Source organism: Electrona antarctica (assembly GCF_951216825.1).
Source record: "Electrona antarctica genome assembly, chromosome: 15".
Classification (NCBI taxonomy): Eukaryota; Metazoa; Chordata; class Actinopteri; order Myctophiformes; family Myctophidae; genus Electrona; species Electrona antarctica.
Window position 1 is genome coordinate 43282905 of NC_136796.1, and position 71631 is coordinate 43354535.

Genomic DNA, 71631 nt, shown 5'->3' on the forward strand with positions numbered 1-71631 from the left:
CGTTCCTCACCCAGGAGTCAGCCCAGCTCCTAATCCAGACAACAGTCTTGTCAAAACTTGACTATTGCAACTCCCTCCTTACTGGCCTACCGGCATGTGCACTTAAGCCCCTCCAACTGATCCAAAATGCCGCAGCACGCTTGGTCTTCAACCAACCTAAATTCTCACACGTCTCCCCCCTTCTCCGCTCGCTCCATTGGCTCCCGGTCGCTGCCCGCACAGAATACAAAACTCTGATGCTGGCATTCAAAGCAACCAAAGGCATGGCCCCCCCATATCTCACAAGTATGATCGTACCCTACAAACCCTCCCGCTCACTCAGATCAGCCAACGCAGGGAAGCTGGAGGTACCTTCACTAAAAACGCCGGGACAACGCTCCACACGTCCCAAACTCTTCTCCCTTCTGGCTCCAAAACTATGGAATGCACTTCCCATTGCAGTCAGAACTGCAGCCTCACTCCCAATCTTCCGCCGTAGTCTGAAAACCCACCTCTTCAGACTCCACCATGGCCCGTAGCACTTGCCCTAGCCTAGCCCCTTAGATAGCACATTATGTAGACTTAGATAGTATTTTAAACAGACTTATAGCTTGTTATGTAGACAGCTCTAGAATTGCACTTTATGTAGTCATAGCACTTTATAGTACACATGTATAATATATTATATAGTATAGTATGTATAGTTTACATAGATACTCCACTGTTACGTTCTTAGTTTACGCATGATTCATGATAACTACTTTTTATACATGTGATGTATGCCATGCTTTTTGTTATTGCTTAATGTAAGTCGCTCTGGATTAAGAGCGTCTGCTAAATGCCTAAATTGTAAATTGTAAGAGAAGAGAAGAGAAGAGAAGAGAAGAGAAGAGAAGAGAAGAGAAGAGAAGAGAAGAGAAGAGAAGAGCAGAGAAGAGAAGAGAAGAGAAGAGAAGAGAAGAGAAGAGAAGAGAAGAGCAGAGAAGAGCAGAGCAGAGCAGAGCAGAGCAGAGCAGAGCAGAGAAGAGAAGAGAAGAGAAGAGAAGAGAAGAGAAGAGAAGAGAAGAGCAGAGAAGAGAAGAGAAGAGAAGAGAAGAGAAGAGCAGAGAAGAGAAGAGAAGAGAAGAGAAGAGAAGAGAAGAGAAGAGAAGAGAAGAGAAGAGAAGAGAAGAGAAGAGCAGAGCAGAGAAGAGAAGAGAAGAGAAGAGAAGAGAAGAGAAGAGCAGAGCAGAGCAGAGAAGAGCAGAGCAGAGAAGAGAAGAGAAGAGAAGAGCAGAGAAGAGAAGAGAAGAGAAGAGAAGAGAAGAGAAGAGAAGAGAAGAGAAGAGAAGAGAAGAGCAGAGAAGAGCAGAGCAGAGAAGAGAAGAGCAGAGAAGAGAAGAGAAGAGAAGAGAAGAGAAGAGAAGAGAAGAGAAGAGACTGAAGTTGATTTGAAACACCATTTATTACAGTCAGTCAGAATAGGAAAATAGATTGACATCAGTGCTTATCATCCCGTCATCACTTGTACTCTCTCATCTCCAGAAGGAAGCGTGTTCAAATGTAACGATGTCATTAAACAGGACTTTGTTCCTAGACAGAGGGACGTTAAGAGTCACACAGAGCAGACATGACAAACGGGTAAAAAGGTGCATTTCACAGAATATTTGTCTTTAACATCAACATGTTGACCTCTTCAGTGGTCACTATAGCATCCCAAAGATCACCAGCCAATATGTCTACAGGGTGGCCAACATGGTAGACCAACTCTAGATTGTAACAGAGCCTGTCTGGTAGAGCAAACTATCAGACTATTTCTGATAGTATATACAACGTTTCGACCTTGCGATCTTTGTCAAGTATATACTTGACAAAGACCAAGTATATACTTGATATACAAGTATATCAAGTATATACTTGACAAAGACCGCAAGGTCGAAACGTCATATTTTTTGCCTGCCTGTCGCTAAATAAAGTTTGGAGCATCATTAAGTGAGTTGCGAGACCCTGCTTTCTTTTCATGGTAGAGTAAACTACTCATATTTGTCTAGAGATCCCCATCTGAAGAGTTTGTGCTAAATTAAAAAATGTTGTTGTTAATTTGTTGAATTGACAAAATGTAAGAAGATTTAAATAAGGGCATATTCAACCAATGAGGGCCGTGACCCATAAAAATGGGACGCGACCCAGACTTGGGCCCGCCCGACCTATACTGTTTGAGAAACAGTGCTCTCTAGATAATGTCTGGTAGAGTAGACCAACTTGTCATGTCATAAAGGCTGGTGAGTGGTGATCATTTGAAATTCTGGTTTACACCATTTAAAAATTCTTTCTTCAATAAAATAAAATAAAATAAAAACGCAATTTTATTATTAATAACAATAAAGTGCAAAACAAAAGCCAGCAGATTATAGGCTTAATGACTAAGGGGGGGATAAAACTGCAAACAAAAAGCACATAATTTCCTGTCTGAACGAAAATGTGTTTTTCTTTTCAATGACTTTTGAATGAAGTTTAAAACATTGAAAACATGAACGCCATACATAAGATACCCCACAGAACCAAATATATCTTAGATAAAAGATAATAATAATACAAATAAAACTGCACTTCAGGTATACCTTTACAGTGGTAGGACACAGCAAAGACACACGTCAACAACAACAAGCACATTTATGATAAATGAATTACTTTTACAGATGATTTAAAACAAACAAACAAAACAATGAGGGGGAAAAAAAGACTCAGTTTTCGGAGTGAATTAAAAAATGAAATGGCAGCCGAGGCTGTGATGGCATTTAGAACCCTGTACTCCTGACTAACAGTCTCATTACACATTATAGAGAACCAAAAACCACCTTGAAGTATTATATTAATTTATCTGATTTAAAAGTAGTTTGAAATCAAAATGTATTTAACTTAAGTTTATAGTTACTTAACTTTCCCATATATATGCTGTGTGTCTACATGAGTCTTTGTTGCATAGTGTAACAGTTGTGGCAGGCTCACAGACCTAGCATCAGGCTCACAGACCTAGCATCAGGCTCACAGACCTAGCATCAGGCTCACAGACCTAGCATCAGGCTCACAGACCTAGCATCGACTCCTGGACTAAACACGTCCATGTCATTATGTCTGGTGATTAGGGGTGGGACGATATGGGTTCCTCACGATACGATATATATCGCGATATTAGGCCCTCGATAACGATAATATCACGATTCGATATATTGCGAATTTGCGATATTTGCGATATATCGATATATTGTATGAAATTTCATCGACGATATATCACGATATCTGCAACTACAAAATACTTGGAACTGAAAAAATGCAGCATTTTGTATTCCCACAAAGCTGTTTGGAGACTTTGGACAAATCACCATCCAGTAATTCAGTACTTCTGGTTGCTGTGGAATCTGAGTGGGATTTGCTTTATTTTAGCTGTCATTTCCTCCTTTTCTAAACATGTTGTTCATCACTTCATTATGAACAACATTTCAAATTTCCCGATATCGATAGTTTAATAATCAATATCGATTATTTATCGCGGGAGGACGTATCGATATATATCGCCATATCGATATTTCAGCACACCCCTACTGGTGATGTGGTGTTTCTGCCCTTTATAAGAAGCAAAAACAGGTTCAAAAGAGTAGTTCGCCCCCAAAATGACCTATTTTCTATCAATTACACACCCCATGAAGCCTTGAATTAATCTATTTTTTTATTAATAATTTGATGTCCGGCAGAGTCTGCGGTAGTGTGTCTCCTACAGGAGACTCTGCAGGTCATCAAGATATTGGCTTAGAATGCGACAAAAACTAAAGAATCTCCATGAATTCAAGGATTCATAGTCTACTGGAAATTCCATAAACCCAGAAATGGTGATTAAGCCGTTTAGGCCCGACGTCGAAATTAAAAAAACGTTCGCTCCGAAAAAATATATATTCAAAGATTTGTGCCGCATTTTTACGATTTTTCAAAAATAGCAGACCTACAAGCTCGTAGCGGCGCCACTCGGTGGCGCGCTATGAGCTTGTAGATCTGCTATTTTTCAATAGCTAAAGTATAACATAATGCTTAGTTAAAACACCAAAAGGGGTTCCCGTCCAGAATGGGTTAATGCAAACTTCTATGATAGAAATGATATAGGCCTAATGGATGAAGTTCAGCGTGGTTGCTTAAGGGAGTGTAATAACTAGAAAATAAGTCTTTTTTTTTTGTCCTTCTGGGTATCAATAAAGGACCATCTTATCTCATAGTTGGTATGATAGGTGTGTAGGGTTTACTTAAGGTAAGGTAGGTATGTGGATTTGAATTAATGAATTAAATCAATTAATTAAATTGAGGAGATTTGGTCATTAATCAGGATTGGAGTCTTCCTGCCATGTACAGTTATATGCCATGAAATGTTAAATCATCTTAACAGTCCACAGAACTCTGTATGATTCAATAGACCAGGGTCAACATGCATGCACGCACACGCACGCTCATGCACACACAAACAGTACAAACTGACACTATAGCATGTTGTTTCAACAGTAACACCTCTGTCTTTCATGTCACTACTCACTACGATGATTGAGGTACCGCGCTGGACTCATATCCAGGGCTGTTTAGAATAAGCAAACGTAAACTTGTTTTTCTTTTTCCTGTGACACCGAGAGCTTTTCTTCTATCAAAATACCTTTTTTCCATTTAGCTTTAAATGCAATACATCACAATTGGCATTAAAAAAACATTCGGATTCACACATAATTTCTGCCGAATCCTCGGATGGAACTCAGACAAACTAACACATCGCTGTCTCCATAGCAACTGATCACCTGTCAAAGCTAGAATCAAACTGATCCGTTAGTGTAAATTCACTTCCAATCCAACCCGTTCAGTGTCATCTACTTTTGTGCAGAAATCCATAAATTATAGCTAGATTTACTAAGCCGGTTCTTTTAACTCATTTTTTTTTTTTTTATAAATCTATGACACTTTGAAGACATATCAGTCCCTATGTACAGTATGTAATGATAACTGTAAACAGTTTTAATATCTTATGATAAAAAAATTACGAAATAATACTAAAAAGGATGTTATTTACAGTCTGAGTGAATGAGATTTAACTTTAGGAACTAGAACAAGAACTCTCCAGGACCAACGTTGAACCTCCCATCAGTCAACCTGTGCGTCCTGCAAACATGTCAATTTGTTAAATCACTAAGGTTTATTTGGGGATATCTGGTTTTAACATTAAAGCAAAAATGACGTTATAGATTCATGTCAATGTCACCGCCTCTCGCTGTAATTGTTTTTTTATTTTAATCCCCACCGACCCCACATATTGGGTTTGATGACAAAGTTTACAACACAGAAGTATGTCTGTTATGACGCAGTACAAAATGTTTTCTTTTTTTAGTTTTTAGTTTTACATTACCAAATGTTTCGAGACACCAGTATTCTTCAATCTACCATCCTTGTCTGGTTGAATTCATGGGTTGATTGAATTGAAAGTATATGAATCCAAATAATCAAGCCTCCACAAACAGATAAACAAACAAAGGTGACAAACCTCAAAATCAAATGGACACATATGGGTGAATTTATAGGCCCCCGGCCTAACCCATCCTAACCGCAACCTCATTAAACCATGTCTAAAGTTAACTCCAGCAAAACCGTGCCAAAACATACGTAAGCCATACTAACAGTCCATGAACTCGACTCCGACCAATCAAAGGACGCTTTATGAAAGACATTCTCTCATATGCACCTGTTTCTTATAAGGTCGGAGGTCAAAGCGCTGCTACCCGAATCCCGATTCATTTTCTTTGATTACTTGACCCGTTTGTTAGTTTGAGCAACATATGGCTCCACAGTGAACGATCTCTCTCTCTCTCTCTCCCTCCCTCTCTATCTCTCTGTCTCACTCTGGCACTCTAGCACACACATTCACATCACTCACAACACTAAGTCGTCAACAACACTGCATGAGGTCACCATTACACTGGTCATTGCCTGGTTTCCAGTGAACGCCGAACAGGCCTGGCTATCATAACTGCTAACTGCTGCTGTCCACAACCAAGCCCCAGCTTAACCGGGGGTCTCTGCAAGACCTGGGGCTCAATTACATAAACCATTTTGATGCTTGTTTTCTAGACTCTGCGTGAGGAAACTGGTGAGGAAAACTACCTGAATGAACCCTGCAGTGGGAACTCTGGCGTTCCACTTTATTCACCTACGTTTCCCATTTCAACAGCTGGCTCTTAGGCCTCACTCAGACCTTTACTGCATTGCTGTATGCTTGTTGGATGAATGTTGGATGAATGTTGTGTAGTGTCATGGCCGCCCCAATGCATTTCCAATGGAAGTCACATGGTTTGTAGTCCACATTTTGGACTACAAGCTGTTGTATGGCTTTCGGCTGTGTTTCGACTGCGCCCCTCCCCCTCATACAACACAAATGTTGTGTCAAACCATGTGACTCCCATTGGAAATGCATTGGGGCGGCCATGACACTACACAACATTCATCCAACAAGCATACAGCAATGCAGTAAAGGTCTGAGTGAGGCCTTACACTCCGAACATTCACATTAACTTCCAACAAGAACCCTCTTAAGCCATATTTCACTTTGACACATATTTACATTTAGGTTTAGAACACACGGTACTCTTTGCTATCCTGGGTATCTGTAGTGATGTCGCAGGTTGTCATTTCAAAGACCTATAGCTTCCAACGTCACTGTATTTCACCATTATTATTGTTTATAGTGTTTTCTGTGAAGATACACACTTTGTAACGACAGACTGTCTTGTCACAGCTCTGTGTCTGGAAGGTTTTTAACATAAGTTAGGCATAATACTGTAGCGTCAGATGCCTGCATACCCCATTTGTAATAACATCTGTTCATCTAATTCTATCACATAAAAATGTTTTATCGACGCCAACATCATCAGTCAGCTCTTAGAGAAAGTGCAATCATTAGAGCACCATACTATGTCACTCAGAAATACTAGGGTAGTATTTTTGATGCAAATGACATAAATATTGTATCACATACAAGTTATTTTAACTTTTAACAGTGCAAACATCATTTCCTTTCAGTATAATTCAAAAACAGCTCGATGGTTTGGGGAGTTGAATAGATAGTTTAAAACTGCTATTTTTGCTTTTCACAAAATGAAGGAAACATTAGGTAATTGGCATTTATATATGTCATAAAATAAAATAACAAAAGACATATAATGAAACAGGCTAGACATACGCTCCCCATCTTTCTTAAAAGAATATATAATAAAAACTCAAACTCAATCCACTGAGCATTGTTCTGAGACCAGGCTAGCATAACATATTAGTTTCATTCTTTCATTCCAATGATGCTAATAAGCCGTTTGTTGGTTAATTAGAATTTGAACAACCAAAAGAAAAACGCAACATCAGTTGAAGTCCCTTTAACGAAATGTCCCATAATTGTCTCACGCACACGCACACACACACGCACACACACACACACACACACACACACACACACACACACACACACACACACACACACACACACACACACACACACACACACACACACACACACACACAGCATTCGGTATAACTTCTCCTTGATATGTTGGTGGAAAACGAATCTCAAACTCCAGCAAAACCACAACAATAGGGATATTTATCCACCATTCTCCACCAGGAAGCAGTATATCGGCCATTCTGCACCGTACCGTTCTACACTATTATAGTCTCTAGTCCCATCATGGAATCACAATGACCACATGGCGGGGAGTCTCATTACGTGTTTCCTAACACATCGCTGTGTCACTTTACTGAAGCCGACGGTGTCCCATCAGGGAGCTGATGAAGTGTTAGTGCAAACAAACACCATGGCCACATACAGTACAAGAGCCTGGGCTAAGCTAGTGTAGCCAAGCAAGAAAGTACTGCCGAAGCAGACAACCCGCAACACTCCAGGTTAGAACAAAATCCTTACGGTGCAAGGCTCGAATATACAGGTTGAAATGAAGAAAATGCCAGCACTCATCATTATGTACCTCTGACGAGTTGATAACAAACGCGTTTCGGCCTGTGTGGCCTTCGTCGGCGTTATCAATCAATTATTAGATAACGCTGACGAAGGCCACACAGGCCGAAACGCGTTTGTTATCAACTCTCGTCAGAGGTAAATAAATTCATGTGAAAAGGACATACAATGAGTGCTGGCATTTTCTTCATTTCAAGCTAGTGTAGCCCCCGGCCAAGACCCAGCCCGCAACAGGCCTGCCAATCGGGCTCAGCCCTATAGAAGAGGGTATGCGCATGCATAAAGTGAATGGCAGATCGAGTGGCAAATCGAGTGGCAAAGTGAATTTAATGTTGTTTAAAGTCATTTAATGCAATCAAATAGGACTTTTCTGTGTGGATGTATGGGGCTGTGAAGGCCAGAAAGTAGTTTTTTGCCACTCAGTAGGCGTTCCCGTGTAACTTCCAGGTATGATGATGATGTCACGCGCATACCCTCGTATTGGCACGACAGGTGGTCTGGCGAGTGGGGTTCAATCCCCGCTTCCGCGCAATGCTACAATCGCAAACAGGAAACGGTCACGCCTGCGCTTCATGCGCGCCTGAAGCACCAACCGCTTCCATTCTATGCGAGCAACGTAGCTTCCCTTGGTGGTGCGTTGATGGTGTTGACCCCGTGTGAGGTCCAACCCGTGTGAAGCTTGGAGCTCAACATTAATGAACTTTTAGGGACATCAACCGAATGGAGAGTAGCGCTGTCGTTGACACCACGCGGCACGTCGCTTGTAGTTCTCTTTCAGTGAGCCGCCGACCGCACTCCAACGAACTACATACACCAGAAAACCAGCACACACACGCGGCACCGACCGCACCCAAATCATCTATCCATGCACACACCATAGTCCTAAGAAAGCAAATGTACCTGCAGTGGCCTTTAACCCATTCAGGCCTGACGTCGAAATTAAAAAAAAAAGTTTTCTAAATCACGACAATTTTCTGAAAGATTTGAACGATTTTTCAATAGCTAAATTATAACATCATGTATGTAACCACCAAAAGGGGTTCCCGCTCAAAATGGGTTAAATTACACTACGTAACATCCACAACATCCACTCTTTTGCTGGCAGAGATGATCAGGACAAAAGACTGTTTATGCGTTGATTTGTTTGCATGTTTAACGTGGGCCCGGTTTAATAATAATTAAATTAATGTAATTTAATCAAAATCCCATTAGTATCGTATTGTTGAATTGAAGGTTTGACCACTTTCAACTTGGCATGCCATACTTTCACTATAGCAGTGTCATTAACTATCAGTTTGTGCTTGGAATCTAATTTCTTTGTGCTGAGCTGAAAGTGTTTGTGTAACAATGTAGGACAATGGAACGCCTCAGTCCTGACGCTCACATTTGCCCGTGTTCCTTTTTTTATTTTAGTTTGCGTTTTCATAGCAGCAAGCTAGTCCCGTCTCATAACTCACAAAAAAGGGGTTCACCTTTTGAATGACATCACCCGCCAGTGGCACGCACAGATAGACACTAGGGGGTGCTAGAGCGCCTTTTTGGCAATGTGCCCTTTCGAAAAACAAACAAAAAAAAACACTTTTTTTTCCTTATTTTGTACAGTTACACTGTACAGTATGTGGACCATGGTAACATTGATCAATTCTTGATAAAAAAAGCTTCTAATATATTATTTAGGGTCTATAAATCTCACACTATTAAGGCAACCGGCCGGTTCCACGCGCTGCACAAAGTGCCCTTTTTTCCACTTGAGCACCTGCCCCTCTAAATGTCTGTGCACGCCACTGTCACCCGCCTACAGCCAAACTGCATCCTCTTAATGCCACTTTGTCACGCCTTCTGTTGCTACAGCTGTCAATCAGCCTAAGTCAAATATGGAAGGGTTGAATGTCAATGTTGGTTGGTTACTATTGTTCTGAACATTTTAGTTTAGTTACAACCGTGCATTAAGTTAAACTTAATCAAAACAGGAGCGGATACACATTTAATGACTGCTCCCAACTTAAGTGCTAAAAGTCACAAGATGCCACCTGTCAATCAATCAATCACTCTGAAAGAACTTGGGATGCAAGAAGTTTGAATGAATGGGTTATAAACAATTCAAAATTGGGGTCCAAAATACATAATACTCAGTCATAAAACGAAATACTGTGATTTGGGGCCTGTCTGTCTGTCTGTCTGTGCACAATTTATTTTTGTATATAAGTGAGCAATGACCAGCCGAAGGTTTGAGGACCAGTTGTGTGTCAGTGTGAGAGCTCACACTGCACTGATATTTAACTTCACCATCTGCTCACCATACTCGTTAAAAAAGGGGGAGGAAAAAGAATCATGTAAAACCAACCCCCACACTCTTATGTGGAACTGGAAAAATGTTCTATAGTTTGCTTTTGTCCTCACATTTGGCTCTTTTTTTTTTTTAAATGGACCAGGATGGTTCTTTGCGGAACCTTTTTTGGAACCATGTGTGCATAACAGTTTTGTGCTCCAAATTGAATCTTCTGCATTCTGGGGTGGGGGGGAGTAACACATATAACTATTATCTATCAATTGACCACCAACGACAACAGAAAGACACGACAAACCAAAGCTATAGAGAACACACGTTCTTTAAAGAGAGAGCAGGTCAGGACTCAGTGTCACCTGCAGGTCAAAGCTACGTAGGAGATGATTGCTTCGCATCGTGCGGTGACTTTGTAGAACGGCTATTTTCGAATAGCCAAAGTATGAAATAGCTGGTAAGTGTTGCTAAGTGGTTAATGTTTACTACCATCATTCTCTACCTAGCATTCTAGGGGCTCCAAACCCCTTATCCCTAAACTTCTTTGCCTTTTCTTTGTCTACAAGCAGCTCACAACGTGTCAATGTAGATTGGCTAGTTGAACTATTCAAAAATGTTTTTCAAAATAGTAAAAAAGGCAAAGAAGTTAAGGATAAGGGGTTTTATCGGTGACGAAAATGGAGCCCTAGATGTCTACGTACTTTATACTTTGTCGTAAAAAATAGTGAAAACATGCGATCAACAAGCTCACGACATATCGTGATGCAACGCGATGTGAGCTTGTAGATCGGTTACCTTTTCCTACCGTAGGCCTATTTGAAAAATAAATAATTACTTTATTAAGAAGATTGATCATTCATGTATAATCGATTAAATCGATTAGTTGGAGTAACTATTGCACCCCTATACCGTCCTAAGACTGTAGTTGTCTGGGTTTAATAGAGTACCATGTTGAACTTGCCTAGTTGTACAGGGCTCTGGATCTAGACGTCCACTACAATCCGTCTCTACCCGGGATTAATCTTAATCTCTAAATGTGGATTATAATCTTGGCAATTTTAAATAACTTCATAGAGTCTGTATTTAAAGATGTCATCTATATGCCTCCCATTCTAGAGCTGGAACATCTTCCCGTTTGGGTTGACCTGAAGGTGACTAAAAAAATGTCCGTCCCTGTTTTGAAGAACCTTCAGAAGGTTCAGACCCGTAGTACCTCTATCGGACCTCACACCGTACCACAAACATGTCTGCTTTCATTTCCTCATGTCCTCTTTTCATTTTCTTTCCTGCTTTCAAGGGATAGTTCACCCCCGAAATTCATTATTCCTAGTGATTATACTCACCCCATGGAGCCTTGAATTCATGGAGATTTTTTCCTAAGCCAATAATTAGATGACCGGCGAGGAGGAGACTCAAAGAGTCCACATTGAGTCGACTCTAATTATTTGGGTGAACTATCCCTTTTTAACGCCTATTTCTTCTCTTCTTTTGTTGTCTTAATTTCCAAGAACGTCCTCTTATCAGCCAGAATGGTAAGCCTGTTTCGAGACCTTGATGATGGAAGTAGATGAGGAGGCAAGGAAGGAAGAAAGGAAGGAAGGAAGGAAGGAGACGAGGAAGGAAGGATCCATATGTGAAGCATGTGTGCAGGCCCAGCAGTAGAAGGAGTCCATAGGTTCAAACACAGTCAAACATGCAGTTTTTTTTTTTTTTAGGGAATCACAGCAAACTGGTTACTGGCTGCCTGGCCGTCCCAACCAGGGCAGCGTCTGTACAAAGTGCAAGGAGAGCAAGAGGAGTTACTAGTGGTTACTAGTGCTTTTGGTTTCATGTATCCCTCTGCGATTGGTCGTTTCGTGTGGCCACCAATCAGGGATTTCCACCAATGGAAGAGAAGCAGAGGGGAGGGGATAGGGGAGAAGCCCCTTACCATAGGAAACGATAAACAGGCAGACAGACGTAGACAGACATGAGGAAGGAAGAAAGGAGGAGGGAGGGTGATTCTATTTATACTACGTTCGATTTATTCTCCGTCGCACAGCAATGTTGTGCACTGACAATAGCACGACCTATAAAGCTGACAGCTTATAGAGCGGCTATGGTCTGTCCCGCGACGCCAACGTACCACAGAGCGTGAACAGTTACTCCTTCACATTCCTCTCCTCTCTTCCTCCGGACTTCTCAGCCCTCCCTGCGGGAGCGACGGAAGTAGATGAAGACAGAGGAGGAGCATCAAGGTCCTCCTCCACTACAGGAGTCAGTGTGATCTCCACCTCGCCTTCCTCCTCGTGGAGCGTGGGAAGAGGAAGAGGAGGACGAGGAGGAGGGGGCGGAAGATGGGTAACGACGGCGCCCGCGACAGTCCCAGCCATGGGGACGACGGTCTTACTGCTGTTGGGAGCCCTCTGGATCACCTCCACCATGGTGGCGTTCTGGAAGAGCAGCACGGGCCTCGGAGGTGAAGGGTGAGGATGGTGGTGACGCTCCGAGTTCCCCAGGGGGTTCCGGGCGCCGGCGCTTTCCGCCTGGCACTGGACCACCACGCCGCGGTGGGCGACGACGGACTCCGATGCCGCCACCGACACGGAGGGCAGCTGTCCCGTCAGGACCAGGCCCTGAGGGTCCTGGAACACGATCTCCACTAGTGGATGGGAGGAGGAGGAGGCCTTCTGGATCACCCCGCCGCTTAGGGAGGTGATGATGGGGAGCTGAGGATGAAGAAGAGGCGGAGGAGGAGGAAGAGCAGCGGGGGGAGGCAGAGGCGGCGGGGGGTCATCGGGCCGGGCTTTCCTCGGCCGCCCTCGCTTCCGTTTCACCGGCGGAGGGGCGTTGCCTGCGGCCCCCGCCGACTGCTGCTGCTCAAGGGAGCGCTTGTTGGCGTTCAGTCTCGCTCTCTGGACCACCGAGGTGGGCGTCGCCGGGGCCACGGTGAGCGGCGAGGCCAGTGGGGGCCCCGGGGCGTGCAGGGGCGAGGCCAGCTTCTCCCGGTCGGTGTACGACAGGCAGCCCTGCGGCAGGATCATCAGAGGCACCGCCCCGCCCTGTTGCTGGGGCAACGTGGCCATGGCGATGACCTTCACGCCTCCACTGGCGGAGGACGGAGTCGAGGAAGAGCTGGTGGCGGTCCCCGGCCCCCCGCCCAGTCCAGAGGAGTCTTTAGGGGCCAGGGAGGGAGGGGACGAGCGCACATGGGACACATGGTGGGACTTGTCCGGGATGGTGCTCCGAGGGAGGATTCTGGGTAAATGCTTCATGAAGTCCTGATCCATAAAAACAATAGTGTTATTGATTTATAATACATTTAAATAACAATTCAAAAGTAACATTCAAATTAGAAAACAAAATCCAATAGCAGAGATTAAAATATGGTGCATTTTGCATCCCAAAACGCAGTTTATAGTGGGACGCAATAAAACAACGACCTCTGCATACACGGGATGCACTAATGTACTGTTTTTTATTCTAGTTTTTTTATTTTGCTAGCTTTAGTTATAATAATAATTTCTTCTACATGAATATAACCACATTGTAACCATATAAAATGAAATGGGAGTTAAATGCTGCAATTTGTAAAAATGGCAAAATATGACTCCTAACGTCGTTGAAGTGGAACTTAACTCATAAAATGTCCCTGGGACTCATCTAAAAGACCATCCCTGCATCCCGGGACTCATTACATTGAAAACCTTTACATTTACATCACTGCAATATAGAAGAATTGGTAGACCAAGATCTAAATGTGACAGAAAATAATTTAAAAGGAAATCTTGTTATGTTAATTTAACGCCAAAGAGTGTACGGATGGAACCAAAGGGAACCATTTGGTTACGTTTGTAAACACTAAGGTTAAAAACTACGGTGTTTTAATGTAAGCTGGGTGCACATGACCATCAAGCAAGTCTTGAGTTTTCAGATTCCATCTCACAAAGGAATAAACACTATAATGTATACCTGGAAATCTCTGCCTCCTGCAGAGCGCAGCGAGGAGGAAGGAGGAGCCGGCTCGAGAGAGGAAGGTTTGGTTGGTGCCGTCTTGTCGCCCGAATGAAGCTTCGACGAAGACGAGGAGTCTTGGTCTTCCTTGACCCTCTGACAACGGACACAGGTTAATCATCGGTGTGTGTGTGTGAGTGTGTGTGTGTGTGTGTGTGTGTGTGTGTGTGTGTGTGTGTCCTTCTCGGTCTTCGTCAGGTATGACCAGACAAAGACCCAGAATGGGCCGAAACGTTATTTCCTGGGAGCAGATTAGAGATGTAGAGATACTGTATCGGTATCGGAAAAGTATCGGTATCGGCCCTTTTTGGTCATATCGGTATCGGTGAATATGCTAGTCTAACCACCGATCCGACACAGGGGTAAGGGTTTGACACTATGGCAGGTACATCAAATGTTGAGGCATGTGGAGTTTGCGTTCAAGTTGCCCAAACTGCAAGTGCACATTTGAGTGAGGACACTGTCACATTTTCGGAAAAGGGGTTTATCCGAAATAAGGGGATAAGGGGTTTAGCGGTGACGAAAATAGGTCTCCATTTTCGTCACCGCCAAACACCTTATCCCTCCTCCAAGTCCTTTGTCTTTTTTTTTTTTTTACTATTTTGCAAAAAAAAAGAAAAAAGTTAAAATGGCCAGTCTACAAGCTCACAACGTGTCAATGTAGATTGGCTAGTTGAACTATACAAAAATGTTTTTCAAAATAGTAAAAAAAAAAAGGCAAAGAAGTTTAGGGATAAGGGGTTTAGCGGTGACGAAAATGGAGCCCTATGTCTTTGTGCTGCTGGCGTACTAGCGGCGTAGTGATACTGGCCTTTTTTTTCTTTTTTAAATAAAAAATGTTCTCTTTGTTTTTCACCGACATTTCTCCATGTATTCAATCTCAGGCCATCACAGGGTGATTTTTTTGTAGTGTGAAGAATTCCTTTAACCCATTTTGGGGCGGGAACCCATTTTGGTGTTTTAAGCATTATGTTGAAAAATAGCAGATCTACAAGCTCATAGCGCGCCATCGAGTGCCGCGCTACGAGCTCGTAGGTCTGCTATTTTTTGAAAAATCGTGAAAATGTGTTGCAAATCTTTGAATATATATTCTTTCAGAGCGAACGTTTTTAACTCCCTGGAACAACATAGTTTCAGATGGGAGTCGGCGGCCAATTACATATATTTTTGGGGGTCCTTGACATGAAAATGTTTGAGAACGACTGACACAGAAACATGGGTTTTTCAGAAAACTGAACTGGTATAAATTAAACTGCATAGTAGGTTCTGTAGACCATGTTGGTACCTTGTTTGAGTCCATCCCTCCATCTGCACCGGCCTCTCCTTTAACAGACACTGGATTCTTCTTTATTACTTTGTGTGGTTTTGCTGGACCACCTGTTCGCACACGCACACGCACACGCACACACACACACACACACACACACACACACACACACACACAATACATATTACAACAGGATATCTTAAATCTGTATTCTATGCACGCACGCACGCACGCACGCACGCACGCACGCACGCACGCACGCACATGCACGCACACGCACACGCACACGCACACGCACACGCACACACACACACACACACACACACACACACACACACACCAGCGAGTGCTGCAGAAGTGACCAGCTCAGCTTGGCTACAGCGAGGGTTAACGATGTGCTCCTGGACCAGGAAACGAGCGATCTCCACCACGGTGTCAAACGAACGCTTCAGGATCTTCTGCGCCCAATCACAGATCAGCTCACACGCTGCCTCCGTCACTTCCTGTTTGTACGTCTGAACCAACTCCGTCAGCTCGGACTGAAGAGGACGAACCAAGAAACATAGAGAACAGTGTTGATTTCGTCGACTAAAACTAAGACGAAAAATGTTCGTCGACTACCTTTTTTCACCGACAAAAACTAAATGGAAACTACATGAGAACTAAGCTATGATGACTAAAACTAAGACTAAATATATTGACAATTTTGTCAACAAATAAATAAAAAATAAAAACTAGGCTAAAACGTTAGGAACTAGTAGACATGAGATCCAGCATAAGTCATTTTACATGCTGAAAATAGCCGATCTACAAGCTCACAACGTGTCGCAGCGCAAGTGTGACGGCATCAAGGCCTGCCAAAATACATTTTAGTCGACTAAATCGACTGTAGATTTAGTCGACTAAAATCTCATGACATTTAGTCGACTAAAACTAAACTATTCTATGACTAAAACTAAAAAAACTAAAATTGAAATTTGTTGCCAAAAACAACACTGGAGGAGAACAGGAGAGGACAAGAGACAGAAAGAAAGATCCGTTTTGACCATATAAATAAACCCTAGCATGTAGCAAAACATATGGCAAAAATATTTTAATTTAGTGTTGGGCCTTGTATTGACCCCTGGGGGACTCCGATAAAGTAATATAGGGTTTAACTACAAGACCAGTCCACTATAAAGACCACTATTTAAAAATATAGAGTATAATATATATACCTCTATTGATCACAAAGGAAATTCTCCATATCTCCACCATATCTATATAGTATTACTGTACTGATGCATTGTACTGCAGTATTGTGTAGGGCTTTAAGCAACTAGTCGACTATTCAATTAGTCGACTAGTAAATCCACTTGGTACTAGTTGACTAGTTGATAAGAAGAAAAAAATGTGTTTATTTTATTTTTTTCGTTTTTGTAGGCCTCAAGATCAGCTAGAAAGATCAGCTAGAAGCTCATAGCGCGCCACCGAGTGGCGCGCTACGAGCTTGTAGGTCTGCTATTTTTGAAAAATCGAAGAACGACTGACATAGAAACATAGCTTTTTCAGAAAACTGTCAGGATGTAGAAGACATTTGTAGAATCGTTCCCAGGTCAAAATGGGTTAAACGACTAGTCGACTAGTAAACTAGGCAACTAGTCAACTAGTAAAAATCACTAGAAGTGAAAGCCCTAGTATTGTGAGTACGGGGTGTATGTACTGTGTAACTACGTGGTATTATTATTACCGGGTCGTTCTTCAGGTCCAGGTTTGGCAGCAGAGGCATGTTCAGGACCGTTTTCCTTCTGATACCACTGTAACAGTACGTAACCACCCTGGTTAAGGAGTATAAACAATAAGACATCTTCTATTCTATTATATATATATACTAGTCCTTACCCATTCTGAATATATGGTAACGGATGGGTTATTAATTATTATGTGTTGTTGTGCGCACACACACACACACACACACACACACACACACACACACACACACACACACACACACACACACACACACACACACACACACACACACTGTCGGAGCTGGCTTTCAGGTGCCTGTGCCACGCAAGTTACGCAACCCCCGCGTTGGCCACGATGCTTCCCCAAAGAAGAAGTTCTGTCGACTGACGCAAGAGTAGCTAGTAGTATCGTTTTCCCCGTGTGGGTCTGTTACGCGGAAAAGTGTGTCCCAGTATTAATCTGTGTCCGTCCCAACATGCATTTCACTGGTGACCCTTTCACTGGTGACCCGGAAGTGGTCAGACAGACAGACAGACAGACAGACAGACAGACAGACAGACAGACAGACAGACAGACAGACGGACGGACAGGCTGACAGACGGACAACGATCGGTCCATTTAATAATGATTAAGTGAACTCTTGTAATGAGATAATGAGATATGACTATTGACTATGACTACTCCCATCTCTAAAAATCTTGTTTATTCTTAAGCTGTGCACACTGTGCCATTTGACTACCAGAATACATTTCCAGGTCATGGATAAACCATGATTTGTCATGAGTAAATTGAGCGTATCCAGTCTTTCTGTACAGTGTACACCATTAACCACTATCACAGCCAGCTGGTGCAACACCTGCTGTCCATCATGCCATCTTATTGGCACACTGCACAAGCTGGTGTGCTATTAATACTTTCTCTGTCGGCCAGCTGTTAGCATTTATGAAGTTCCCACTGCCACCTTCCGCGTTCACTTTAAGAGTCCGTATATATATGGACCCGGCGCCAAAATAATTAACAATGGTAATGATAATAATTAATGTCATTAAAGGATATTTGGACTGGCCTCGTCCTCCCAGCCTCCTGGCTTTGATGTTGGGGAAAATATCTCGGATTATTTTACCAAAGTTGGCGGCACTCAGCGGTCGATGCTGTAGATTATCACAGTACCTCCTGAAAAACACACAGACACAGACAGACACGCACACATGCACGCGTACACACAAACACACACACACACACACACACACACACACACACACACACACACACACACACACACACACACACACACACACACACACACACACACACACACACACACACACACACTGTTAGACTGATTGATTGACTGATGTCTTTATTGACAAAAAGATGCATAGTGCTTAGTAGTAGTACTGTTGGACAAAGTGTGTGTGTGTGCGTGCATGTGTGCGAGCGTGTGTGTGTGCTTACTTATACGTTTCATAGACATCCTGTTTAGGCAGACACGTGTCTGAATGTTCCTCCAGGTGACTTCTGATCCAGGTACAGGTGTGGAGTTGATCAGCTGTGTTCATTGAACTGGAGTCACCCCCACTACTGTGGATGTACATTGAAAAAGTTCAATGTAAAAATGTCCCATACTGTTGGGTGAGCCATTCATAATACAATTCAGGTATGAAGCCGCGGGCCGCATAACATCCTTCCCCGGGCCGCACTTTGCCCGCGGGCCACACTTTGGACAACCCTGGCTTCGGTCAAAGCTGTGTTATATGTACCGTTAATCACTACCATGACTTTTTTATGTCTGTGTCTATATTTTTTTATTATCGGTTATTAGTATCTGTATCGGTCTTGAGAAGCAAGAAGTTATCGATATCGGTTGCAAAAAATCTATATCTATCTTGACTCGTGTTAGCTTGTGAGCTTATAGATCTGCTCTTTTAGCAAAGAAAATGTGGTGTGGAGGGGAAAAAGCCATCCAAGTAAAGTTGCAACCCAGGTCCGTTTTACTAAGAATATAGGGTTTAAGTGGTTACAGCCAAATTATACTTAATAATAATAATAATAATAATAATAATAATAATAATAATAATAACAATAATAATAATAATAATAATAATAATAATAATAATAATAATAATAATAATAATACAATAGCACATTTTTATAACGCACAAGAAAATACATTACAAATAATAAAAAACAATTAAATTAATATAATTCAGATCAACTATACACAGCTAAGAAAAAGTTTTAAAAAAGAAAGGTTTTTAGTCCCCTTAAAAAATAAATAAAAGTGTCAACCGACTGGTGCTCTCAGATGGTGAGGGAGGGCATTCCACAGCTGCTGCTGCTGCCACCCACATAGCTGCAAGGATTCACTAGTGTTATTCAATGTGAATTTTGTCACCAGCACATGTCTGTGCAGACAGACAGACAGACGACAGATTGTCATCTTGCGATAGACAGAGGGAGAAAGAGAGAGAGATGGAGAGATCACTCCAACCCTTTTTGTGTGAGGAAAAATGTATGAATGATGAGTCTGTCCTACGTAGTCAGACACAGGCACAATAACTTGGTCTGAGGAAGATTACAAAGGCTTTTACACACCTACACGTATGCACGACGAACACACGCACACACGCACGCCGCACCACGCACGCAGCACGCACGCACGCACACACGCACGCACGCACGCACGCACACACACACACACACACACACACACACACACACACACACTTACCCCTTGTCCCCAGAGCTGGGTCCTGAGGGCAGCTGGAGGTAAAGGTACAGCTTGTCATTGTCATTGAATCGTTGAACGTCTTGCTGTTAAAAAACACAATAGAGATCATTATGAAACGTCAGCATACAGTCTGTGGAAGAAGAATGGAAAAAAATATATTTTGAACAAGCCACAGCCTAAATCCACCATCTGGTGTCATACTATTAACATAGAGCATTTAAATACTCCACTAACCAATATGTAAGTGTGTGTGTGTGTGTGTGTGTGTGTGTGTGTGTGTGTGTGTGTGTGTGTGTGTGTGTGTGTGTGTGTGTGTGTGTGTGTGTGTGTGTGTGTGTGTGTGTGTGTGTGTGTGTGTGTGTGTGTGTGTGTGTGTGTGTGTGCGTGCGTGTGTGCGTGCGTGTGTGCATGTGTGTGCGTGTGTGTTAGTTAGTTACTCACCAGAATCCTGTCTACTTTCTCCTGTACATTCTTCCTGTAAGATAAAACATTCACAGTCTATAGGTGTCATACATATACAACTTCTTTCTGCATAATAAACATGCTAAAACATTATCCGTGACACTGACAAGTCCTAAATGTAGATAAAGAAAATCCAGTCCTACAACAAAAAAAAGCAAAATCTCTGGGTGTGTTTCTGTAGTTCACATATCTCGATAACCGTCCAACCAATCGACTTCAAACTCGGTAAGCGTCCAACCAATCGACTTCAAACTCGGTAACCGTCCAACCAAATCGACTTCAAACTCGGTAAGCGTCCAACCAATCGACTTCAAACTCGGTAACCGTCCAACCAAATCGACTTCAAACTCGGTAACCGTCCAACCAATCGACTTCAAACTCGGTAACCGTCCAACCAATCGACTTCAAACTCGGTAACCGTCCAACCAAATCGAATTCAAACTCGGTAACCGTCCAACCAATCGACTTCAAACTCGGTAACCGTCCAACCAATGGACTTCAAACTCGGTAACCGTCCAACCAAATCGACTTCAAACTCGGTAACCGTCCAACCAATGGACTTCAAACTCGGTAACCGTCCAACCAAATCGACTTCAAACTCGGTAACCGTCCAACCAATGGACTTCAAACTCGGTAACCGTCCAACCAATGGACTTCAAACTCGGTAACCGTCCAACCAAATCGACTTCAAACTCGGTAACCGTCCAACCAATCGACTTCAAACTCTGCGTCCACGGAGGTGCAGTGGTCGGCAGTGTTGTTTTTGGCAGCAAGTTTTGATTTTAGTTTTAGTCATGGTCTCTTGAATAGATTTAATTTAGTTTTAGTCACATTTTAGTCACCTGGAGTTTTAGTCGACTAAATATTGACCGGTTTTAAAGTATGCTGATTACTTTTTATGCAGTAATGGTCTTTTTCTTTTCTTTCTTTTTGAGGATGTTCACACCGGGCGCGAATCGGATGCGGCGTTTCTCCATCGGTTTTCCGAAAAACGCGGCCGGTGTGCAACCACCTTTAATCCTTAAATTGTCACTTCACTGTCATTAGGGGACCACCTCAAAATCCTGTGGGGACCCCCTGGGGGTCCTAAACCACAGATTGAGAACCACTCGTCTAGAACTACCAATCTGTCCAATATGACCATATATATGCTGGGCATATACTGATTACGGGGATGAACAGTAAATGGTTGTAGGTAGTATTGCAGCAGCTCAGCTCAGCTCAGCTCAGCTCAGCTCAGCTCAGCTCAGCTCAGCTCAGCTCAGCTCAGATCAGATCAGCTCAGATCAGCTCAGATCAGCTCAGTTCAGATCATCTTACAACATCGAGAAGGGAATTTGGTATAGCTTGGTGACTTTATGGTTACTTTATTCAATGGTCATCCAATCCATGTCTATTCACTTATAAGTTTCTTCACACGGGTGAAGTGAGGGGCGCTTACAACATGATGATGTAAAACAAACATTGAGTCAAAACAAACATTACATTCTCTTAATTGGCAATGGCATTTTTAAAACAAACATTGAACTAAAAACAAACATTAAACCTGTATATAGGAGGGGCTGGCGCACCTCAAATAAATAATGGTAAAATAAAAGGGGGAAAGAAATCCTTCTGTATGGAAATGAGATACATACATGATGTGCCGGAAGGGCCTTATCGAGTGGCCTTCCTTTAAGCTACCAATTGAGCTTAGATAGCAGAACTAAAATATGAATAATATTGGTAATAGTGATAATAATAATAACAATAAAGATAACAAAATAATGATACTGAATCATAACAATACTAATAATAATATCAATAATAACATGACTAAGACGCGTCGCCCAAGCTTAATTGTTAATATAAATTGCAGTAATTGTCTCTTGAAAGAACTGAGGCGAGTACAGTCTCTGATATGTGACGGTAAGTTATTCCAAAACAAGTGTGGTGCAGTAGTAGTGTGTGTCGTCAACTTACGAGATGTTGGTCTTGAGTTTCTGCAGTAACATGCTGGGTTCTGTCTCCCCCTCCCCCGGGTCCAGCTCTCCTCCTCCCCCCCCTCCCCTCCTGCAGGGGGGTCGATGCTCCTCTGACATCACAGCTGCTGCACACAGCCTAGCTCCTCCCTAACGCCATCTACAGGATGGAAGCACAAATCACTGCTTTCATACAGACAGGCAAACCAGGGACAAATTAGCCATTGGGCCAGTGGGGCCGTGGCCCAGGGGCCCTTGGCTCTCAGGGGCCCTTCAGAGAAACTGGACTGCGCGGTAATAGATTTGACGCCCTGAAAAGGGCTCCTGGGGCCCTTCATTGGCCATTGATTTAGTTAAATGCAGGTCAAAAAGATGATAAAAACACGGAAAATCACGAAAATGGGGGCCCTGCAAAACGTACCGGCCCAGGGGCCCTCGTGGGGGTTAATCCGTCCCTGAGGCAAACAAGATGGACAAGGAAATACATACAGAAAAGTAACCTGGGTGCTTCAGTTAGTAGTAAATCAAAGTCCAGGGTGGCATTCTGATCGATAATTGGAGTGTGGTCGGTTGAGTGGGTCGCTTGAGTTTGTACCAGTTGTGATTAATGGCGCTGTCAAGCAATAATAATGGACCATACTGGTGGTCAGAGATTCATTAAAATATGGTGCATTTTGCATCCCAAAACGCAGTTTATAGTTGAGGGACGCAATAAAACAACCTCTGCATCCACGGGATGCACTACTGTCCTACTGTACTGTTTTTTTATTCTAGTTTATTTTGCTAGCTTTAGTTATAATAATCATTTCTTCTTTATTTTCTACATGAATATAACCACATTATAACCATATAAAATGAAATGGGAGTTCAATGCTGCACTTCGTAAAAATGGCAAAATATGACTCCTAACGTCGTTAGTCATAAAATGTCCCTGGGACTCATCTAAAAGACAATCCCTGCATCCCGGGACTCATTACATTGAAAACCTATTTACATCACTGGGTCTATCATGTTGATCTTTATGTTTTATTATGGTATATACTTGATATTACTGAACACCATTTTACAAAAGCGTGGGTTTGTTTGATTTTCAACTAAGCCCATGTTTTCCACTCATGTCAGTACAGTAGGCTATATAACTTTGCAGGGACTTGAAACTTGCTTGAGACAGGTAATCCAAGATGCTTAATGTAATTGTGCAGTTTGTTAATGTTCTTTTTTTCTTTTTCAAAGACATGCATGTTATCACTGTGTTATAAAGCATTTTAAAATGCGTACATTCATTTGAAAATGATGAGTCTAAAAAAAAAGACATGGGACCAAGACCTGAGCAAGTATTGTCTTGCAGTAATTGTGTTGTGTATTTGATAATTTCAAAAGAATAATTTGGCGATTAATCAATACAAATAATAATAATATTAATAATAATAATAATGTGTTAGCCTACTGTCGTAGTTTGTCACTGTTATGTGGTTGTGAGATATGAAACTACTAAGCATAATATTCATCCAAATATGACTGGATTAAGATGTATTATGTAGGATAAAAAAATATTTGATAAATAATTGATAGAAAGCAAGTTTCTATTTTCTTGACTACCTTCCTCTGGACATCAACAGAACTATTTATGTATCATAAATAAATACATATATGGAGTTGGGACACAAAATAAGTCAAAGTGTCAATCAATATCATCCTTGGACAGACAGGAAATAAGATAAGATAGCTATGCACAGAGAGACAATACCTAAGTTCAAGTTTGTATTGTGTGTGTGTGTGTGTGTGTGTGTGTGTGTGTGTGTGTGTGTGTGTGAGACACTGTCTTCGACATTTAGGAAGAAGGGAGCATAAACCAGGCTTAATGACAGACAAACACACACACACACACACACAAACACACACACACACACACACACACACACACACACACACACACACACACACATACTCACACACTCACACACAGTCACACACAATACAAACTTGAACTAATTGCCAAAATGTACAGATATTAATCTCGTTTATAGAGATTAATATCTGTATAATCTGTTATCCTTGTATAGCCTGGTCTGTTCCTTTTGGCTCATGCAATGGAGTAGCCATGCTTCACACGCCATTCAATCACGGCTGTCATGTCAGAACAGAGTATATCCCTGTAATGTAGTAGTACTGTAGTAGTAACACTGGCGTTACGCCCAAGTCGGTGACCTAATTGTCATTGGTATATTATCGTTGCACAGAGCATGAAAGCAGCATGGTTGTGAATGACGAATGACTTTAAAGTCGCACCACATTTATCCCCCATGGTCATGGAGGGCTTTATCGAAAACGGTGACCAGAAATGATCTGGCCCCTAGACTGGCCGTTATGTACTCAGTCGGAGGAGACATTATTCGATAGGTCACCGATTCCGAAGAAACACCCGAGCCGTAGCAGGCTGCCCGTTAGCCTGTCAGTTAACTGTCAGAGGATCAAACCAGGGTTCGTCGCACGGGCCTTTTCCACGCGCGACAAAAATGACGTAATTTCAACACAAAAATGACGCGCTAGCGTCTACACAATTTCTTTATTCTTCATGAAATGGCATTACGTCATTTTTGTCCAGCGACGCGCTCGTGCGACGAAGTGTATTTATTATTTAATTAGCCTTTAGCTAATAGCTCCCCCCGCGCGCGCTCGTTAGCTGTAGTTTTTTTCACGTGCATATTGTTAACGGGGGATAAAGCGCGTGGTTTACGTCAAGTGAGCGTTCGCCCGTTAGCCGCTAACCTAGCATAGCATGCTAACCAGCTGAGCTAGTTGCATTTAGCTAACATTAGCAAGCAATGGAAACCCCGTTAAAAACACAATGTGTCGCGTGTTAGAAATTTTCTAAATAATTCGACAGAATAGTTTGTAAATTATGTGACTGTTTTGTGTCACGTCAGATGAAACACACCCGAGTAATTATTTTACAAAAGAAAAAGAAAGTACCTGATCCAGGATACAGCAAAAATCCCCTTTCAGATGTTTTTGTGATTGGACGACAGTGTGATGTCTGCCTGACTACAAAGGCGACGTATGCTCTGATTGGCTGGCTGCACGGATTCTGCATGGATACAGAACCAGGCTTTAATGGGATTGGTTGAATAGAGTTCTTTTTTGGACTGGGATTTATTCAGGTCTGCCCAGTGACTGACATTTCCATAGCAACGAAAGTGAAAGTATAATCATTAATAATTTTGAAAATAATAATAATGTGAATACCGTATGTTAACTTCTCTATCTTCTACAGTCAGTGAAGCATGGACATTAATTAAGTCACATAATAAAACATGGACGCACACAATGGGCTTCATTTTCATGTTGTATTCATTTCAGACAGACAAAATAATTAAATGGATCATAACATCATAATACCAGAATATAGTTTAGTTTACGTCATGGCAGTAGTTAATGTGTGGTTCAATACTACACAAGTCTGGGGAGTGGATCAATCTTTCAGTCAGTCTTTTAATTCAAGGACCCAATTGTACAATCTCAGAATAACATCTATTCTATAAGGGTCCATTTGGGCTGGGGGATCACCTGGAACTCCCTCAAGGATCTCTGGACCCCAAATTGAGAAGTTGAATGAGTGAAGTACACAAACCCATTCATTGAGTCATATAGTGTATATATATAGGCCTATATAACTCCACTACAAGGGAAAGTTGCTCAGTCACATTTTTACTTGAATCCATTGATGAGAAGTACTGGAGTAGGCTAATCAAAGAAAAACAATCCTGAAGTATTCAAAATTGTATTTTCTGTTTAAATGCGACCAAAAGGTCGCAGTTTACTATGAAAACCTGCATCTCCCGTCAGTTGGTCATGCCTCCATATATGGTCACGCCTCGTGACATCACACCTCTTGACAGGTCTCCATATATGAATATCACGACACTGACCTCATCAAACCCTGGATATGGATGGATGTAATGGATCATCACCTATAATCTAGGTCCTAGATCAGCATATATGGAGCCGGCCAGCAACTCTACATCTGACCTCAAACCCTTAGATCTCCATATATGGAGCTGAGCTGACCTGTTCCGACATTCCATATGTTGATCTGACCTCATCAAACCGCATGTACACTCAAGACACGCTCCATATATGGCCAGACCTCATCAAACCCTGTACACTCAAGACATTTCCCCCGCTGCCACCCTTAGGGCCGATTCATAATCCTATTTTAGAGCCGAATAAAAGTCGGTTCGGCTCTGTAGAGCCTACAATGTGACGTCATTTGAGGTTCGGGGGGGCGGGTACCGTCCTAAATTCGGCTCTTCGGTGCTACTGAAAATTTCTGACGAGAATCATTTCGGCACTACAGCGGTAAAATAGGAGTATGAATCGGCCCTTAGATCTCCATAGGGGTGACCTGTTCTGACATTCCATGTTGATCTGACCCCCCCCCATGCCAAAGCGGCAGCGCTCGCCCAGCAGTCTGCCGTCACCCAGGTGGATGCGTGCTCGCCCTCAGGGTGTCTTACTGGTATTAATGCGATTGCGTTGATATAGTGTTTTCACAATGCATTTACAGAACCTCATAACTCTCTGAAACCACCTAATAAATGCAATTTCTTGTAGAACCACTATGATGCTACACAAAGCCATTAACTTTAGGAACAGCACGGTATCAATTCAGCCATGCAAAATAAAAGCTGTACGTCCAACAAGGAAACTTAACTTTGGTCCATTATTTCTGCACTTTAATAATACCAATTGGTATTGTATTTTATATCATTTTATTCGTTGATTAGTTCCCTTTACAACTAGGCATAGCTTGTAAGGAAAAAAAGATTTGCCAAAATGGCAAGTGGTTTGCATTCAGCCTTGCTTTGAGTTGCTTAGTGGACTGGATGATTGCACTCACACACAATAAGGTAAAACACACACACACACTGACACACACACGCTATTTGTACACTTTATTAATTTTACACTGTTAGGGAACTCAGTAGCGGGTGGAAGATCCATACCCAGCCACAACAACTTGGTATGGGGCGGTATCTCTCTCACGGGCAAGACAGAACTTATTGAAGGCAATGTCAATGCAGTCCCATATCTTCAGAATCTGGGACCTAACGCCATCCTCCAGGATGACAACGCTTGCCCCGACAGAGCCAGGAATCCAGGATCATCACATAGGCCTACCTCCAAATGTAGAGGCGTCGGCTGACTTGCAACAAAACCTGGTTGAAGAATGGGATGTCATCCCACAGCAAAATGTCGCTAGGTTGGTAACCAGCATGAGGAGGTGCCATGTGTTGCGGTTGCGTTTGGATCTTCCATTCCATTGTGTTGTTTTTTTACAAGGGTGAATATTACCAACCACTTGCATTTTGGCAAATGTTTAGGAGGCACTACCCACACGTTTAGCTGTGTTGCTCATCCCACAAACGCCAGATTCTTACTTATACCCCGTTGTAAAGGTGACTAATTAACGATTAGTATGACATAACATACCAATTGGTATTATTAAAGTGGAGAAATAACGGACCAAAGTTAAGTTTCCGAACACACACACACACATATTATATATATATATATATATATATATATATATATATATATATAAAAATACAGATTGATTTGTTAGTGACGTGCTTCATCTCTGAACTACAATTGAAATCAGTCAAGTCAAATTAATCATATTCAGGTTCGATTCCCATGCACGACCTTTGCACTTAACTAGTGAAATAAGAAAAGATATCTAGATGGACAATTTAACACACAAAACAAGCAAGTTAGATATGTGCAAATTTCATAGATGGCTGGACATAATTATTTATTATTGATCATTGTGGTTCTAGTCATTTGTCTACTCTGATGCAACTTTGTCATGTTTTGCTAAACAAAAAACACTTTAAGCAGTTTATTTTTTAGACAGTTTATTTTAATTTTTTACAAAAAATGGCAATGAACGAGAAAAAAAAATAAAGAAACCTAAAGTATGTACGTATGCATGTTTTATGGAAGTGATGTGAATCAACAAAAACAACACAGTAGATTGGTATTCCTCTTCATTCGAAACCACTGCAGAGAGATAACGCACACACACGTGTTAAATACATCAAACACACATCAATACACAATACACTAGAGCCCGACCACCGGTATCTCAGTCTGGCCGATGTATTGCGAACGAGTACTGAATAAAGTATAGATATACACACTCCCTCAAGATAGGCAGTAATTCTATATTTAATTCTTCCTTATGTATTAATAAGCAATATGAAAAAATCAACAGCAAGGAGAATCAACTCCTGTGTCTTCAATCCCTTTTTAAGTCTCATATAAATTAAGAGAGTTTAAAGTAAATATGGCAATTTTTTGTCTCCGCTGCTCTTGTGAAGTAGAATTTGACATTTCAACTTTGACCTTACCTGACACAGTGGGCAATATCCCAGTTTGTCTCTGAGGACAGAGGACCCTCAATCTCCACTCCATGCTCTGTTACTATGGCAATCTCATGCTGAAAAGCAAATAAAAACATACAGTTTAACAACAGTTAAGAACTCTAAAGACCATTAGTTCCAAGGATGAGAGAATTCTGGGAAACTAACTACAATTAAACACACACCTGCTTTACTGTACGTGTAACTATTCTCAAGCTGGCATTCCTATTTTGGGCATGTCATTGTAGGTGATATTTATTTTTTTCAATAAATCTATATACACACACACACACACTTCAGAGGTGCAGAGGCTTCCCCTCTGCATTCTACCAGTTTCAATCTCCACACGCGAAGGCACTCCACGTCCCTCACGCGGCATAGATCTGTGTTGTACATTGGTGGGCGCAACGTAAACTCCTTTCACCACCTCCAATATGCTTGCATTCTTTTATTTACTTTAGTTTCGCCAATAGTACCCCCTAGCAAGAACCCTCTTCCCCTAGAATCATGCCTACTTCAGTTTCTGAAAGCCGCTATTACGCACTCCATCGTCTATAGTAAAGTCTATTTCTCTTCAGAAGCGTTAACATTGTGATTTGTAACCTTGACACATTCGGACACATTCCAAGAAAAGGGGCTTTTAAAACAGTCCAGAAACAGGACTCCCGTTTCCTTCTTCCGCTTGGCTATGGCCGATAACGTGACACGTGTTTCGACGCAGTGCAAGGCATGTTGGGCTACAGGTGCATGATGGGAAACCTATTTATTTGCTTTTTTTAAAGCAGAATGTGAGCGTGCCGAAGGCGCATGAACCTCTAGTTGATCTACAAGTGCACAATGCATCACGATGTGAGCTTGTAGATTGGAAACTTTTGCCATGCGACACTTCGGTCACTGGTTCACACCCACCAAATGGAAAACAGGCCTGCACATTCAAAGCACTGGGAGATGCCCAGTCCAAGCAGTATCATACTGGATCAACTCACCCTGTTGTAGGAGCGGGCATCACGGTAGTAGAGCACTTTGAGACAACGGTCCACCAGCGCCCTAGCCTCTGCCTTTGTTATCTCCGCCTTATTCTCCACCACCTCCCTCATAAGGGGCTACACAGACACACAGACACACACATTAGCATCATTTCATTTGCCAAAAAGAACAGATCTTACTTGAGCAAAGACAAATCCACAGAGCAGCAATTCGTCTATAGGTGTGCATCATTTAATTTCATATTGAATGAAATGTGAGCTTGTAGATCTGCAATTTATTATTTTTGCTTGAAATAAACACTGGTGGTTAATCTATTCATTGATATGAAGCGATTCATGAAGCATGATTCGAAAAAGTAATCAACTGAATAATATTTTATTTAATTTATTTATTTCGAACATATATAAAACGAGAAAAGACAAAGGAAATATTAAAACAAAAAAGAAGCGTCCAAAAATAATAATAATCTTTCATAATCCTTAACTTGTGTTTATGTTCGAAAAAGGAATAAAGTCCTACCCCTTCTTTGTGTATCTCAATACATCAAAACTTATATTCAGGTTGATTTTTTTCCTTTGTTTACACACTCACAGTATAATAACAAAGGAGTATAAATGAATAGCTCCTCACCTGTGCCAGGTACGCACCAAACCCAGTGGCCACTGTAGGAGCTTCATAGGCCACGCCCAACTTGTCCACATAACCTAGGAAACTGAAGGCACAACACATGGCCAACAGGTTCATTATAAAAACAAACCACCACATTTAATTATGATTTCATGAAGTGGCGTTTGTTACGACGATTTTTGTATGACCTATGCGGTACCAATACCTTTCTCCGTTGTAGAAGCCTCCAATGATCACAGTGTTCCACAGAGGGTTCATCTTACAGCGGCGGTTGTACATCACTCTGGTCAACCACGAATGAACTGCCTTGGGACTGTAGCTGTGACCGTCACCTAGCAACTCCTCATCTATACTGGAGACATTAGAGCACAGAGAGGTAGAGGAAGGATGAGGAAAGGAAGATAACAGACCCCACACACACACACACACACACACACACACACACACAAAACTAAATGGAAACTAAGCTATTGTGACTAAAACTAAGCTAAATGTATTGAGTCACTCATTTTACACTTGGTTGCATGCTGAAAATAGCCGATCTACAAGCTTGTAGATCGGCTATTTTGAGCAAGCGTAAAAACAGTCATTACAACGGCGTCAAGGCCCACCAAAATACATTTTAGTCGACTAAAATATTATGATATTTAGTTGACTAAAACTAGAACTAAAACTAAAACATTCCAGGTGACTAAAATGTGACTAAAACAAAAATGAAAACTATTGAAGAGAACATCACAAAAACAACACTGACAGAGAGAGCATACTTACACCATCTGTTCGATGATCTGTTTGAGATACTGGTAATCAGCGTAGTCACCTGATGCTCCCAGGATAGTGCTACTGTTCACCTGTCACACAGAAGCAACACAAAATCAGACACCGTAATTATGCCTTTTTTTCTCTCAACATTGTTGCACTGTCAGTAAAACATCAAGCACCAAAAAGGAGGGAGACACAAGCTTCCTGGAATTCCCTTTCAGTGTGAGAGCCAATAGTATGGAGTGATGGTGGAGACAGCTAGAAAACTAAAGTAAACCCAACAGGAGAAAGATGACCTCTGATTGTTATATAATTAGGAGAGGATGGGGAGGAAGAGGCTCTTTGTAAACATTTAAAAACCATGGCAGTGACAGCGTTCAGTCTAGTGGCAACGAAAGAGACTTAAAGGGATAGTTCAGATTTTTTGAACTTAAGTTGTATGAAATACTTGCCATTAATATAGTGGTTGCAACTGTATTAATTGATTGCCCGAGTCCCATGGTGGGAGTTCTGCTCTTGTTTTTGGTCATTATTAAGTAGTTCCAGTCATTTTGTAGGGGGCACTGGGGGCCACGCAGTAAAAGTAAATGAATCCACAAAACGAACGTAATTTGTATTGTTGACCTATTTCTAAAATATTAGCGCGACTTTCGTTCAACTTTGACCCCTCTATCACATGGAACTATTTTTTGGGCGTAGTGATATGGACACAAAAAACATAGTTCTGTGTGATAGAGGGGTAAAAAAAGAACAGAAGTTGCACTAATATTTTAGAAATAGGTCAACAATACAAATGATTGTGGATTAATTTACTTTTACTGCGTGGCCCCCAGTGCCCCCCACAAAATGACCGGAACTACTTGATATTTCACCAAAACCAGAGCAGAACTCCCACCACAGGACTCGGGCAATCAATTAATACAGTTGCAACCACTATATTAATGGCAAGTATTTCATACAACTTAAGTTAAAAAAATCTGAACTATCCCTTTAAGAATTAATCCTTTATCTTTTTATTTTATTTTTTTAAAACGTACCTTTATGAAAAGGCCCTTCCATAAAATGTATAAAACAGGATCTGTACTGGTTCTATAGGAAATTGTACTTGTTTATTGTGTTCCCTGCTATAGCCACCACATGCCAAAACTAATGTGCCTTTTCTCAAGTGTCTAACCTTCATGAGGCGAGAGATGTTCCTGAAACGAGCCAGAGAGCCATAGGAACCCAACATATCCGCTGCCATCACCACTCCTCCGGTGAACTTCACCCCCAACACTGATGTCCCCGTTACCATGGGATTGCTGGCAGAGGGGAGGACAGAGGAAGGGGACAAGTACAGTACAGTACAGGAGACAGTCAGGAAACAATAAAGAGCAGTGTTACTCATTCCGAAAATATATTGATGAACACTGTACTTCTAAAATACTAAATATCCATATACCCTAGCCGCAATTTGCAACTCTAGATTTTTTTATAATGGGATGAATCTAGAGTTGCAATACCCTCCATTGACTCCCCACTCATCATTTTGCGTTTGCGATCTGCTTGTCTTAAACGACGTTAAACTCACCAACATTGCAGCTGTAGTCCAAGCTTGAATTATTCTCTTTCAATCTGCCGAGCTTGTTTTTCATAAAAATCCCCCGTAGACATGTTATGAGCTACTTTCTGTCAAGAAGAAGAAATGTTGGAGTTTGGAAGCGCTCGTTTGTATTAAGGGGTCGCGCTGCTGCCTCCTGCATTATGTGCAAATGCGAAACAGATGCATGCAGGGACGTTCAGTGACTTACGACGAGCGCTTCCAAACTCCAGCACTTAGAAAAAGAATCACTTGCACAGAATTTCTTGACAGAAAGTAGCTCATAACATGTCTACGGGGGATTTTTATGAAAAGCAAGCTCGGCAGATTGAAAGAGAATAATTCAAGCTTGGACTACAGCTGCAATGTTGGTGAGTTTAACGTCGTTTAAGACAAGCAGATCGCAAACGCAAAATGATGAGTGGGGAGTCAATGGAGGGTAATGCAACTCTAGATTCATCCCATTATAAAAAAATCTAGAGTTGCAAATTGCGGTTACATATACCCCTGTTGTAGGCCAGCTCAGCTGACACTGTACTTATCGGTTTCATCAACACTGAAAACAGTTTTTGCACGTATATCCAAATGTATGGTCTTATTTACTGGTGCCATACTGTACATATGTATTTAAAGAATATTATATTATAATAACTTAGTCCAGACTGTCTAGCCTATTTAACAAACATGTGTTTCAGCTTACTGTTGAATTTCCCCACGGGTATCAAGGAACTAAGGAAGATCTATCCAAGATTGAAACGCAATACACCACATTAGAAGTAATTATCAACAGTGAGGATGATGGTGATCTAATGATGATCAGGAAATCAAAGTTTCCCCCTGACTGACGGGAATCAACCAATGGTGATATTTTAATTGAACTAGCAAGGATCCAAGTTGATTAGTTGAAGCTTTTAACTACGAGTTAAAGTAGCTATAGTTAGCATAGCATCTTCATTTATACTCCGTTGGTAGGACGGTGTCCCTCGCCAGAAAATAACAAATCTACAAGCTATCACCGCCCCGCACTGCGCCGCGGTGATGGCTTTAAGGTCTGTTCTTTTTTTGTTGCTAGTTAGCTTAGCACCATCCATGATGAGACAGCACCGTGGGACCACAACACAACAGAAGAACACAATGAATAACAAATATGTCGGAACAGGACGGAATGTTGCGTCTCTTACAGTGTGTGTTTGACGGGACCGCAGCCGGTACCGAAGCTGTTCCCCGGGAAGGAATAAAACTGTCCGGGTTTGGGTCCATTCTCCCAGAAATTCAACTTCAAGCCGCTAGACTCCATGTTGGATGATGATGATTCTGTCTTTCGGAAATCGGAAGTGACGACAAAACACTTTATTGAGATGTGATACAAGATGATCTGGGACTGGGAAATTGGAAGGAACCCATTTACAAAAAAAAAAATTCCTTTCAATCTGTGGATCTTTTAATCTGTCCTGACTCTGAGATGAATTCCCATATTACCCAGTTAATTCACCCATTGCATTAAAAAATGGAAGACAGAACATTGATTGATTGATTGAAAGTATGTATGTATTAACAGTTTGCAGAATTACAGTACATTTCAAGCACAACTCAATACAAAAACTGTTAACTGTGAGTGGACGACACGACGACAACACTTGTTTAGAGACTACAAATATTCACATAACCTCGCTTCACCATTTTTATAAATAACAAATAAATTACTACCAGGCTTTCCACCTCGGAGAATTATCATTAATCTCACTTCACTGGCTACCTGTTAAATAAACAAATTATAATAAATATAATTATAAATTATAATTTGTTTTTAAAATGCTACAAGGTCTGGCACCACCCCAAAGATCCAGAAGGTGGTGGTAAACATAGATTTGGTGGTAAAGCACCATAACCCCACCATAGTAAACTACAAAGTGAAGAAGGTCGCGTATCGATGACGCAAGTCGGCGCGACTCTAAAACGTTAGTATTGCATACAACGGCGGCCTGTGGAAAACACTGAAAAGCGCCGTAATTTTTTGTGTGTTTGGTGGAGGATTAATAGACAACATCCATCACCAACATGAAACTAGTCAGGTAAGATTAATTAAATACACCTCAGTGTCTTGGACGTGTCTTTACTTGGGGCTAAAACAGGCTGCCGTCCGCGGATGCATTTAGATAAAATTAAAAAAAGCTGGCTAATGCAGCTCTTCTGGTGTAATTTGCGGGAAGCAGTGTTTGTAAATGAATGGATTCCACAATGAATGAATGAACGAATGAGTTCCTTGCAGGATAAACTGACTGAAATTCATTAAAACTGTACATTATACAGTTATATATCTTTATTGCATAGTAATAAGTATGTAGTTGTACAGGTATATTGTTGTAACTTGTAACGTTAACCCTCGGACGGTCCTGGTGTGTGTTGTTCAGGCCATGTTTACCTTCCTGTCTATTAACCTGATAAAGTAGGTTGTTTTTTCAGAGAACTGTTGTGTTTTATGCGGAAAACATTCCAGATTAAACATTGGATAGTTGCTGTTAATAAAGCATCGTGGCTTTTTGTATTTACTTCTCCCCTTTGTTTTGGAAGTGGATGCTAACTGCTAAGTGCTAACGTGACCATAATTTATTATAAACCGCGAAGTAAGTGCTCGTGCAGGTATGCTTTTATGCACATAGGTCAGTGAGTGATTATTGGCCTTCATTTATAAGATGTTTTATCTTTGGGACCACAAGCCAGTGAAGCTACACTGTAAAAGACTCTTTCTTAACTCGGCGAGTTAACATCAGAGACCATCATGGGTCCATTTGGTTCCTTCCTATTATCTGGTGACTCCTGCACAACAGTGCACATTACACTTTATTAGGCTACTAATGCAATCTCTTCCAAGTAGAGGATAAGGATTGAATCAAACAAGATGGATTTTGAGTGGTTAGGACTAATTTGGTGCAAGTTGTTTAAAGGACCACTTTTCAACCTATCTTCATATAATTGGTCATCACTAATGATCATGATAAAATGCCACAATATTGTTTTCTACTCAGTCTGTGTCTCATGTGAGGGCTGTGGGCAGTTCAGAAACCTTTCCACCTGTGACATCGATGGGGAATCCAATCTTATAGAAACTGCAGGCTTTCTATTCCTGAAAAGTTTCAATGCGAAAATGGAAGCCACCATTCTTACGATAATACAAATCTAAATAGATTAAAAAATTGTGCTATTTTATCATGAACATTAGTGAGGACCAATTATATGAAGATAAGTTGAAAAGTGGTGAAATGGTCCTTTAATGGATCATTTCAATGAAAGACATATCCACTTAAGCATGGAGGATGCATATGCGAATGTAATAAATTATACCAGTTGAAATCATGTTAACTTTTTTTTTGTACTATCTTGCAGATTTTTGATGAAACTCAGCCATGAGACAGTCACTATTGAACTGAAAAATGGCACCCAGGTCCATGGAACTATCACAGGTATGTTTGTCCCACACAGGCTGACACAGCCCTGTTCTCCAATGCTTTTTCACTGTGGCATGTTTTGGGAGACATGTTTCATGAAGTCAGCCTCTGTATAAGACCTGAGGCAGATTCTACAAATTCCTTCTAAATAAATAATAATGGCAGATGTACAAGCTCTTGTGCCGTGCTGTGAGCTTGTACATCTGCTATTGTGGAATAGCCAGCACTGAAATCACTAATGCTTTCCCAGTTTTAATGGGTTAAGTATGAGGTGTAATTTTGTGACCATCAGAAATCTTGCTCCTTTGTCTACTCTACTCGGATACATGATCCACAATAGTTTCTCACAGATGTACATATCCGTAACACTTTAATCACACATTATTGCTCACTTAGGTGTGGATGTGAGTATGAACACCCACCTGAAAGCTGTGAAGATGACACTGAAGAACCGCGAGCCCACCCAGCTGGAGTCTCTCAGCATCCGCGGCAACAACATCCGCTACTTCATCCTGCCCGACAGCCTGCCACTGGACACTCTGCTGGTAGACATCGAGCCCAAGGTCAAGTCCAAGAAGAGAGAAGCAGGTGAGGAGCGTAGAAGGGCTCAGTGGGGATAGGGGGTTCTTCAACGGGGAGATAAGTAGCGGCATGTCGAGCATCAATTCAGAGCCAGTGTATTTAATAGGTTTGTCCTTTTCCACAACCATTTTTGGAAGGTCTGGCAACACAATGACAATAAAATAGTTCCTTCCAGTTTGGAGCATATGTGCAGACTGCAGAGCCAACTATCCCTCGCTGTGAAGTAACACTGGGTCTGCTTGTGTGGTCCGTTCTAACAAGTACCCAAGTAATTATAACCCTGTAGGGATGGGCAATTAATCGGTCGTCACATTGGTATCGGCTGATATTTGCTTTAAAATGCAATATCGGTATCGAATCGATACAAGCTATCAGTTTTAGCAAATATTTTATAATTTTTTATGTTGGAAAAATAAATTTAAAAAAATACTTTTGTGATGAAGGCTGCGGATCTGTTTTCTGGGGCAGCTTTCAAAAGAGTCAAGTTGGAAGTGGAACATTTCTAAATAAAACTACATTCAAACTTTTTATGTTGGGATATGGGTCAACATTTCAATAACTGTGTATCCGTTATTGAAATGTTTGGAATAAAGAGGCATTGTTTCGGGGTTTTTTTGTTTCAAATTTGAATTGTGTTCGTAGCGTTTTTACTTTTTTTTCCCAAGAGGCAGATTGATTGTACCAGTATCGAGCACTCCACTCAATATCAGGTTGTAGGTGACTTAATATGGTCATTGGTATATTCCTATTGTATATTCTCTTGATGGAGATGCCATACTTTACCCTGTTGGCCTCTGTAACCTGGACATGGACAATGGCACATGATTTCACATTTCTTCACAAGTGAGGAAGAAAAGACTGCTATGAAGAAAACCACCTATGAAAACCTACTATGAATCACTGTTTTGACTTTTACATGGTTCTTTAAAGCCACGTTGTAGCAGAACTGGTGCTGGATCCAAGCTGGCAGTTTATACCGGTTAACCACTTGAGTTCTGTTTTGTACTGTCTTATGACAGTGTCATTTTGCATTGCATTGCGATACAACAGAAATTGTATGCTATTTTCGCCTATAACGATTTGAACCAGGTTCAAAGTAGTTTTTAACCTGAGCAATTTCCATGCACACAATACTCCAGGTGCACATTTTCACCCACTCGTATGCAACTACTGCTATGTACTTGATCATGTAAAATTGTAAAAGTATTTAACCATCGACATTGTTGTTCTCTCTAGTGGCTGGTCGTGGGCGAGGCAGAGGACGGGGGCGTGGGCGTGGAAGAGGCAGAGGCCGAGGCGGGCCCAGGAGATGAACACCATGCCAACAAAGTTATCAGTCTTGTCTCACTGTTTTGTACAGGTTTTTCTTTTTACCTTCCCCAAGGAAACTTGACTCCTTTTTTGTTTTGTTTTATTATTTCTTTTTATTTTGTACATTAAAATGTTCCAACATGGACAGAACCCATTGTCTGCTGTGCATTTTATTGAACCCTGTGAGTGACTGTTCGGTGCAGACTGGTTTGATTTGTGGTATAATTTGAGTTTTCTATTTGAATAAAGATCTGTTGTGGGTTTTTTTCTCATTTAAATGTGCATCCTTGAGTAGTCATTAACAAATGTGGGGTATGTGACATTGTACCAACTTTGTTAAACTGGGCAACTGCAACACATGCCACACTGGCAATAGTAAGAGAAATCTATGAAAATCTCGGAACTAAATCGTTACCAAGAAATTTCTTCACCAATGTGTTTCTAAAGGTGTCTAACATGTACTAAAAGTTTGAAATTCAACTCCTGTGGGAAATTGAGTTCATTAGCATAATATGTGACCATACCCATAACATCCTATATAAGGCAAAAAAGTCCAAATGTCATCATTCTTTAAGTAACATGTTACATATGAAACTAGGGTGTTTGCATGATTCTGAATCCATTCCAAGCATTAGTTTTGCACAAAAACACTCCTTGGGAGGAAAACGGCCACACAAACGTGATGAGATCAGCATATTTGGTCAAGTGGATATGGTCTAATTTAGCCCAAGGAGTGTTTTTTGTGCAAAACTAATGCTTGGAATTGATTCAGAATCATGAAATCACCCTAGTTTCATATGTCACATGCTACTTAAAGAATGATGAAATTTGGACTTTTTTGCCTTATATAGGATGTTATGGGTATGGTCACATATTATGCTAATAAACTCAATTTCCCACAGGAGTTGAATTTCAAACTTTTAGTACATGTTATTAGACACATTTAGAAACACATTGGTGAAGAAATTTCTTGGTAACGATTTAGTTCCCAGATAGGTCAAATACCTGATAAAATTCCCTTACTACAAGTGTTTCTTCACTAGGCGTGTTCATCAGTGTTACATGTTAGGAAAAGTAACATGATGCAACAAGGGAGTTAAGCTATTGAATCCTGAGTAAGGAAACATTTGAAGTACTTCCAATTTTAGACCAATAGAGGGTGCAAGAAGCATTAATTATTCACTGTAGGAGGGGTATACACTAATGCACTGTGGTTAAGAACGATGAGCTTTTATGATATTGCCTTTAATTTAAATATGGAAAAGTAAATGGGCTCTTCCATGGGGACTTCAGGCCGTGTGGTTAACTTGGATATTCTGATTTTATATTTCGTCGTTGCGTGACCGTCATACGACTGGAACGTCGGTTTAAGTATGAGTTAATAGTTTTAATGTGCAAATGAATCGTTTACTCTAGACGGGTACTTTACTTTTATTCTGAAAAGGACGGTCCGGCATGGGCGGACCACAGTTTCTTTTTTGTTCCCTGCCGAATGTCTGACTGCATAGAGCCATCAAATGAGGAGACGAGTTCTTTTTTTTAAATATTAATTACACTGTATAATTTATATTGTAATTAAACATGTCGTTCATGTATTTTGCGTTCGGAAGCAACTTGTTGAAAGAGAGACTGCAGCTGGCGAACCCCTCGGCGCGGTTTCACTGTACCGGAAAACTGAAGGTAACTGTTTTCAGTGTAACCGCATGTTGATTAGTCTAATCATGTCCATATAATGGAAAATGAAAACTCAAGATAACGGTTTGCACTAGTGTTTCAATAGTGTTATGTTAATATAATGTGTTATGTACTACTGGAGTCGGACTGAAGGTAACCATTTTCTGCGTGACTGGCTGCACCTATGATCTATAGTATCTATGGGACAGGCTCTGGATGGACTCGCAGGTTGTCTCTAGCCGAAACTGGTGGCAAATGTATTTCACTGCATGCCATGAAATAAACAGAAAATAATGCAGTAGCATTAACGTGTACAGCCCTCTGCTGACTTTAGACAACTTGACATAACTTGAGACAACAGACAAGTCAAGTGAGAGGGGGACTGGACTGGAGGGGGAACGGAAACGGAACACAGCCATGCAGGTAGGCTACGTCACTGCAGGAAGAAGTGAAGACTCAGAACACATTTAGCTCCCAAAACTATAGACAAATGTATCTATGCCCAAAACGACCTATTGCACAAAGCATTACAAAATAAAGGTGACAATGAATAACATTTAATAGAACAAGCAAATTAAAACGAGGGAATTTTGGTGGACATAAAATTGTGGCTAGCTGTCAATGGACTGGGAGACAACTCTGTAAGTAATGTAATCGGTCCCTACATTGAGAGGATAGTTCCAGTATGTACACAGAAATATGTAGGCCATATATAGGCCACATGAGCACTTGAAACATATATTGGCTATTTGATCAGATGCCTTGTGTGTGTGTGTGTGGGGGGGGTCAAATCTGCTACAGGGGTCCCTCCCTGGCACTAAATATGTTTTTAGGTGGGAGGGATCTGTGGACGAATACATATTAATGTGGGGGTCCTTGAAGTGAAAGTGTTTGCGAACCACCGATTTAAACAACAGCAACCCCAAATAAGCAACTTTACACTCAAGAAACATGGCAACAACACCGTTACTAACCCCCCTCCCTGTCCCACACAGGACTATATACTGAATTTTGGCCTTTGGGATGAGCATGCGGACAGCAGGTGGCATGGTGGGACAGCCACCATCCAACCGTGTCCCGGTGGAGAGGTGTGGGGAGTTGTCTGGACTATGGACAATGACAACCTCACAAGTCTGGATGCGTGAGACACACACACACACACACACACACACACACACACACACACACACACACACACACACACACACACACACACACAGGGTGCAACAACAGTTAATCACACTAATCGATAAAATTGATAATCTAATCAAATAATTGATACCTATTTTGGTCATGCCATATGTGATTTTAAAAAGTTGTTAAAAACAAAATTCTAAAATAGTGAAAATAGATGATCTACAAGCAATGCGATGTGCTGGGGTGCTTTTAGATAATTTATTTCTACTATTTTCGCACAACACTAGTGCAACAAAGTATAAAATAGGGCTTAAATGAATTATTTTTTAATGTTTATCAATGAATTGAGTAATTGCTAGTTGCAGCCTGTGTCGCTGTCTGGGCTGCAGGTTGAGCTCCAGCTGTCTTTGACATAATCACAATCATTTGCATAATTGTCATAATCGTTTCCATGTTAATTATTTTTTAAACAAAGCAGAAATACCTGATCTACAAGTTACAACACATCACTTGTAGATCAGCCATTTCCGTCATTTCTTTGTATATTTTCGTTATTTGTCGTGTCTGCCCTGTGCATTTTTGTGATTACGAAGCCTAACAGGCACAACAGAAATAAATGTTTTATTCATATGTTCCAATGTTCAATGCCAAAAAACACAAGTCAATCGGTAAAATCGCAATTATTTGCGTGACAATTAATGGTCAACTTAAAATTGTAATCGTGACAGTCCTACTGTGTGTACTGTGCACGTTTTCAGGCAGGAAGGGGTGAAGCGGGGACTGTACTCTCCATTGGAGGTGACCGTTGAGACGGACAGTGGACCGGTGTCCTGCAGGACCTATCAGATGAACCACTTCCACGGCTGCCCTCCCTCCCCTCAGTACAAACAGGTGCAGCCCACTGAATTAAGTCCTATTATATACTTCGTAGGCTGATCTACAAGCTTGCAACACCTCGTTATGCGACACATTGTGAGCTTGTACATTGGTTAGGTCTGCTGCACATAATTACATTTTGTTCTTTTTGTTGTCGTTCTTTTATGTTTTTGTTTCTTGCTTATTGTAGTGTAAGTCGCTCTGGATTATAAGAGCGCCTGCTAAATGCCTAAATTGTACATTATGTGCCTTGCCTTTTGTTGGTCTTCTGGACAGAACCACATATATTCTGCTTCCTGCACATCATTATCAACTACACAACAGATCTGGCAGAGATGATCATGAATCCATGCAGCCATACATACAGATTACAAATGTGTTTATGTGCAAGAAACTTCTCACTGCATTTGTTCATGAATGGACAGCTAAAACACATCCCTTACTGTGATTAACCCCCGTCCTCAAAACAAATTCCATCTGCAATTACACTTCTATTAACCCTTTTATTGCTTCTAGTTAGTAGTATATTATTATTATATTTGTTTTAATTGCTCTTGAAAGTCTCATTCCTAGTGTGTCTTCTCAGGTAGTGTGTCTGGGAGCAGAGCAGAACGGTCTTCCAGTACAGTATGTGCAGAAGCTGGAGGCTGTAATAACCAACAACTACAGCGGTCCCTCTGTTCTGGACGAAATCAGAACGGCCAAAAAGTAGGACCAGCGCCACTGGGTGGACAGAAGGACTTACTACACTCACTCACTATGGCCAGGAGACTTTTGGCTGGCTCTTTTCGAACACATCTTAAAATGATTTTACACGTCAATATTTCCAGTGTGATCTGGAATGGTTAGTTTTGGACGCATACCACGAGTGCAAACTACCCTGATCTGTGAGTCCCGGTTTGATTACCGGGCCAGCCAGACAATTTGCTGAATGTCATTCCACGGCCTTCTCTCTGCATTTGCTTAGCAAATTGACTGGGAAAAAAGGTGTTTGGGGGGGCAAGTGTTGAAAATGCAATGATGAAATCTGTATTTGAATAAACTAATTTAATTATGCTACTTGTCATTTATTAAACACGGTAAGCCTTGTATATCTATATGTTATATGCGTGTGACATCATCGTACCTGGAAGTTATGCGGGAACGCCCACTGAGTGGCCAAAAACTACTTTCTGGCCATGACAGCCCATTCATCCAAACAGAAAAGTCCTGTCTGATTGCATTAAACAATGTTAAACTCACCAACATTGCAGCTGTACGAAAAGCTTGAATTATCCTCTTTCTATCTGCAAAGTTTTTGTTTCATAAAAATCCACCATAGAAACGTTATGAGCTACTTTCTGTGTCAGAGTTTGGAAGTGCTTGTTTTCAATAACACATTTTGCTGCCTCCTGCATTATGTGACATTTAGAAACAGGTGGTACGCAGGACGGTTGAGTGATTTCCAACGAGCACTTCCAAACTCATGCATGTGCAAACTCTCTATGTCCGTACACGAACAAATGTGTCCATGGCAAAGACTGTCAAGTCCGTGGCAATTTTTTTGATTTTCTGTTTTACACACCATTATGATGTTCTTATTTTGATCATAAGACCCAATTACTGTATGTCAATCTCCAGGTTTTCTTCAGAATATGTATGGCAATTATTTATTATGACACTATCATGGCACATTTGGAGTCCAACTAGTACTAGTGGTTCTCAAATGTTTTATTTGCAAAGACCCCTGTATTCATTCCAGTGTTAAAGTGTTTCTGGTAATATTATTGTCCAGTCATTTTGTATGTCCGTGGCAAAAAAAATATGTTGACAAAAATGTCCACCACGAGCCAACATGGCGATGACCTCTGCACATTAAGTAATTACTTTAAGTCACCGTCTCCACACCATAGCGCAAAAAGGTCTTAAGCTGCGCAATTCTTAAACTGCGCGCAGCTTAAATTCTGAGTTTTTAGACAGCTGGTGGATGGAAAAGAAGCTCCACCTCCGCGGAAGACTTGAGCGGAGGAGAGCGTTTCCGGGAATCTGGCCGTCGCGCAAGAATTCAGCGGAGGTGGAGCTTAATTTCCATCCACCAGCTGTCTAAAAACTCAAGCTTTAAGCTGCGCGCAGCCGAGAACGCGCGCAGCTCTTTCGACCGTGTGGCAACAGCTTATAGGTACTGCCACACGGTCAAAAGAGCTGCGCACTTCTTAAGCTGCGCAGCTTAAGAATGTTTTGCGCTATGGTGTGGAGACGGTGACACTGTGTGCGTTGAGGTTTTATAAATATTTAAGCAGTGGTGGAAAGTAACTAAGTACTTTCACTTAAGTACTGTACTTAAGTACAATTTTGAGGTATTTGTACCTTGAGTATTTCCAATACTTTTACTTCTACTCCACTACATCTCAGAGCCAAAATATTTATTTTTACTCCACTACAATTATTTGAAAACTTGAGATTTTAATTTTCATTAGAAAACATACAGTACAGTAACCACTTCAACCCTATGCATTTAGCCGATCGCGACGCATTGTGAGCTTGTAGATCTGTTATTTTCAATAGATTTTGTACACACTTTGAACTTGTGAAATGGGACATTCTGCAATACGAGTACTTTTACTTTGAGTACTTTAAGTACATTTTGAAGCCAATGCTTTTGTACTCAAATACATTTTCAATTCTGTACTTTTACTTGTAACAAAGTAGCTCTAAATTGCAGTATTGCTACTTTTACTTAAGTAAAACAATTGAGTACTTTTCCACCACTGGTTCAGCCCGACAGTGACGTCATTCATCATCTACCAACCTTGATTGAAGTAATGTAATATATAAAATTATATCAATTGAACATTCAGCACAATTAGCAGTGGTGTAAACTGTAAACTAACTGCATTTTTCTTTTCAGTACCTTTGCAGCTACGATTCTACACAAATATATGTACTTTTACTCCACTACAATTGTTTGAAATTAGTTACTTTTTATTATTAAAAAATCACACCTGTGTGAAGTGAGGGGCGCTCGTATCATGACGTAAACATGTCGATTTGCTCAAACACACGTAAATTCTCCATTCATTGTCAATGGCATTTAATGTTTGTGTTAGGATAAAAATCTACACTATAGCTGAATATAGCCCCTCAAAAAGAAACATTGACCATTTGAGCCCTATATACACATTTCGGCCATTTGAAAATAGCCGATGTATTTCCAAAAGATTTGTACATACATTTTGTACATAACTTGTGAAATGGGACGTTCTGCATGATGAGTACTTTCTACTTTGTGTACAAAGTACATTTTGCTACCAATACATTTGTTCTTTTATTCAATTTATACTTATAAAATAATTTCTACATTGTAGTAATGATCTTTTACTTAAGTAAAACACCACTTTCTTTCACCACAACAGGTAGCCTTGAAGAGGCATTGTAGCAGAGCAAAAATATTTAAAGAATACATAAATGTAAACAATGACCCGTTGCTCAATAATAAACCTTTTTTTTATTATTTATACCACATAATAGCTCCCAACAGAACTAGTCTCTACCATGTTCAAACTTTTTTCCGTTCCTTGAGCCATAGAAAATGCAACAGGTACAGTTAAAAAAAACAAAACAAAACAAGAAATCATCAAGAAGTTATAAACACGGCATCCACAAGGGACCCACTAACGGCATGAAACAATCTTATAATAATCAACAACAGAACTCTGTAAATATGTTATTATAACCTTTAGGGACAAACCGGCACAGGGTAAGGTCTGACTTCAGTGTAATTACATGGAATCAAGATCGCATGCAAACACCATGGCCTGTGACTTCAGCCCAAAAAAATAAATCATACTTCCGTCCGTCGCGCGACGTAACATAAATGAGGCCGTTAGAAGCAAGTGTTCACCGTCTAGGAAGTTAGGAACAAATTCAACAATCACATTTTAGTAGGATTATTGAAGAGGAAGAAAGCCGTTACTGAGAGAGAACACAGTGAAGAGGTGAGAAAAACAACAAAAAAAAAGGTATAACAGACAAGAAACATAGCCACGATATGTGTAACTTTCACACATATCGTGGGAAGTCAACGTAAAGAGTGAACATCTCTACAAATAATAAGAGACAAATTATTTTGGCGAAACAAAAACCAAAGCAGAAATGGCACACATGTCACTTACCGTACTTAACCCATTTAGGACGGGAACGCATCCGTGTCGCTTTAGCGTTTAACCCATTCAGGCCTGACGTCGAAATTAAAAAAAAAAGTTTTCTAAATCATGACAATTTTCGGAAAGATTTGAGGCACATTTTAACGATTTTTCAAAAATAGCAGACCTACAAGTTCATAGCGCGCCACTCGGTGACGCGCTATGAGCTTGTAGATCTGCTATTTTTCAATAGCTAAATTATAACAATGTTTAAAACACCAAAAGGGGTTCCCGCCCAAAATGGGTTAATGGTTAATGTGGTTAAACGCTAACGTGACATGGATGCGTTCCAGGTCTCAATGGATTAAACCACTTTAACCATTATTTTGAACTTAAGCTATTGAAAAATAGCAGATCTACCAGCTCAAAGCACAGCACCGAGTTCCCCGCTAAGAGTCTTAGATCCCCGTTGTTTCAGGGGGTCCCTGAAACAATATGTTCAGATGGGGGTCGGCAGCCAATTACCAAAATGTTGGGGTCCTTGACATGAAATAGTTTGAGAACCACTGACATAGAAACACAGGTTTTTCAGAAAACTGTCATAATTTAGAAGACATTTTGTAGACTCTGGCCTCAGTCCTAAATGGGTTAAACCCTATATACTTAGTTGACTGGGGTCCCTCAGGGCTCCTGTTCTCAAACGACACTAAATATCTTCACCATAAAAGGCCATGTACAAGCTTACAGCGCATCACACTGACTGAGACACACTGTGAACTTGTAGATCTGCCGTTTGCAGCAAAGGTTTGCCCCAGAATAGGGTTCATTAAAGGACCACTTCACCACTTTTCAACCTATCTTCATATAATAGGTCCTCACTAATAATCATGAAAAAAAAATGGTGCAATTTCTTTCTACTCGGTCTGTGTCTCATAGGAGGGCTGTGGGCAGTTTAGAAACCGTCCTCCAGTGACATCATCGATGGGGAATACAAGCTAATAGAAACTATTATAATGAAAATCTAAACATTTTTGTAAAAGAATCTTGTTTAAAAAACAATCTGCCTAATGATGATGTCACTGGTGGACGGGTTTCTAAACTGCCCACAGCCCTCCTATGAGACACAGACTGAGTAGAAAAAAATCATGCCATTTTATCATGATTATTAGTGAGGACCTATTATATGAAGATAGGTTGAAAAGTGGTGAAGTGGTCCTTTAACGTCCATCCATCCATCCATGACAGAAACAATATGTGTGGGGAAACAATATGTGTGGGGAATGTTGTATCATCTTAACTGTATGTTGAAGCAAACTGTGCAAATGTCACATTACTTACCAGCTGGGATGAGCCACTTTTAATGGTTTAAACAACCGTTTCCCAAACATTGGGTCAGGACCCATTTGTGGGTCACAGGCCCATTTTTTTTAAATGGATCACAAGTAAATATACTTTTTTTTCCCTCCAATTATTTCAAGAGATTAAAAAAAGAAAATCTAAATTTGTTCTGAAAATAAGAAAATCACAAGAATTGAATGAATTCAATAAATATAAAATAAAATAAAATCAATCAAATCCCATGAATTTATCTATATGAGCATGAGCTTGTAGATCGTCCATTTGCACTAGTTTGGATGCCACATCTTCTGTGTCTCACGCTCAAGCTAAAACGTTTGGGAACCACTGGTTTAAACCTTGAAAATGAGCACCACTTGGGTAACAATAGCGATTGTTGAGCTACAGTCATTTGTGTTCTGGGCTAAAGACTTACACCATCGTATTTTTAGACCTACTCAACAATCTGCATTGCTCATCATGACATGTAGAATTAACCCATTGATACCTGAGGCTGAATCTGGGAACGCCTTCTAGGGCCTGACCTAAGGTTTCTGAAAACCTTAACATTTTGATTCATTATTTTTTTAAATAGTTATGTTTTTTCAAAAATAGCAGACCTACAAGCTCATAGCGCGCCACCGAGTGGCGCGCTATGAGCTTGTAGATCTGCTATTTTTCAATAGCTAAATTATAACAATAGCTGATGAGACACAGAGAGAGCGCCGGCATCAAGGGTAGAACAACGTATAGGTTGCACCAGGCATCAATGGGTTAAAGTGTTTCAAAATCAGCCGTATGGTTATGAGAACATTTTCGATTATTTAGATATAAAAGACCACTGAAATTAAATGACTCCAGCAGGACAACGGTGGCTACACCAGGAAACTGCTTTCCATTTACAGTTGTAGTACTGGAAACTACATTGTTATGTACAACATAGTTGAGAATGCGAAAAACACTGAATTAAGCTTCTCCCCTTTCTTCCGCTTTGTCAGAGGCATCTACATTTGCATCGATTACGGTGTCCACCGTTCCCCCCGGGTCTTCCGTCGGCTCAGAATCGGCTGTACTCTCAGGATCTGTGGACCACTCCATCGGTTCCGGTTCACTGGCCTTGTTGTCCGTCTGCTCCGCGACCGGCTCGGCGACCTGCACCTCGGGGATCAACAGGTTATGCTTGACTTTGCTCAGCTCCACCATCTTGAAGCCCAAGAAAATCACCGCCTTGTTCCTCTTGAGGAACTTCATGCAGCATCTGCGTTTGTTAGTGAAGTGGACGGCCACTTCGGATTTGGTCATGTCCAGTCTCTTGGACAGCTCTTCCGTCTCGACCCTGGACACGTAGGGGCTGACGTGGAAGTATCTGCCCATGAACTCTTTGAGCGTGTCGGCGTTCCACGCGTCGCTAGAGGTGGGCTCCAGCGCCAGCTTGACCAGCGAGTCGGCCGGCGTCTCGGGCGCGATCGGGGACACCACCTGCTGCTTCTCCTGCTCCCGCTTCTCCTGCTCTCGCCTCTTGCGCATCATGGTCGACCGCTCCTCTCTCTCCCGCCGGTTGGCCTCGATCACCTCTTTCAACATCGCCTCCAGTCTCCTTTTGCTCTCGAGCTCGGCCTCCGTTTCTACGGGTACGACGGGAGGCTTCGGAAGCGGCACGGAGGGAGCCTGGAGTATGAGGGCCGGAGGTGGCGCTGGTATCAGGGGAGACATCTGTGGCATTTGGAGGAAATACAGGCTATGCTGTGGTTGTGGCGGTGGTTGTGGCTGTGGCGGACTGATATGTTCGACTGGCTTTGGTTTTGTCGTCCCTACCGGTCTTCCCCGTCCCTTGGGCGCGCCCTCAACAAGTTCCTGGGACTTGGCAGGTTCTGCTTGTTTCTTCGGTGAACACCGGCAGCGCTGCATGTGCAGCATCACTGCCTGCTGCGTGACCTTTCCCGTGTACACCCCGTTGCAGTATATGCATTTCAACGCCTCCGTCTTTAGGATGGCGTGAATGGTGGGCGCCACCAAATGCTTCTGTTTCAAATGCTGCAGGTGCTCCAGTGCGTTCACGAACTTCTCATCGCAGAAGGGGCAATATAAGCTGCTGCTTTTCAACGCCGAGTGGCAGACCTCCGGGTGGGTGCTGGGCAGCATCTTCAAGAAGATCAGATCGAAGGAGGTGGTGATCAAGGCTAAGTGGAACTCGGTGTCTCCTATGACCTGCATCGGCGCACTGGTGTTGATGTCAAAGTACGGGAACACGATTTTCCCAGTGCTATTCGTGTACACCCTGAACTCCTGCCTGAGGAAGTCACAGTTGGCCTTGTTTGTGGGATTGTGCTCCTTCACGTGCTCGACGAGTTGCTTGATTGAGAAGAACAAAGCCGAGCAGTAAACGCAATTCAAGCCATGCAGGAGGTGCTCAAACACTCCCTTTTCCGACAGGAGGATTTTGCACACCAAGCACTTGACCGTTTTGTCAGGCATTTTCTTCAAGAACAGCGCCCGGGCAGCGAGGCTCTCACACTTCGACGTGACGGGTTTAGTCTTGTGAGCCACTTCTGTGTGTATGTCGTATACGTTGGAAGGGAACAGCTCATTGCAAAGTGGGCAGGTGATCCATTTCTTCGCAACTTGTGGCACAGGAGAATTGCTCCCTGACCTGATCGGAGCCAGAGGCGTCCCTTTGCTCTGAGAGCTGGCGGCCGACACCGGAGCGAAAGTGTATACGGGCAGACCGTTCATCTTGTTGCCAGTGGGGATGAGGTGATTTAGCAGCGACTGTGAAGTCATCATGGTACCTTGGGGAGTTTGGAGGTTCGCGGAGGCTTTCTGGGGCCGAGGTGGAGAGGAAGCGGCCCGCCTCGCGATGTTGACCTGCAGTCCAGACGGGAGAACCACCGGCTGGCTCGGAGGTGTGTGCATGAGTGGTCGAGGGAGCGGAGCCGCGGCCTGTTTTAGAGAGGCGCCGGGATACTGGTTCAAGGGCCGTCCGTGGGCCAGTGCGCCTTGAAGGGCTATAGCGGCGCCGGGCTGCAGCAGACCTCTAGCCTCGGCGCTAGCTAGCTGCACTAACGCCGACGCCTGAGGCGGCAGGAGTGTCTGGTTAGGCCCTGGCGTGCAAATCAGGTTGGTCGAAGCTCCTTGCAGCTGCTGCAGCGTCATGAGTGTCCCGGGTTGTTGCTGGTTGTGTTGCAAAACCAAGGAGCCGTTACTGAGGACATGCTGTGGCTTAGGAGCGATGAACGAGAACGTCGAATATCCACCGAAACCGGGTACACTCTGAACTCCATTGGGTGTCGCCGAGACATAGAACTTTTTCTCCGTGATCATGGCCTGTACCTGATTGCTGATCAATGTGTGAACCGGTTCCACCAGCATATGATGAATCACGTGATCTAGGGACCCAGTTTGTAGCTTGCACAGCCTACAGCAGTAGATCCTTAATTTTGTTTGGTTATCAATTTTATAGCCAATAAACTGTTGCGCCAAATTTGGGAGGTGTTTCAGAATGATGTGCTTCTTTAACGGGAAGATGGAGGACGTCGGGAAGCCGCACTTTCGACACTGGTACCTCTCGTTTGGACGATGGCTAGCAATGGGCAGCTTCTGCACTGTGGGAGCGGGAGGGGCCAGCAGAGGGACATTGTGGAATAGCAGCGTGTGCCTCTTGATCTTTTTGGCGGAGCCCACAAACGGGCACTGGCTGCAGACTCCCTGGTTGCATTCGTTCTTCTCATACTGATGTATGCGGCTGATGTGACTCTGGAAGCAGTAGGGATTCTTGGTGGAATACGGGCACAGGCTGCAGCACAATGGCTTGGTCCGGTACGGCCACTAGAAAAACACACACACACACACACAAACACGACGTCACATATGAAGGCAGTTCTCTCAAATTTCTCCAATGTTATACAATCTTAGATAGATTTGGACCTTTCAAGCGTGATTTATATTTCATACGACGATTCTGCTGGTAAAGATAGCTGTTCTACAAGCTCATATGTGATGTGCTGTGTGCCTGTAGATCGGCTATTTTAAAAAGGATTTTCACCTATAATTGCATATAGGGATGTCAGGTTCTGGTGGTTACAAATAAAATAAACCCATTAGTGAAAGAATAAACAGCTATTCAACAGCACAGAGAATATTGAAAGCAGTGAAGGAACCTCATGTTCACAGCGATCAACATCCCTTCTGTAACTAAGAAACCTTAACAAATGTTGTAAAGATCAGTGAAAATATCTTCAGATGTGAAGCTGTGAACACAGGCTAGAGACATACGGTATACGGTAAGCCTATGCGGTAAGCCTATGCAATGGTACGTATGCAATAGAAGACAGAAAGAAACATACAAAAATATATAATCTATATATGATTAAAAAAAACATAAGAAATGCATCGTAGTATTCTTTCAGTAAATGGACACATGGAATTCTGTGTTCAGGAAGTTGCAAATTACTATTAATCAAGTACAATTAAGGTCAAGCAATTCAGTACAGTAACACTTTCAAACTGGCATCCCTATTTTGGGCATGTCTACATTAGGTTAATAATTATTTTCTCCTAAATTGTTAAAATACAAATAGTAGATGGGTGAATTTCACTGTACGACACCAACGTATGATGCTCGCACGCACGCACGCGCGCACGCACGCACGCACGCACACCTTACCTTTTTCTTCATTTTAATAGTGAAACCATCCGTAAAGTCATTCCACTCCGTCTCCTCAAAGGCTCCATCTTCATCTGAATCTACCTCCGGGTCTTTACGGAGCTCCTGTTAAGAAGTGACACACAACACACAATTATTATTATTAACAACAATAAAAATCCTTTCACACATGACATCGAACACAACCCCCAAAAATTGCAAACAGACTCTCTGTCAGCGGAACAGCCAATCCTAAAATGAGAAATTCTCCGCCAATCAGAATTATTTTTTGCCAAATAGAACTACAGCCAACCTACAGGTTTCTGAAAGTAGGTCAGCTAATAGTTTTGTCTTAATTTTAGGAACTCGAAAAATGAACGACACGATACAATAATAGCTAGCATCGCGTTCTCCTGCTCAAACTCTGGTAGTTAAATTGGGGGGGGGACAACTGCCACAGTGGCTCAGGAGGTAGAGCTGCCATCTTGGATATGTAAAGGTTCCTTTCCGGGTTCGATCCCTCAGCTTGAACAAAATAATCCTCTAGTCTAAAGAATAGGAAGTCTGTCAGTCATACATTTTATGAACCCATTTTGGGGCAGGAACCCCTTTTGGTGTTTTAAGCGTTACGTTATACTTTAGCTATTGAAAAATAGCAGATCTACAAGCTCATAGCACGCCACCGAGTGGCGCGCTACGAGCTTGTAGGTCTGCTATTTTTGAAAAATCGAAGAACCACTGACATAGAAACATAGCTTTTTCAGAAAACTGTCAGGATGTAGAAGACATTTTTATGAGAGCCGTAAGTACAGTAGGTGTACCTTACCATCTTGCCATGGACGGCTCTGCAATAAAGACGCTACATGGGTATATAGAGGGTATATAGAGGAATGGGTGGCGCAAACGCGCAGATAGGAGCGAACAGGTACGTCTGGTTTGGTTGAGATAAGGAAAGCCTAGTTCTCATGCTTTGAGACCTCTGTAATAAACTAAACATTGGCCATCCCCAATGGTGGTTTTCACGCAACTAGATGTAAAACGCACTGCAGCTGTAGTGAATCCTACTATAAATGCACCACGTCTCTGCGTGCGTGTGTGTGTGTGTGTGTGTGTGTGTGTGTGTACGGTTGTAATGCGCGTAACTCGAGAACCGTTTGCCCCACCGACTTCATATTCGACACACGTGTTCCACACCCCCGCAGGGAGTGCAGTGCCCGAACTCGAATCGGTCGGACCCACGGTTCTCCAGAACCACCACAAAAGGCTCTGCTCTCAGGCTCTGCCAGTGGGCCTAATCAGCCAATTTCCAGCCTCTGCCTCAGCCAATTGATTGCCATGGCAACCCCACACCTGACAATTGATTAGCCTGATACAGGCATTAGGCAGATACAGAGATCTCCATTTGGGACACAGACAGACAGTTAAAACGGGTGCTATGACAAGTTGACAACGGGTATTATTAGGTTCCCAAGTTGCATCGTTCTCAAGTAGGCCAGTAGCCGACGGGCACGAACAGGTCTAGAATATTTAAATACATTGTAAAGCGCTTTGTACAAAATGCAGTCCATTTATATAAATGCATAGTCTATTTTTCTTCTTTTTATTGAAAGACTAGGGCCTTTACCCGTTCTTTTTGATTGGGAGGGAAGTGTTAATGGATGATGTTGGGAAGTTGGGTTGAATTTGGGCACAAAATTAATGTTATTATATGAGATAGAGATAGATAGATAGATAGATAGATAGATAGATAGATAGATAGATAGATAGATAGATAGATAGATAGATAGATAGATAGATAGATAGATAGATTTTCTCGGTGGCACGGGATGGCAAGTCATTGCGCTGTCACAGTAATGTAACTTTGGGAGTGTACCCAAATGGACCCGCTCATTCCATTTTGTGGTCTCGAAACATCACATGTGTTGACGATAACGCACGTAACGTTGTGGCTGCTAATTTCCCCCGTCCCGGGCAGAATGGGACTCGGAAAAACCCTGTTGTATTTGTCTGGCACAGCGAAGGAGGTGGTGTAAGAGAGGAGTGTGTCACCCGCGTAGTTAAGGCGACCGTGTTGGGCATATGTATCTCACAGCGTGGTGATGAGGCTGGTTGATGCTGAGAGATTTTACGTCTCGCTATAGCGCGCGTAGGCAATGCTATCGCAAACATTTCGCCCTGTGTAGCCTATTCCTGTGTCTGTGCACTGCATGCAGAGAGAGAGAAAGAGAGAGAGAGAGAGAGGCGTCCTATGTCGGTCTCGGGTGTCGCGCTTGTATCACTGTAAGTAAGTAGCCTTGGGAATGGGAACGAGTGGTTCCCGAGCCATGTGGCCTATAGGGCCTCTTTCTGTAGCGTGAGGCGGTTTGATGTACATCCCCCAGCCATGATGTAAAAGTACACCACCCTGGACATGACGCTAGTATGTCGCAGGGACCCCGAATGCAACCCTTGATGCAGAGTGCTAATTTGGTACCATTTTTTTTTTTAGATTTGTTTTATGCCTTTATTGATAGTGAACAGTAGACAGACAGGAAAGGGGGATTAGAGATGGGGAGTGACACGCGGCAAAGGCCGTCGGCCTCGGGAGCCGAGCCAGTGCGGCTGGCTTGGCAGCCCAGGTGCGCAGACGGTTGAGCTAAACCGTCCGGGCCAATGGGTACCATTTTTATAGTCTTTGCTATTTGGTATGACCCAGCCAGGAGAATGAATCCTGACCTCCCAATCTCAGACACTGACTCCACTCCAACCACAAGGCCACTGAGCTGGCAGGATCGCATATGTTCAGTTGTTGATCTTCAGTTTGTTGTTTTTAGCAACCGGCCAAGGACAAGCGGTTGAGTCTACTTCTAAGCTATCTACCGAGAAGTACAGAGACAATGATTAAGAGAACGGGAAAAACATCACTGGGGAATGGGAAAAGTTCTGCAACTATCTATGATTTTCTTAGCCATTATTCAAATCACTGAATCGATTAACCACCCATGGTGTGTAGAGCTTGCAGATTAGCTATTTTCACTATTATACTTTTTTTTTTAAAGTTAAAGTTTTCACAAACGTATAATGACATGCCCTATCAATCAATTTTAAATCGATTAAATTGATTAGTTTGATTAAGTATTGCACCTCTAAATGGGGAACAATCTCAACTGACTGATCAGGAGGGAGAGAAAGCACGAAATGGCTGGTCTGGAGGCGGAGACAATTCTGATTGGCTGGTCCGGAGGTGGAGAGGGCCTAGACAGAGAGAGAGCTCCCCGCCTGGACTGTCTTGGCAATTTCACTGTGACCTAAACCTCCATTCTTTTGAAACACCTAGTGTCAAAGAACTGAAATTGCACCATAAGCTCCCAACACCCAGAAAAGGAAGTCAAGATTTCCTTATTTTGTCCAACAGCACTTGAAAGCATGCCATGGTCACAAGATTAGAGGTAAATTTGACCGGCACTATGGAATCAGGATATTCACGCTATATAGCCCAATATTAACCCATTTCGACCTGAGGCCGATTCTAAAATAAATGTCTTCTAAAAACGTATGTTTCTGTGGTGCTCAACCTTTTCGCACGCTCGCACACACACACGCACGCACGCACGCACGCACGCACGCACACAAGTTAAGACATTTCAGCTTATCCAAAGTAGCCCTCCAAATGACCAGACGGTGTATTATTCAGCTTACCGTCAGTAGATTCTGGCATTCCTCCAGGCCAAATTCACTCAGAACGGTTTTGACTTTCCTCCGCGTTTTCCGGATCTTCTCGACGCTTGGAACTGGAATCTGATACATCGTGTCTCGGAGACCTAACAACATTTGAAAACAAATACACATACTTGTTTAATATAGAACATTTATTAACTCTTAGTTAGTCTCTATGTGGAATACTCTGAATGATTATCATCAGTCACAGACAAATGATAATTCAGTTGTTAGTGTATACAGTAGGTATTATAGGGAATACACTGCTCTTGTTTTACCTCTGAGGAACACAGCATAAAGCCTGCATCATAGTACATATACACTGTATAGAGTATAGACTAGACTAGAGGGTATGTGTGTGACTCATCATCATACCTGGAAGTTATGCGGGAAGGCCTACTGAGTGGCAAAAAACTACTTTCTGGACTAGACAGCCCATGCATCCACACAGAAAAGTCTCATCTGATTGCAGAGATTAAAATAGGGTGCATTTTGCATCCCAAACCGCAGTTTATAGTTAAGGGACGCAATAAAACAACGACCTCTGCATCCACGGGATGCACTACTGTACTGTTTTTTTATTCTAGTTTATTTTGCTAGCTTTAGTTATAATAATAATGTCTTCTTCTGTTTTCTACATGAATATAACCACATTATAACCATATAAAATGAAATGGGAGTTAAATGCTGCAATTTGTAAAACAAAATGGCAAAATATGACTCCTGTCGTGATTTAAGTGGGACTCATAAAATGTCCCTGGGACTCGTCTAAAAGACCATCCCTGCATCCTGGGACTCATTACATTGAAAACCTGTTTACATCAATGTGATTGTATTAAACAACGTTAAACGACATTAAACTCACTTTGCCACTTGATTTTGCTCATACCCTACTTCATCACATGGTGCATTGCACAATGAACAAAGCCCATCTACACTACAGTGCCTTGTAGATCTGCTATTTTCAATGTACAACACAGATGTACAAGGAGTTATACATTTGCCATATCAGTTCTGCTGCTGGATAAATTACACCTCTGGGCGCTCTTATCATCGTACAGCATAATCGCCGACTTCTTAGTTAAAGTTGAGAGTTGAAAGCCTCCTATACACAGTTATACACACAACATATCAATGTTTGTGTTACGCAATGTTTGTGTTGGACAAAATTGTCCATTCAATGTTTGTGTTTACACTATGACGTAAAATTGTCCATTCATTGTCAACAGGAATTCCCCTCAAAAATCACACCCGTGTGAAGTGAGGGGCGCTCATATCATCGTACATCATCATACATCATCTCATTCCGGCCAATCACAATTTGCGTCCTCACCTTCGTAATCAATGTTTGTGTTTATTGTCCATTCAATGTTTGTGTTTACACAGACACTCAAAATTGTCCATTCATTGTCAATGGCATTTAATGTTTGTGTTAGGACAACATTTGGGTTACATACACCAAAAGCCTGACAAAACCAAGGAAGGCACCTTGTGCACATCAGCAACCAATTGCATCTGAAATATGATATATTAATACAACTATACATGTGTAATAAATTATGGAAAAACAGGCCCTTTTTAACCATTAAGCCCTATATACACTTGTGTTTTTGCTATCTTGTGGATAGCAAAAATAGCTTATCTACAAGCTCAAAATGTGACCTGCCAGGCTGCCAGTGCCTTGTAGATCGACTATTTTAGCTATTTTTGTATTAGGGTAATCTCCCGTGCATGGCTGCATGCTCAACGTGTGTGTATAAATATGCTCATTAATTATGCTGGTTAGAAAGAGAAGTTGCGTTTTAAAAGTTGCAAATCAGAAAACATATTTCCATGGTGGTTGGTTATGGTGTGTACGGTAGGACACCTACTGGTCTGACAATGACAAGTAGTAGACTGGTAGTACTGCCTGAAGCTCAGAACATACGATATACCTCTTGTTAGAGCAGCAGGAATGTGGCCACTCAGGGCTACCTGAGACCAGGGTTCGAATCCCAGCAGGGCAGGCATAAAAAGGTATGGTTATGGATCATTAATGCAGCTTTCATGGGAACAGCCAGCAAGTGGGCAGCTGCCTGGAGGATGCTGTTGTGTGAGTGTTTACTGTAGTGTAGGTGTGTACACGTGTGCGTGTATATGTACCAGTTATGTGCGTGCGTGTGGCACAGACACTCACACCCCTCTCTCTCACACACACACACACACACACACTATCTCACACACACACACACACACACACACACACACACTATCACTCTCACACACACACACACACACACACACACACACACACACACACTCTATGTCTATCTCTCACACACAGACACAGTGAAAGACAGACAGACAGACAGACAGATTACCTGAACGCTAGTTGAGTGTGTGTTGTGTTGTTGTGTGTCTGTTCAGTGTGTACTTCCAGCCAGCCAGGCAGCAGAGCACCGTGGTAAAGCGACGCCCACGGTGGGGAGGGAGAGAGAGAGAGACCCGTCCAACCAACGGACGGTTCTGGGTCCGCGTGCCGCGCGCTGTAATCCGTGCAGGGGCTTTGTTTTAGTTTCCAAAACCAAAACGGGTGAATTAAACGCAGATATTTTATTTTATTTGTCCCCCTAAACGCTGCTTTTGTCTTTTCCCCTGCTGCCGAGAAGGGAAAAAAATGGCGCTCGAATTCAGGAACTGACGTCTGAGGAGGCTTATTTGCATACAGCGCAGGGGAGCCAATCAGATTCGTCTCAGCCTGAAACAGGCTAAAACTAAATTGTGTCTTGTTTATTAACACAAGTTTTAACATGTTGCTCCAAAATACCACTGGGTTGTAAAAAGATTTCACAGTCATGTGATAAAAGGTGCATTCATTTGGATGTTTAGCTACCCTGCTCTGCTGCACCTGACAGCTCGGTTGGTCTGAGGATGGGGGCGTGGCTCTAATGGCCCAAAGACGGTCACGTGTTGAGGCTGACCAATCAGACGTCGAGAAAGTGAGCTAAAATGGGCGGTCTTGCTGATTTTTTGAGGTGGTGACATCATATCAGGCTATTTGACGTTTGAATGGGGGAGGGGCGGTGAAAGCATGCGCCCTCTAGTGGTTTGCGTAGAACTGCATTACTCCACTGACCAATTTTCGAAAAATAAATCGAAATTGCAAATCAACAACAATAACAGCATGGATTCACAGACTTTTTCGGATACATACAACAATGAATTACGAACTATTTTATAAAACAAAAATATTCGTAATGTGCCATTTTTGTAAAAGTTAAGTTTCGTTTTACAAATGACAGATCCGGATGATTAAACGGGCAGATTAAACGATGCAGTCTACCATTCACTGTCAATGGAAGCCAGCAACATGACGTTGCAAAGACGGAATGAACGCGTTTTTGCATCGTTTCATCTGCCCGTCTGAACGCACCATAAAACCATGCTTCGATGATGTCGCCTACAGGCTTCTCTGCCTTTTAGCTAACTTTGGTCGGGTTCAATGCTTTTTTTGGTCACAATCGTGTAATCTTTTTAAGATTCGTTTTTGGCTTTTTGCCTTTATTGATAGTTACAAATGAAGACGGAGAGAGAGAGAAGGGGAGAGACATGCAGCAAAGATTGTCATGAACGGGACTCGAACACGCGACGCGCTGTCAGGCCAGAGCCTATATGTGGCAGGCACCAGGACCGCTAGGCCAGCGGGCACCCCGACAAAATAGTTTTTGAACGGTGCAGTCGCTCCTATGCACAGTGTTGAGTTTATGTCTGTCTGTCTGTCTGTCTGTCTGTCTGTCTGTCTGTTTGTCCGTTTGAGCACGGAATGGGCACGGACATCATGTCTTTGACATCATCCAATGTCATCATTGTGAATTTGTGATGAAAGGTGCAACGCTCACTTCACACGTGTGTGATTAAAAAAAAGCACTTATAGTTAGTGAGAGGAGGTATTTGTGAGAAGTTTAGGGCATTTTCACACCATAGCCCCTGAAGTGGACAGACCATGACTCAATTCTTGTGCATAATGTGAACACGCAAAAAGAACTCAGCCCCATGATCGTGAACCGTATGAATACACTTGGTTCACTTCTAGTCCGCATTGCAGTTGAGTTCGCTCAATCTGAGAATCCATTTGGTAGTCCACTTCCTCCCGGGTGCTTCTCTGTTTATTCCTACTAACAACAACACTACATGCCACGTGGTGCTGACAGATGAGAGATTACGTACAGTTCTGCTTAACTTGTGCATTGTGAACACGAAGTGCTCCAGGGTCGGTTCACCTTTTGCCACTGGATTTTAGGCTTGCCGTGGCATAGAAAGACCACCTGCTGTGCCTGCCAACTCTAAAAATGACTTTTAGTCTGAACTGTGAACAAAAAGGAGCCAAGGACCGAGGCCCCATCAAAGCTGAAGTTGACCAGAAAGAGAACCGAGTACTCTTTCAAATGAAATGACAATCTGAACGCAAAAACAACTCATTTCCTTTTCTGTTGGTCCAGTTGAACAGGACTAATTTCGGATCATTTGTAAGGATTTATAAGGAAGTGAAAACTAAGGTCCGAATGTTACGAACACACAATGTTATGCAACACAGCATTATTTACCTATACTGTTACAAACATCACAGTAAAGGTTTCATTGTGCCTGTGACAACGACAATGATACTCCTAAAACCTTTCCGGTATATATTAGGCTAACCGTAATCAGACCGCTAGGCTAATGTCACATATACATTCAAAGAGTAATTCATGAATAGCCATAACGACTTCACCAAAACAAAAAGGACTCAGCTTTGTGACCTGTCTCGTTACCACTCACGGATCACAGAAGTTTGAGAATATTGGAATGAAAGCATAATGGAGTAGTTTATGATGATATTTATTGATTAACCACATAATCATTGGTGCTATTTATAGGGCCCAGGGAGCAGTTAGGGGTTACGTGTGTCTTGCTCAGAGACTAGAAGACGCATAGACTGGGTGGACTGGGGTGTGAACTGGGGCTATATGGCTGTTGAGTTAACCACTTGAACTCCATTATGTCTATTCTGGGGGGAGCTGCATTCACCAAAAATAGCAGATCTACAAGATAGACCGGCTATTTCTGGCAGAGTTGCGGTGTAGACAGAAAAAGTACAGCTGTAATTCAAGTGTGTTTCATTTAGACTTTAGAGGGTTAAATGGTTAAGAAGCCTATTGGGGCGGGGTTAAAAAACAGTCTGTACTGGTGGTACATGCTCCTGTGTGGTCTGCCATAGCAATAGGCCTATCTCACAGCCCCCTTTCCACGCCCACTTCCGGTAGATAGTGGTGTCATTTAACATTAGGCATTTACATTTTATTTCTCTGGAGAATCTAAGTACATTTCCTAATGTTAAAATGTCAAAGACCAATAATAATATGAAGAAAACACAATGGTATAACAACTCAAATAAGTAGAATAAACCTTACCTTTACAAAACGGTAGTTTGTGGCTTGTGAAAATACCTCTTTTAACATGGAAGCCTATGGACCGCAAAAGAAACACCACCACTAGCTCCAAAAGGGGGCGTGGAAAGGGGGCGGGGAAATGCTGTGAGATAGGCCTATAGAGCGTCGCAGGGAGGCCTCCTACCCTGGACCAGGAAATTAAACCCAATGCATTTTCCTCATAGACATTTCTTAAAGTATTTATTTAAAGACGGTTACGCCGCGGACAAAGCCAACTCGAGTCGTGACAACTCATGACAACACAAACAATATTTTGGACCAAACAAATAATTAGAAAGAAGAAAAAAACACTTTTTTTGTTGTTTTTCTTCTTTATAATTATTTGTTTGGTCCAAAATATTGTTTGTGTAGGAGGCGGGACTGCGACGCTCTATAGCAGGGGTGCCCACACTTTTTTGACTCGAGAACTACTTTTAAACTGACCAGCTCAACAAGATCTACCCACCCACAAAAATATTATCCTGAGGCGTTAGATATAAGACTAAAAATGGGAAATAGAAGGGCAAAATGGAATTGGCATAGGTTTTTTAACTTTGTAATGTTTGTCTGCAACACTCTTGAAAACAATGTATTGCTTTGTGGGTTTGAGCTGACAGGTCCTTTTTATGTCATGTATCAATCAAGTCACCTTAATTGGCAGATTTTTATTATATATTTTAGGAGCATGTCACTGGTCTACTTGCACAACCTATGTGATCTACTGGTAGATCACGATCTACCTTTTGGGCACCCCTGCTCTATAGCATACTCGCCATACTGTAACAAAGAGAACAGTCTATCCCAGCTCTGGTGAACACGAGTGTGATTATTGTGTTGTTTAGGATTTGAGGACCGGATTGAGATGGTCAAAGGGCTCACGGGCCGCATGTTGCCCATTTGTGGCCTATATGCAGATAGGTGGGAACAAGTCAACAAGCACATAGGTACAACCGTACAACGCATTCTGAACTCCGAAGCTTCATAGGTTTTTCATCCAATCGAAGTTATTTCCTTTTGGTTCAAGTGGATGTGCAGGAACAAGTGGCATGTTTCCATCATCTCTCACAGGGACTGGGTAGTTGTATGGGGTAGCAGCGTTCATCATTCCACTGTACTTTGTCCAGGGACTGACCAATGGAAGGGCCAGGCCTAGAAGACCAAGAGTGCAGGAGACAAATATCACTGGCTCTTTATTCCATACGTTCTTTAAAAAGGCTGCGACCCCCACCATGGTGTCTTCGGGCCACGTTTGGATATAGGCTACTTGAAGATGGATTCAAAAGAATGTCACAAAAAGTGAATGATTTTCTTTTTTTAAATTAAAGTGAACAAGAGGTGGGCCTATATATACCCCCTCGGTTGATATGTCATTGAGCTATATGTTTAGCTGGTATACAGATCAGCGTAATAAGTCCTCCTTATATGGTAGCATGTGTACCCTTGCCTTTATGCCCATATTGGAGATCTCTGTATTTGTCTGCCTGTGTCCCTTTTATGCCCATATATGGAGTACAGTGTCAGCCATGCCCAAAAATGGAGTCTAATCCAATCTATGATGTCGGTACTATAACTATTTGCAGTTGTATCTATCTATCTATAAATGCACCATGTCTCTGTATGTCTGTGTGTATATCAAATTCGACATACGCGTTTCCACACCCCCACAGGGAGTGCACTAGTGCCCGGTGTCGAGTCGGTCGGACCCACGGTTGTCCAGAACCGCCACAAAAGGCCTCTGCCCGGGCTCTGGACAGGGCCCCTGTCCAGCTGCAGTGTCCATATGGAGCTGGCCTGTTCTGACATCACAACACTCCATATTTGGGCATGCCTGACATCACAACATTCCATATAGGCATGCCTGACACAGAACTCCATATATAGGAATAAAGGGACACAGAGAGACAGATACAGAAATCTCCATATATGGGAATAAAAGGGACACAGACAGATGGGTGGAACGGGTACTCTGACACGGGTACAACGGGTATTGCATAGCCGGGTGGGGCATGGATCTCCAATTTACATGGTTACTGACTTGGTGCTCTATAGCCGAGCACCGGTCGATTATCTAACTATAAATGCACCACATCTCTGTCTGTCTGTCTGTCTGTCTGTCTGTCTGTCTGTCTGTAATGCACTCCATATATGGGCATAAAAGGGACACAGACATAACTAGAAATGCACTCTGTCGAGTATACAGCCAACTTGCGCTTTGCACACAAGTTGGCCATGAATGGCCTATACTTGTGCTCTCAGAGCATGCAAATGATCTCTGACTCTTGTCAACTTACCGTCCCTCCCCCCCCTTTTGCCAGCTTGACACCCCTGGTCTATTCTAGACCCAACGTGTGAGGATGTCTTGCCTATGTATATTCTCTTTCCCATTGTAAATTGCAAGCTTCTTTGGCAAATGGGCAAATAGAAACAGACAGTATCAGCATCCATGGACTTTTTAAGTTATGTCAAATCAATTTAATTGGTCCATAAGCAGACTCCAATCAAGTTATTGAAACATCTGAGTTATTATATGTCTATAAATCCTGTTCGATTTTTATTATTTATTTATTTATTTTAGTAATTGTGTCCTCAAATGGAAAACGGAATGCTTCCGCACGTATTGTGCGCTGTGAATGGCTGGAAGGTGTGCCAACGGGTGTGCCACATGCCAATATAAGTGGCAGGGAGGGAGGGAGAGAGAGTGGTAGGGATATGTCTTACCATGTATGCATCCATTTCTTTTTACATGGTCTTTTGTGGGAGGTGTAACAAAACATAAGACAGGGGGGGGTGGGACCCCTAAGAAAGGTGCAATTCTGGGAAATTGCAAACTTGTGTGGTTTGGGTCGTGAGGAATCATTTGGGAAATTAATTCCGTCTTAATATTATATATTGTGATGTCATGTGAAAATCTTCAAATCTTGAGACGCTAGCGCCCCTTAAAAATCACGCCCGTGTGAAATGAGGGGCGCTCTTGTCATCGTATCAATTTATGTTAGCGGACATTTGACATTGCTACATAAGGTACATAATTGGGTGGTCCCTTATTGGCCAAGCGTTCCCACCAACTTTAGCCGATTTGCTCGTTTACATATGACATATGTTTTCCCTTCAATGTCAATGGCGTTTAATGTTTTGATGTTTAATTTACGTTTATCATCATACATCATCATTGATCATCTCATACTGGCCAATCAGAATGCCTGTTGCCTGTGATTGGTTAGCTGATCTTTGCTGGTTTACATATGACATACGTTTTCCCTTCAATGTCAATGGCGTTTAATGTTTTGATGTTTAATTTACGTCATATTTAGCGGAATTCTGACGTCATTTCTCCGTTCACTGTCAATGGCAAATATTGAGACGTGTAGGGACAAGATTTAACGGACATTTGACCTGAATTCCCCGTTCATTGTCAATGGAGAATATTGAGATGTGTGGGGACAAAAGCTGTTTATAGAAAGGGGCTAAAGCGCCCCTTAAAAATCAGACCTGTCTGAAGTGAGTGGTGCAACAGCGCCCCCTGTTGGTACCCTAAACATGTATACATATACATATATAGGGACAAGACCTTCAGTAATTCTTTGGAATCCGTGGAATACATAAGGTGGTCCCTTATTGGCCAAGCGCTCCCACCGACATGTGATTGGTTAGCCGATTTGCTGGTTTACATATGACGTAAATTTTCCCTTCAATGTCAATGGCGTTTAATATATTCATATTTAGCGGAATTTTGACCTAATTTCATTGTCAATGGCAAATCTTGAGACGTGTGGGTATATATATATATATATATGTATATATGTATACAGACAGACAGACAGACAGACAGATGTCAGCCATGCTCATACAGCTATGAAAATATGTCCAATGTTTAATTTTCTTTTCTTCTTTTTTTTAACTTTTGTAGTAGATCATTTATTGACAAATGGAAATGTTTTCTGATACTTTGTAGCCTATTATAAAAGGTAGACACGTTTAGCAGAACTGATTAGGTATAGAAAGAATAAAGAAACCAATGTGGTTCACATGCAGTCTGAGAAATCTAACTTTGACTCAGTTTGAAGTAGGTGGGAAATGTTTAGTGCAGTGTTTCTCAAACTTTAATTATCTTAATGTCAAGTTAACTCTGTGTTACGGACCTGTAGGGGCCATTTGGAACCCCCTCATTTTTGATTGATTGATTGATTGAGTTTGCAGAATTACAGTACATTTCAAGTACAACTCAATACAAAAGTTGTACTTCTACTACTACTACTACTTCTACTACTCAATGAACCATGACGATCCCGATTCCCGGCTGGTGTACCCACTTTGCAAACCACACAGTTGTAGTGATTTACGCATTGATCCACCTTGGAAAACCACCAAGTCTGAACGTTTCCTAACCTTTTGACCTCGACCCAATTTCCTTGAATCAAGTAGGCTAAGAAGGACTGCCATCCATCTTTCCTTAAAGGAATGTCACTAGGATCAAATAGTAATCTCAGCAATACTGAGCAAATAGGCATAGTGTCTATTTTACGCCATGATGATGTATACGATGATAGAGCGCCCCTCACTTCTCAAGGGTGTGATTTTTGACCAGCAATCTCCTATATTCAGCTATTAGTGTAGATTTCCTTATACACAAACATTAAATTCCCATTGACAATGAATGGAGAATTTTACGTCAGTGTCTGAGCAAATCGGCTTAGTGTCTATTTTTGTCCTATACACAAAGATTATATTTCCATTGCCAATAAATGGAGAATTTTACGTCATAGCTAGTGTCTGAGCAAATCGGCTTAGTGTCTTGTCCGACCTACGCAATCCCATTGACAATGACAATTTTACGTCATATAGTGTCTGAGCAAATAGGCTTAGTCTATTTTACGCCATGATGATGTACAATGGTAAGAGCACGGGTGTGATTTTTATATAGAAGTATAGGCCCATTTGTAGTCTCTAAATGTTCTGATGAATTGAAAATGGTGGACCCTGTTGTGTAATGCTTTATGGTGGTCCACAGTAAGTTTTTGTATTGAGTTGAGCTTTCGTTTGAAATGTACCCATTCTGCATACTGTTAATAAATAGGCTACTTCAATCAATCAATCAATCAATCAATCACTTCATGGAGCTGCTGTACTTTAAAGTTGCTCACAGACAAAACAGATTAAAACAGCACCCCCACATGGAGGGGCGGGGTAATTACATTAATATTAGTGTCAATTACTTCAATCAATCAAACCTATGGGGCTGCAAAAGAAACTGGCCCCGTAAAGTCTGAGTCCCCCCCCACCCCCTTTTGCTCTTACTGTATATCCCCCCCCCCCCCCCCCCCCCTTTTATGATGATTTCCTGTTTTTTTTTTTAGGCACTAGCCCCTCCTATATACAGCTTTTGTCCCCACAAAATGTCCGCAACACAAACATTAAATGCCATTGACAATGAAGGGAACATTTGAGTCATCTTGTCCTCACATGTCTCAATATTTGCCATTGACAATGAAAGGAAAATATGACAAATTTGACATATGTATATAGCTTTTGTCCCCATACGTCTCAATATTTGCCATTGACAATGAAGGGAGAAATTAGATCAAATGTCTGCCAAATATGACGTAAATTTGTGGCAACAAACATTAAATGCCATTGACAATGAAGGGAGAATTTACGTCATATACATATTTTGTCCCCACTGTACCTCTAGCCTCGCTAGCCAGCCTTCGTTTGACTTTGCAATGCATATTGCCCCATATTAGTATCGCTACGAAAGGCTACTGTATCACAGTAGCAAATATTCCTACTTTATGTACCCAGCAGCAGCACATGAAGTCATTAAAATCACCCCCATCTTTATAGAGCACATCCATGCATTACCAATCTGGGAACCCTTACAGTTAAAAATAAACATTAACGTAGTAAATATTTCTTGAGATATCGGCATTACTACCACTTACATTCCAACAACATGATTGCGAAATGGCCCATTCTTAACGAGTATCTTTGTGTTTGGTAAAGTAAATATATTTTTGAGAGATATTTGTCTCACGAGCATCACCGAACAAAATGTAAAAAAAAAAAACAGATAACACAGGGTGATTTCAGTCAGAGTTGTATTAAATTAATCACTTTCATTACTTTAACAAGCACAATTTACAGTCAAAACAGGCTATGGTCCATTAGTGCTTTTGCAAGTAATTACCAAATACATTACTTGTTTGGAACACGCCGGGGCAGGATTATTTTTGTCAGGTCAGTTTAACTTGTGTCACCTTTTTACCAATATTAGACATTTAGCTGTACAAGACACACTTTCCTCACTCTACTTTAGGACAGGCATGAGGAAGAGTTGCTGCCTATACTTCCACAGAGACTTGGTTTAGAACTGCTTCGGAATGGCTTATTATTGTGACATTGTCCCATTTGATAGGCACCGGTCACATTAGAGTGTTTTCATTTTGAATGTAATCCACTGCTTGTTTCCTGAATGAGCTCCTTTGTCTACTTGCTGGTGGTTAAAAGCTAGTTTGGGAGAGATGCTGAATAAGGGTAATCATCACAATCGGTGCCAATACCTCTGTAAGTCTGATTCATACAAGTATTGTGAAAGTTAATTATAAAATAAACACATTTATTGTTGATAATCGTCCTGTAGCCACATTTTGTAATGTTATGTTTCTCTACTAACTTGAAAATTATTTGCCGTCTTTCTACGGTAAATATAGTTTACTACACAGTTATGCTTGTAGATCGGCTATTTTTCGGCTTGGGACATAGCATAAATTATGCGTCGCGCAAGCAAACCACAGCACATCCCCTTGCTCTGAAATTTTGTTGGTGCTTTATCGTCTTAAACATGTTAAAACGCCGCACTACATCACAGACCAGGAAGAAAAATATATCTCGTCAAGTTTAGTTCAGAGAGGAGTGCCTTTTTTTTGGAGGGTCAGGTTTTACTGGGTTGGTTGGGGGGAGGGGGGGGGGGGGGTGATGGCTCACAGCGTAGACGTGATGATCATATACTACAACGGTTCCTTCATGCCTTTCCAACGAAGTGAGAAAACACTGAGGTTACAAATGGCAAAAATCACAACACACTTAATCCATGTAGCGTTCAGGAAAAGACAAAAGAAACCTCAACAAAGACATAAATTAAATACATCGATATCTTATCAGGGAATACTGTTGGGATGGTTCACAGCATATACCTGGGAAAGGGAAAAGCACACACACATTAACCACTTTGACCCTATAATAATAATATACTTTTGTTGACCGGGGGTCCCACAGAGGTCTATCCCATTGGACCCATCCTCCCCCCCCAATACACCAAATCGTTTCGGCAAAAGAAAAATGAGGCAACCTACAAGCTCATGTGTCGCGACCAGTTGTGTGCGAGCTTGTAGATAGTCAGTTTTTGCTGCATTTTCACCTGATCGTAACATGCTCAGTGTAGGGATGCTAGGGTTAAAGTGGTTAACGATGGAGCCCATTAACGCACGTGTTCTTCAAATCCAATAAATAATAAACAGAAGAATATATAATAATTGCAATAAATGAAAAACAGGTTATGTCGGTGTCACAAATTCATCTGTTGGGGGGGGGGGGGGGGGGGTCTCTAAAGCACCGATTCTCTTTAAATACCGCGAGGGGGAAGGAACAGAAATTCATCTAGAGACATTAAAATGTACTGATGTTGGAACAGACAAAAGTGATTTACAAAAGACACGTAAATCAACACAGAGCAAGATTAAAATCAATTGTACATATATGTAAACTGGATTTGATTTTCATTTTTTAAGGACACAAAACACCCCCCCCCCCCCCCCCCCCGCCCCCTAAGTGGCGGGGGCGGGGGGGGGCTCCATCTCAGCAAGAGTCGTCCATTTTGTTGCATAACGTTTAGCCTGGTGTTCTTCCGGCTTGACAGGTAGTTTGGGGAAAGCAGCGAAGGGGCGGGAGTTATGGAATTATGATTCCATACCTCCCAACCACTATAAACGTGAGTTATTGGGAGGTATGGAACATTTAAACATTTCTTAATTTCCCAAAGAGAGAGAGAGAGAAAAGGGGGGTGGTGGAGACAAATTTGAATGGAAAACACTGCATTTTCCAAGTCGGCTGGAATGTTGACCGCGTTTAGGCCCTGCCTCCCACATGTGTGGTGATGGATTGAGGAGGGGGAGGAGGCAGAGAGGAGCCACGGAGGACGGAGTCACATGCTGTACTGGACCAGGGTGCCGTTGTCCAGGGACACTCCAGCCTCTTGCAACTCAAACCTGAGGGGCACAAAGCAAAAGAAAAAAACATTCTCAAACGCTTCTTTGTTACTCGTGTTTAAATAGGGTAAGGTGATATTTATGGTCCACATGTTTGGCATTTACCCACATTAACCCATTCAGGCCTGACCTCAAAATGTTAAAAAAAATCTTCAAAATCCTCCAGTTTTCTGAAATAAATATTTTCACGATTTTTCAAAAATAGCAGACCTACAAGCTCGTAGCGCGCCACTCGGTGGCACGCTATGAGCTTGTAGATCTGCTATTTTTCAACAGCTAAATTATAACATAATGTTTAAAACACCAGAAGGGGTTCCCGCGCAAAATGGGTTAAACTTGGCGTTCCCATTGTGGGAATATCATCATAGGCAAACTCCCCAAAATGTCATCATGATCGTCCATCTCCACAATTTTTTAAATACGGCTTAATATAATACAATCTACTTTGTTTTAAAACGTGAAAATGTGGCGCAAAGCTTTGAATAAATATAATTTCAGAGCGAATGTTTTTTAACTCAAATCTTCTGGGTGAGGTCCCTGGAACAACGCATTTTCAGATGGGAGTCGGCGGCCAAATGCATATAATTCTGGGGGTCCTTGACATGAAATAGTTTGAGAACCACTGACATAGAAACACAAGGTTTTTCAGAAAACCGTCAGGGTTTAGAAGACAGTTGTAGAATCGTCCTCAGGTCTAAATGGGTTAACCCCTTTTGGGCGGGAACCCCTTTTGGTGTTAGCATTATGTTATGCTTTAGCTATTGAAAAATAGCAGATCTACAAGCTCGTAGCACGCCACCGAGTGGCGCGCTACGAGCTTGTAGGTCTGCTATTTTTGAAAAATTGAAGAACGACTGACATAGAAACATAGCTTTTTCAGAAAACTGTCGGGATGTAGAAGACATTTTTATAATCTGATCTCAGGTCAAAATGGGTGGTTATGCCCGACGACGACGACTTCAAACCTCTGGAAGCTCACCAGTCGGACGTGGAGATGGTGTAGTAGATGGAAGGCTGGGGGGCGGCGGTGGTGGTGAGGCAGCAGAAACCCTGCAGGCCCGACGCCCCCATGTTGGGGAACAGCAGCCAGTCTCCCACGCTGAGCTCTGGCAGCAGGCAGCGCTCCACCACCTGGTCCAGCTGGTCCAGAGACGGGCCCCACAGGCTGCTGGGGTGCACCGCTTCGTCAGCCCGCAGCACGCGCTGGGGAGGAGGGAGAACACGGTCAAAATTAGAGATGCTCCAATAAATCGGCCATATCGACCGATATTCACTCTGATCGGTAATCTGCATTTTACCCTATCTGGAGAAACTGATCTTTTACACTATTTAGGTGGTATAAATGTCAATCAGATATAGAGCAGAATATCATTTTGCATTTTTGTGACAGGCCTAAACATTCTCCCCTTCCTCCCCACACACACACACACACACACACACACACACACACACACACACACACACACACACGGGAACAGTTTTGACGTTGGTTTTGACATTTTGGAAATATACAAATTTGCCACTTTTCACAAGATCATTATCGGACCTATCGGTATCGGCCGATCGGTCCCAAAATACCTGATCGGAACATCCCTCCTTATTGTAAAGCCAGTGATTCTCAACTTTTTTTTCATCAATCAATCAACCTTTATTTATATAGCACGTTTTCACACAACCGAAGTTGACCAAAGTGTTTCACAACAAAAAGACAAAAGTTCAAAGCAGAACACATCAAGCATAGAAATATAGCATATAGAACCAACGTGGGACATGGATAATACTGTACAGGAGTGCATAAAAAGGTTAAAATCAGTTCACATTAAAAGGCCAGGGAAAAAAGGTGCGTTTTAAGAAGGGATTTGAAAATGTTAATTGTTTGAGCAGCTCTAATATGGGGGGAGGTTGTTCCAAAGCTCGGGGGCCGCCACCGCAAAAGCGCGGTCACCTCTTATAATATGCTTCCTAGGCCACAGAACAACTGCCCCCCGCCCGTGTGTTACCGATCATTTAGCTGGGGACCCCTTGGAATCCCTTCAAGGACACCTGGGGATCCCCCACTTTGAGAACCACTGTTGTAAACAAGCTGCATTAAAACAATCTGCAAGGCTTGCAGTCGTTTCTGCTTCGCTACCACGATATTCAACCACTTAAGTACAGTAGATTGTTATATTATTTCTACTTTCGCTGTGCTATAATAAAGTATGAATTACTCTCTTCCTGATAAAAAACAAAAAAAACAGAAGTATCCGTTTCATGGGCACACTTTGAAACATCCGGGTCACTTCAGTTCGGAACACCAGT

At 42.0% G+C, this 71631-nt stretch overlaps 6 protein-coding genes across 8 annotated transcripts in view; 2 read left to right on the top strand and 4 right to left on the bottom strand.

Annotated features, from left to right (window-relative positions):
- Positions 1-12418: 12418 nt before the first annotated feature.
- rfx5 (regulatory factor X, 5) lies at positions 12419-22550 on the bottom strand (the record flags this gene model as incomplete). Its single annotated transcript, XM_079522911.1, has 10 exons — positions 22424-22550; positions 20441-20474; positions 20000-20082; positions 18724-18849; positions 18331-18441; positions 17267-17354; positions 15878-16076; positions 15556-15647; positions 14229-14366; positions 12419-13537 (listed from the first exon to the last, which is right to left on the bottom strand). Exons 1-10 carry the CDS (start codon positions 22540-22542, stop codon positions 12419-12421), a joined length of 2109 nt encoding a protein of 702 aa, XP_079379037.1. The 5' UTR covers positions 22543-22550.
- A 5773-nt stretch (positions 22551-28323) lies between these two features.
- Positions 28324-34144, bottom strand: psmb4 (proteasome 20S subunit beta 4). Its single transcript, XM_079522577.1, has 8 exons — positions 33984-34144; positions 32398-32524; positions 31233-31312; positions 30667-30813; positions 30465-30546; positions 29834-29950; positions 28836-28924; positions 28324-28485 (listed from the first exon to the last, which is right to left on the bottom strand). The coding sequence occupies exons 1-8, from the start codon at positions 34097-34099 to the stop codon at positions 28473-28475; spliced, it is 771 nt and encodes a 256-aa protein (XP_079378703.1). The 5' UTR covers positions 34100-34144; the 3' UTR covers positions 28324-28472.
- A 554-nt stretch (positions 34145-34698) lies between these two features.
- snrpd1 (small nuclear ribonucleoprotein D1 polypeptide) lies at positions 34699-38291 on the top strand. The gene is made up of 4 exons (XM_079522274.1): positions 34699-34874; positions 36187-36263; positions 36645-36836; positions 38067-38291. The coding sequence occupies exons 1-4, from the start codon at positions 34861-34863 to the stop codon at positions 38141-38143; spliced, it is 360 nt and encodes a 119-aa protein (XP_079378400.1). The 5' UTR covers positions 34699-34860; the 3' UTR covers positions 38144-38291.
- A 1329-nt stretch (positions 38292-39620) lies between these two features.
- Positions 39621-42885, top strand: ggcta (gamma-glutamylcyclotransferase a). Of its 2 annotated transcripts, none has more exons than XM_079522453.1 (4): positions 39621-39821; positions 40811-40956; positions 41711-41843; positions 42415-42885. In XM_079522453.1, the coding sequence occupies exons 1-4, from the start codon at positions 39723-39725 to the stop codon at positions 42538-42540; spliced, it is 504 nt and encodes a 167-aa protein (XP_079378579.1). In that variant the 5' UTR covers positions 39621-39722; the 3' UTR covers positions 42541-42885. The 2 variants fall into 2 exon arrangements, with proteins under 2 accessions (XP_079378579.1, XP_079378580.1); XM_079522454.1 differs by lacking the exon at positions 39621-39821 and adding an exon at positions 40100-40238.
- Positions 42886-45293: 2408 nt separating this feature from the next.
- adnp2b (ADNP homeobox 2b) lies at positions 45294-58302 on the bottom strand. 2 transcript variants are annotated; one of them, XM_079521840.1, is made up of 6 exons: positions 57983-58302; positions 55605-55726; positions 51948-52052; positions 47983-51109; positions 46329-47911; positions 45294-46042 (listed from the first exon to the last, which is right to left on the bottom strand). In XM_079521840.1, the coding sequence occupies exons 2-4, from the start codon at positions 55710-55712 to the stop codon at positions 48251-48253; spliced, it is 3072 nt and encodes a 1023-aa protein (XP_079377966.1). In that variant the 5' UTR covers positions 55713-55726; positions 57983-58302; the 3' UTR covers positions 45294-46042; positions 46329-47911; positions 47983-48250. The 2 variants fall into 2 exon arrangements, with proteins under 2 accessions (XP_079377966.1, XP_079377965.1); XM_079521839.1 differs by having other exon boundaries at positions 45294-47911.
- An 8845-nt stretch (positions 58303-67147) lies between these two features.
- Positions 67148-71631, bottom strand: part of azin1b (antizyme inhibitor 1b) — an 18568-nt gene continuing 14084 nt past the window's right edge. The window contains exons 10-11 of the mRNA XM_079521858.1: positions 70310-70533; positions 67148-69330 (exon numbers count right to left, since the gene is read on the bottom strand). Coding sequence (XP_079377984.1) covers positions 69267-69330; positions 70310-70533 — 288 coding nt within the window. The 3' untranslated portion in view covers positions 67148-69266. The remainder of the gene's footprint in view (positions 69331-70309; positions 70534-71631) is intronic.

What these genes read in the sequence shown, in the direction of transcription:
- psmb4 (XM_079522577.1), bottom strand. Translation starts at nt 34,099, where the DNA reads ATGGAGTCTAGCGGCTTGAAGTTGAATTTCTGGGAGAATGGACCCAAA. An exon ending in ACATCTCTCGCCTCATGAAG is followed by an intron (nt 31,313 to 32,397) that starts GTTAGACACTTG and finishes TCTGTGTGACAG; the next exon opens with GTGAACAGTAGCACTATCCT. An exon ending in CAGATCATCGAACAGATGGT is followed by an intron (nt 30,814 to 31,232) that starts GTAAGTATGCTC and finishes TAATGTCTCCAG; the next exon opens with TATAGATGAGGAGTTGCTAG.
- snrpd1 (XM_079522274.1), top strand. An exon ending in GGTCCATGGAACTATCACAG is followed by an intron (nt 36,264 to 36,644) that starts GTATGTTTGTCC and finishes TTGCTCACTTAG; the next exon opens with GTGTGGATGTGAGTATGAAC. An exon ending in GTCCAAGAAGAGAGAAGCAG is followed by an intron (nt 36,837 to 38,066) that starts GTGAGGAGCGTA and finishes TGTTCTCTCTAG; the next exon opens with TGGCTGGTCGTGGGCGAGGC.
- ggcta (XM_079522453.1), top strand. Translation starts at nt 39,723, where the DNA reads ATGTCGTTCATGTATTTTGCGTTCGGAAGCAACTTGTTGAAAGAGAGA. An exon ending in AACCTCACAAGTCTGGATGC is followed by an intron (nt 40,957 to 41,710) that starts GTGAGACACACA and finishes GCACGTTTTCAG; the next exon opens with GCAGGAAGGGGTGAAGCGGG. An exon ending in CCTCCCCTCAGTACAAACAG is followed by an intron (nt 41,844 to 42,414) that starts GTGCAGCCCACT and finishes GTGTCTTCTCAG; the next exon opens with GTAGTGTGTCTGGGAGCAGA.
- adnp2b (XM_079521840.1), bottom strand. Translation starts at nt 55,712, where the DNA reads ATGTATCAGATTCCAGTTCCAAGCGTCGAGAAGATCCGGAAAACGCGG. An exon ending in AATGCCAGAATCTACTGACG is followed by an intron (nt 52,053 to 55,604) that starts GTAAGCTGAATA and finishes ACTTCTTAACAG; the next exon opens with GAGCTCCGTAAAGACCCGGA. An exon ending in CTATTAAAATGAAGAAAAAG is followed by an intron (nt 51,110 to 51,947) that starts GTAAGGTGTGCG and finishes GTGTTTTTCTAG; the next exon opens with TGGCCGTACCGGACCAAGCC.